Genomic DNA, 72089 nt, shown 5'->3' on the forward strand with positions numbered 1-72089 from the left:
TCTGCATTGTAATTCGTGCTATTCCAGGTCACGGTCCCGTCTCAGCCGCTTCATCTGAGCGTCCTTGTGGGCCCAATGCTGTGCATCCTCCTCAGCCCGATGCCAGGAACTCATCAGGCTCTCTGCCCTGCTGTCAATGGTCACACTGACCAGCAGCTGATCCAGGAGACACACAGAACACACCAGTGTCTCCTACTGTGGCCAGAGTCTGAGGGAGAGGCAGGGGTTCGGTCAAGCACTGCAATCCCTCAGAGAAACAAATGGACAGACTCACCAGTCCAAGCGTCTTCTCTGCCCTTCAATCTCCACATCCTCCCCTCTTCTCCCCCTGTATCGTCTGCTGGGGTGACACACTCCCCTGGTCCAGTAGGCAGCTCGCTACACAGACGGTCACAGTGTGTCCACGGGTGACTGCATAGTCCTTCCCCCTCTGGGCTGTTTCTCGACTCGATGGATAACTAATTCAGACTGAGCTCTTCCTCCTGCACTGCTTAGCAATCTTGACATTGCAGACCTTCTAATCCTATTGCCTATGACATCACATTAGAAATGACACGTTTTAATACCAGAACTACACGTCTTGTGGGCAAATTTCTTCCACATATTTCTCCTAATGGACCTAATAGCTCATAATGATTCTAAGAAAGCAACTGCATCTATTTCAACAGCTGTCTGTTACTGGAAAAATTACCACACTCAGAGAGTTTATTTAAAATTTGAATTCTGTGGTCACCTACACCTTCTTCTTGAAAGCCGACAATAGATAAAGAAACCAGCACTTCCTCTACCAGCTCTCCCTCCCTCTCTCTCTCTCTCACACACACACACACACACTCTCTCATAGAGACTCAGATCTTTGCAGAGCAATTTACTGGGTCAGAAACTTCAGATCTGTAATAAAACTATGAACTCTTTCCAACTCAAACACCTCAGGATGAATTACATTTCTCCAGGCTCCTGACATGGCATCGGCCCACTGGCCACCTTATCTCTCCTGCTCGTCTGTCCTCTGACTGAGACACACATCCTGGATGCCAATGGATTCAGACCAGCTACCCAGAGCAAAACAAATATTAATACCACCCTGGACTATAATTACACATCCTGTGGGCAGATTTCTTCCTCATGTCTTCCTAATGGACCCAATAGCTCCCAATGATTCAGAGTATCCAGCTGGGTCCATTTTGTTAACCACAATCAGAGACTTCATTTACATACATTTATTTTGTAGTTGCCAACTACTTTGACTTGAAAGCCATTGGTTAACCTGATCATTAAATAGAGAAAGCAACACTTCCTCTAATGCTTTCAGCGATGACCCAACACTCACACACACACACAAAGGCACACACTCTTAGAGGTACATATACACAGACTCACACTGGATCCCAGTCCCCCTTCAGGACCCACAGACGCAGCTCCAGCACTGTCTCCACAGCGGCTCCAGTCTGACCCAGGTGAGGCAGCTGCTGTCTTTATATAACTGAGGACCAATTAAAGACTAATCACAGGCTCAGGGGTAATGTGTGTGTTTCAGCAGCCTATGAGATGAGAATGAATCAGTCGTCTGTATGTACAGAATAGGCAGGACAGAGATATTAATCCTTGTGTTACAGATGTTGTCTGATCAGCGTAAAACTCACAACCGTAACCTTGTATTGTTATTTTTGTTAAGCAGATGCAGCCATAGTGAACGAGTGCAAATCCAGTCTCTCCGGCTTGAAGAGCAGCTTTATAAAATACAAACTACATAAACTCCACAGACAGAGTCTCTAATGATCTGTGTGGCTCAATAATCAGGACAAATAGAGCTGAAAAGAACAAGTGAGACCAGCAGTTTGGGCATCAGGGTGGTCATATAACCACATAAATTATACTCCTGTTGTGTGCGCAGCTGTAACACATCTGTAACACTTTGAGATCAAGAAAGAGAAGAAGAAGAATAATAAAGAAACATATTAAGAAATAACATATGGCTGGGATCCAATGTCTGATTACTAAAATGAGATCTAGAGATGAGGGAGCTGTGTGATAATCTCATTAAAGGGGAACACGCACGGCTCATCAAGTTATAGTTTTATGTGTCTCTGTGTTTCTAGTCTATTATTAAGATGTTCCAGAATGATTCTATAAGAAACTTTTCAAAGTTAAATCATTTTAAACCTTAGAACTTTAAAAATGTTGACACTGTTTTTGTTCTTAATTACTCTGCGGTTGTGAAAGATACCCGTCTGTCTGTTCTTGAGTTTTCCTAAATATGCGTTATAAATACCCTTACGTTGTTTGAAAGGCAGGATCGCAAATTTACCTACAACCGCCAGAAGCCATCATTTTGACTACATGGGAAGCAGTAGCATGTCGCTGATACAGCCTAGTGTTTATTTATGTTTTTGTATGCAACAACCAAGACATTGCCATCACATATTTCACTGATTAGATCAATCTGGGATCCTGCTGTGAAAGTGCAGATGCAATTAATAATATATTTTAGACCAGGAAATATCCAATGAAATATGTGTTTTGTGGTGGATGGCAGAGACGTTTATTATCATGTATTGCCGCCATCAATGCTTTTATTCTTTACAAAAGGCTACTGACTTCACAGACATCGTGATTTTATGATTTCCAAGAAATGCGCAGGCAACAATCACTAGAAAAAGTAGTTGTGTAGTAATAGTTGCTCATTTCTTGTTTTTGTTTGCATGGTTCTTTTGCATACAGTCTATACATAGGTCTATCAATATGATTGTATAGTTAAAAAAATAACATTTATTTTAAATGTTGTGATTATTATTACTTTTGAATATTTGTATTATAATCAGTATATCCTGTTTGTTTTATTATTATATGCTCCGGACTGTATGTAGTCTATGTGCTTTTTAGTTCTGTTGCTCTATAAACAGTTTTATCTGAAATTCTTATAACTTTCTTACAAAATTTTAGATGTATGGTAGCGTATATGCAAGTACACACAGTGTTTGTCATGGTCCCCTAGCGCTCCCCCTCTATCCCGACTAGGGGTCACCATTTCCCTGCCTTCTCCCTGCTCAATCAATCAGTCTATTAACACTCCGCTCACCCATGTGCACTCCTGTTCCGCCCTCGGTTCCCATTCGCCCTGCACCTCCCTACCTGGTTTCTGTTCCCCTTTATAATCCCCTCACTTCCCTCAGGCGGGGGGAAGTTTCGTCAGCGCTGCCTGCGATTCCGAGCCCTTGTTCCCTCCGAGCCCTTGTTCCCTCTGAGCCCTTGTTCCCTCTGAGCCCTTGTTCCTCCGAGCCCTTGTTCCCTGCGAGCCCTTGTTCCTCCGTCTTCGTCGCCTTCCTCCTCCCACTGCTTGACCTTTGTTGTGACCTGGATCACCTGCCGGCTCCATGTTGTCGCTGTGTTGTTGAGGTGGATCCACTCATTTCACTATATACTCGTACCACAATGTGACATCAATCATCAATAACCAGTTGGCAGTATTGGAAAAGCAATTACAATGGCCTGCATACATACAGTAATGTCAAATCTGAAAACATGGTGTGGAAAAGTGCTACATGGGACCATAGAAAGAGTGTCTGATAAACAATGATGATGAAATATTACATCCATAGATAATGTAGTCCAACTGGTTCATGTTCCACGGTTATTGGTGTCAACGGATCTCATTATCCTGAAACTTTTATGATCGAAACATGGAATATTGTTTGACAGTTTCCATAAAACTATGCATTAAGAGTAATGCAACAGTCACTTATCATTTTGAGCAGCTGTATCAATTGATAGTTAGATCATTGTAATGAAATGAATAGACAGTGATCTCAGATGTAATGTGTGAATTGCATTCTGAAATGGTAATACTTTGATGTTAAGTTGTGTGATTTTAGTTCAATGAACGAATGATCTGAGGTTGATGTGTATTGTATCCAAGCAATTGGAAAAAAGTCACTATCCTATGTCAGACAAACAGATCCATGTAATGCATGGGTCAGCGAGCGCTGTGTGTGGGAGTGAACCAGCGCAGGGCCAGGGGAACTCCACAGCACAGAGCGAAAGTGAAAGAGCTGACGGAGGGAGAGAGACACTGGAGACAAAGAGTGAAAGAGAGAGAGAGACATGGGGTGAAAGAGTATAAGTGGGGGAAGAACAGAAAGATGGACACACACAGCTCTGGGGGAAGAACAAGGAGACGTCAGGTCATTACTCTTCTTATTCTTAAGGACATAAAGTTGACGAACTGCACTTCTTTCCCTGAGTGTCTGTGTGAACAAGACACTGTGTCACGGTACTGTGCTAGAGACCCAGAAGAACAGGGTCTGAGAAGAACCAGTTTTCACCCTGGATTTGGGCTTGATACATCGGACCAACCCCCCCTTATATTAAACATTACGTATGCCTTAATTGTCCCCTGGTTTAGCCATCTATGGCTCTTCCTGAGCAGTTGTGTAGCGAGGGCTCAGGTGGGGCTATGTAAATATTTTTTTCTACAAAGGATTACTCGTCTGGTGTCCATTAATAACTGAGTGATCAAGGATCCTATCCAGTCTGTTTTTGAATGTTCCCAAATTGTCTCTTCAGCCACATCGCTGGGGAGTTTGTTCAGATTGTGACGCCTCTCTGTGTGAAGAAGTGTCTCCTGAGCAAGTCACTTAAGCTCCTTGTGCTCCATCATTCAGGTGAGATGTAATTGTAAGTGTCTCTGCAGCTGATGCATAGTTCACACACCCTAGTCTCTGTAAGTTGCCTTGGATAAAAGTGTCTGCTAAAATACACTAATAAAGTAGACTGTGAAACAAGTTGGAGGTAGACGTGTTGTTTGGGGTTCAGCTGACATCAGGACTCCTTGACACAATTTATTGTTCCTGGCACTTTGGTTTATTTGTCTTATAAGCCGAGTTGCAGTGATGAGTACAATGACGAGCACAACAGTGTAGCGCCACTACTCCTCTCAATCCACTACACAGAGACCTGTCCGGCTTTACAACATGCAACTCAAATAATATGGTCCTGGGGAACAACATAACACATAGCGGTTTCTCCTGCTATAAAGTAAAATAATGTATACAGTGTTTCTAATTTCTTTTACGATACATTTTCATAGATATTTATATTTTTCAAATAATAAACTAATGTCACAGTCTTCCCCCACTTCATTTGAAACATCCTTGTTTCTTAATTAAATAAATCAAACAGTATTTCTAATGTTTGTTACATTTTTTTTAATACATATACTTAGATTTTCCAAATAATAAACTAATGTTGCAGTAATTAAATCACAATAGATGTATGTCAGTACAATAGGAACCATTAGAAGCCATTACTGTATTGGACTGTAATGTAACATGAAAACAGGTATGTACTACGAAAGAACAAAATCTTTAAACTTGTCAGGTTTCATGACTTTACGACCACTACGAGTACATCCAGCAGGTAATGCCACAGGAGTCTGTGGTCGCTGAGGTAAGAGAACAGACACAGTCTCTGGGTGCACCGTGACTTGGGCATCCCGAAGGCTGGAAGAATGGGTGACACCTGGGCATGGCTCAAGTGCTAGAGCAGGTTGTGGAACGACACCTGGAACAGGTAGCATCTCCCTCTGGACAGGAGCTGTGGAAGAAAGAAGAGAGAGAGACGGCATCGAGTGATGCCTGGAGCTCGCTGGAACTGGAAGTTGGTAAGGGACGTCTCCAGACAAAGCCGTCAGTGTTGCTGGCGGACTGACAGGTGCATCATCAGGATCTCTGAACAGCTGTGGAGGCGCTTCTGGATGAGCAGGTAAGTCATACCAAGGACCTTTGTATGCCTTCAGCCGATTGTAATGTACAATCCATGATTTGGATCGTGGATCTTTGGGGTCAGTGATTTCATTGGTCACGCCAGGACAACCATCTTTATCCAACCTCTTCAGAACTCTATACGGCCCTTTCCATCTGGGAGCAAGTTTATTCCTTTGATTGGTAGGATCATCAAGGAAAACAAGATCACCTTCAGCATATGGGTTAAAAGCAAGCTTTTGATCATAGTGAATCTTTTGCAGTAGTTTAGATTCTTTCGAATGCTCAGCCGCCATGTCAAAAGCATGTGACAGGCGGTTAAGGACATCCTGGGCATAAGCAGCAGGTGTGCCCGGAGTTGCTTGAGTAGTGAATGGACTGCAGTTTAACAAAACGTCCACAGGCAGACGAGGTTTCCGACCATGAGCAAGGAAAAATTGAGTATATCCAGTACTGGAATGTACACTTGAATTGTATGCAAGTTCCACTTGTGAGAGGTATTTGTCCCATTCTCTTCCATTTTGGTAGATGTATTTAGCTAATTGGTCTTAATGGGCACACATTGGGCATGGGCATTGGGCATGGTACGGAGATGTTCGTGTCTTCTCAATTCCCAACTTGCTACACAGCTGCTTCACCAGATCAGACTCAAACTGTCTGCCCTGGTCAGTGTGGATGGACTCAGGTATGCCATGTTGACGAATGTAGTCTTCAAACAAGCACTGAGCTACACTTGTTGCACGCTGATCTTTTAAAGGAAAGAGATTCACATAGCGTGTAAAATAATCCATTACAACAAGAACATACCTGTTGCCTTGAGAAGTGACTGGTAGCTCGGTGAGGTCAGCAGCAATTTTCTGGAATGGACGATCCACCACAATAGGTTGTAAAGGAGCTCTAGCTTTTGGTGTTGGAGCACTGCGAGTCTGACATGTTAAACACTCTGTACAGAACTTGGGTGTGTTCTGGGGCCCTTTAGATGTTGTTGAACTTGACCGAATACAGATTAAAGTTAAAAGAAATGGAAATGCAGAAATTTCAACAATTCAGATCATCAATATAATCTCTACTACTCAATACAATGAATTCAGAGTTACAGACAGTAGCGAACACGGTATTTAAAGACATTTAGTGTAAGGTTCAGTAAATACAATGATAAAGGTGTGTGGTGTGTGTGCATATACAAGATAAGGGGTTGATTTAGGGTTGTGTAGATTACTCTCAGTGTTCACACAGTGTAGTGGAGTGCAGGATTGAGGTCAGTGCTCCAGGTTTTACAGGCCCTAATCAGTTTCAGCCAATCCCCCCTTTGCACAGCTTTACTAGTTAGCAGCTTTTACTTACAGAGATCAAGAATGACAAGTCAGTCTAAATGGTCTAAACCTTAGAAAATCCTGAATATATGTAACAAGCTATATGATGTAGCCGAGACACGAGACTACGTCACTTTGTTTTAGAGTCAAGGAACACACCCTCATCGCACAGGGACCTCGGATCTTGCTCACCAAATCAGGACAACCAGGTAAATACAATTATATTTATTTTTACAATACACACAACACGAATGAAATATAAGCCGATAACCACTATCCTCAGGGCAGGAAGTCTGAGGCAGCAGCAGAGAACCGCCTTTATATCAAATCTGGCACCAAATTAAAACCCTAATACAAAAAATCTAAAGGATTAGGATCTGGGACTGACAATCTCCACTGCCTCCTGGACAGATGAATGTTCCCACTTCTAACAATAACAATCCTCAGCCCGATGCAGCACAAACACATCTAATCGTCTCCTTTTTCTTAGATCTCTGCAGACTCCTGTCCAACTCAAGAAATGCCGGCAGGTATGTAGAGCTTCAGGTGAAGATAAAGTGACAAACGCTTAATGCTTGTATAAAAAATAGCAAACCGGCAGGGAGAGCTTTGGCTGAAAGATAAAGGGGACAAATGCCTAAGGTTTGTATAACCAAAGACAGATCACAGTTCTTTGTCTCCACAGACAGGAAGCAGCGTCTCAGCCCGGGGGAAAGATTATATGAAGCACCAAAATAAAGCCGGTTCAACAAATTCAGTCCGTCCACTGTATTTCTGTGACTGGAAAAGCAGAATGCAGTTCACTTATATGGTATGCAGTCCTAGTCCCTGGAGCCTCTGTACCGTAGGAATCCCCCTAGACTGCCGCACAGCCGTGGCGTCTCGGGTTCGGCCTGATAAGTGTGCAGGCTTGGCTTAGACAGCGTCCTGCGGCGTCAAGGAAGACTGCCTTCCTCTTTTCCCCCGGCAAAATAGTGCAAAATGCCTTTCTGCTTTTGATTGCTTACTCTTCCCACTCAGGAGAAAAGACCCATCTTCTATTGCCACAAAGAAAGGGAGACAATTTAAATCCCACCACCACATCACAAAATCAGTGACAATATAATAAAATAAGAATAAGAATAATAACTCGATAGGTGAAACGAAAACATGTGAATGAAAAGTGCAAACAAATAAAGAAATAAGGAATAAGGTAATAATAATAATAATAATAATAATAATAATAATAATAATAATAATAATAATAATAATAATAATAGTGTCATACACTTCACCGTGATATATATACAACATTTTAAGAAATAGAATGCAGACAATTTAAATGGAAACTTTCAGTGTGTGTGTGTGTGGGTGTACAGGTGTATATTTACACCACCATGTACACTACATTTAATGAAACCAACATACTTGAGAAATCCTTAAATAGATAACAATAATAGAATGTATATTTAAAAACTGTTAAAACTCAAATAAAACTCAATAAAAGCTGCATTTGTAATAATATTAGTAACAAACCATGTTCTGTAAAATAAATATCTAATGTAATCCATTTATGCAATAAGATAAAGTAAATAAACTCAATAAGTTTTAAGCACAAGCCTATGTGTGTATGTATATTTGTATGATTTACACATTACAATAGCTTGGGGGTGCAGTCTGAAGAGCTTAGTGGTCTTGGTTGTATTGACAGTAAGAAGTTTGAACAGCCTTCAGCACAACTAACTAGTAACATTCATACAGACATTAAGAATGAAAACACAATTTTAATCACATTTCCCCCGACATTAAGTACATTTCAAAGAAAGGTGATGAGGATTCAGGGGGCCCTGAGAGGGAGGGGGCCCTGCGTGTCTTGTCGGTGGGATATCTTATGTTGAATTTGAGATATATTGAATTGAATTTGATGTATCTTCAAATAGAGTTAATTTGAGATATCTCAAATGCAATTCAAGATATCTCAAATTCAACATAAGATATCTTGAATTGTATTGTGAGATATCTCTAAATGACAGTTTGGCTTGCCATAGTGGTTTCCAATAACTCAACTGAGCGGAGAGACGCGGCAGGAAGGAAGAGCTGAGAGAGAGAGAAAGTGAAAGTGCTGCTGTGAGGGAGAACTGCGTAGATGTTCCTGCTGAGAGAGACAGAGAGAGAGAAGAGGAAAGAAAAGAGGCAGAAAAGACAGAGACAGAGAGAGAATAGAAGAGAAAAGAGGCAGAACAGAGTAACTTTTCATTTTGGAGGAAAGCAAGTCCTTCAACAGCTGATCTGAGAGAGAGAGAGAGAGAGAGAGAGAGAGAGAGAGAGAGAGAGAGAGATGGGGAGCAGATGGTCCTCCTCCCTTGGTGGTGAGTTGCCTGTTGTGTCTGAGACAGTTATTTGTATAGATGCGCAGATCCGATAATCCGTATCAATATCGGTCTGATACAGGACAGAAATATGGACTCAAATTACCGCCATGAGTAACGAATTCAAAATAAAATATATTGTAAGCGAGAAAAATAAAGTTGAGAAAAAATGGATGTTGAGATCAAAAACAAAACAATCGAAAGCAGAAGATCTAGAATTGTAAACAAAAACGATATGAAAAGCAAAAAAAAAACTTGAAAGCAAATAATTTAAAATCGAGACCAAAGCTCGCACTGATGGAGTCCATTTCACACACAGGATGTGATCTCTGCTTTTGATTTCTCTGGATTTGATTTTAGTTTCGTTTACAGCCCGGTTTTGTCATGAGGGCGGGGTTTAGAGGGAGGCGTGGATCCTGGGTCTCCATTGGTCCACTAGGTTTGAGTGGCTGATCAGTGTATATTTGTTATATAGCCCAAATGCTGCCATTTTATTTTGTACAAAGCTGTACTTTCAGTGATATTTCAGGATTCATAATTTTTTTAATTTAAAACCGTGACTAAATAAAAGGAAGCAGCATTACTGCATAAGTCATGCTGTTGTGGGCTTTGTATTTTTTCCTTTAGGGAAATACAGAATTTGTTTCACAGTTTGAGCATGACGATTTTTAGATGGCTATCGTAAGCAAAGTGCATCCATACCAATGGCATATTAACAGCTTAGTATTTGAGACCAAAAAAAGATCAGATCGTATCGGTATCGGCAGATAGTCAAGGTTGACGTATCGGAAAAGAAAAAGTGGTATCGAGCCAACCCTACACTCTAAAAAAACATACACCGTCTCTACTTAAAAAAGGCAACTATTTGCATGGATCTTTGTAAGTAATTTCAGCTCTAAATTCTACAAACCTATTACTGTCAGACAAAAACTACAAAACTAAGTTCAACCAACATGGCTTATTCATGTTCATACTCATAGGAATATTAAGCTGATCCAACTAGCAGTGTTTTGTCAGTTCTACTCAAAATCTTATGCATATTATTGACTTAAACATATTAAGAATTAATTGCTCAATTATATGAAGTTAAGAAAAACAAAAATAAAGACTTATTTATTGGTAAGCGTTGTACACAAACAATTGTATGATAACATACAGCTCTGGAAAGAATTAAGAGACCACTCCTAGTTCAGAAATCAATGTTAATTTTTCCAGAGCTGTATATAACATAAAAGAGCACTTCTTGAAAACATTTGAGAGAACACAAAAAAACTATACGGAAAGTGAAAACAAAAAATTCACTTCTGTCGATAAGCTCTGCTAATTGGTCACCTTGTCAACAAAACTCAGATTGCCTTACTTACAGAAAAGTAATGTTCACCTGGGGCACCTACTGTATCTTCTTCTTTAAAGGGACATGCTCAGATACAACATCCAACAGTAAGACATGGCCCTCAGTAAAAAAGGAAAAGAAAACTACACATCCTAGCCTTTTCCCAGGACACCCTCTTTACACCACACACACCCCTCCCTCTCCCACAAGCACACTGATACAAACACATTCACCCAGCGCTCACACAACACCCGATCACTCACAGCACTTATACATACATGTACATTTACGCACACACAAACTCTCTCTCTGTCTCTCTCTCTCTCTCTCTCACACACACACACACACACACAAGGTATATCAACACAAATATACTTACAAAAACAGTGAATAAATGAACAATGACCTCAAATAATCCCATCGAATGTGAGAAAGGTGGCTCAGGAGGGCAGTTTGTGTTTGAGAGACATCACTTCTGGGCTGCCTTTAGGTTGTCCAACTTCAGAAGTAACTTTTGAAATTTCTCCAAAGTAGGCTTCAGTTCATTTGGGTTTTGGAGATTCAGAGCACATATCAGGCCCATCAGCAAGGCTGTGGTGCATCAAGCCCCTCCAGGATCTCTGCTCCCTCGATCACGATGGACACACTGTCCATATCAAAATAAATTAACCAAAGTAAGAATATTACAATGAAATTGGTATGAGAAGGGGATTCTCCGCAGTTGAGACAAATCTCAATGGTAAAAGTCCCATCTGTTGGAAAGACTGCTGCTCCCCCGGAATAGGCTGTTTCTACAGTTTCTATTTATTTTAAGAAGAATTATCGCCTGACACAGAATTATATTGTGCGAGCCTTTAATTGTGAGATATCTTCCCAATAGGGAGGACTTTTTACCATGAAGAGAATACAGGAGTTTGTGAGTCTAGTGAAGACTGAATCTGACTGTTCTTTAAATGATGGCATCATCAGGCCTATTCATACCTAGAGACGCATGTCCTTAATGAGCTTGATCTTCACTCCTGCAGCTCCTCCTCTTGATGAGAACAAGGACATTAGTTCTGGGGTATATCGGTCAGGTTTTGCCATAAAATTGGTCTCAAAACTGACTTTGGTTTTACTCTTGAATTCTTCATTGATCTGCTTGGTAAAATAATGATAAAGAGATATGAAATGTCAGATGCAAAGGAACTTAACTGTGAAGGCATTCCTGAATATTTGATTAACTACCTAATGCCATTGGCTCCTACAGATTAAATGGAAAATTAAAAATCCTTTCATAGAGCCGGGTTAAACTTTAAGATTGACATATAGTTTCTCAGACTTCCAACCACTTAGACTAACCGGTACAAAATGGGCAACAATCTACAATGCCTGCTTAACTAACAACACACTGTAAGAAAACAATTCAAACTAATTCAGAACACCTATCCCTGATGAATAATACGGAGATTGTCCAGACCACAAGCGGTCAGTTATAATAACGCAGCTTGCTACAGACTATGTGCCCAAGACCACGCTTTTAGACATTAAGAAATAAAATAAAATAATATTCATATATATTTCTAAACGCACTGAGATCACACGAGAGGTACTGTGACGGCAGATAACTAGCAAACTAAAGTTAGCAAGCTAGCTAAATCTTTTATAATTACATTTAGATTATTCTAATCCATTCATTCAGATTTCCTCTTCCCAACAAAAATAACCTGCCACACAGTAGAGATGTGTCAACACACTCAGAGATATTGAGAGGAAATGGACTTTCAATAATAACACATGACTAGCGTCTTGGGCCAACACAGACAATCCAGCAGAAACAATTCCTACAGTCGGAAAAACTCAATCGTCACAAAAGCACTGAGATAACATGTTTTTTGTGAAGGGGAGAGAAGTAAAGTGCGGGCAGAGAGCTTGAGTGGGATAGAGAGGGTGGGTATAGAGAGAAAGTGGGGAGATGAAGGGAGAATGAGAAAAAATGAGAGGAAAAAACAATGAGAAGAAAGGGAGCGCAGAAGGAGGGAGGGACTGGGACAGAGGGAGGGAGAGAGAGAGAGGGAGTCGGGGGGAGGATATTGGTGGGGATGGTGGGAGAGAAGAGGGGAAAAGTGGAAGACGGAGGGAAGTAGATGAATATGGAGGGAAGGAGAAGAGAAATGGAGGAGAGAAATATCAATATGGCAGTAAAAAGAAAAACAATGTCAGTTATAAGAAGTGAGCAGGTTCGGCCATTATTGAAGAAAGTCACGGAAAAAAACAGATCAATTCCAATTCAGATTTGCTTCATCGCCCCCCACACTGTGACAACACACACACGAATACACACAGACATATAGAGGAGAGACGACACAATCAACACAGCGGACAACACTGTGCTCACACTCACCACACACACACACACGAGAATAATAAAGCACAAATAAAGAAAGAAGAAGGGAGAGAGGGAGGGGACGAGTGTGGGAGAGGGAGGGATGGAGGGAGAGGCAGTGGGGCTGAAGAGGGATATAAACTGTGTTGTTTCTCTCTGACAGGGGGGAGACAGACTGCTTCCCCTGAGACACAGCGTCTCTCAGAGCTGAGGATTGTGCTGCTGGGGTGGAGAGGGACTGGGAAGAGTTCATCAGGAAACACCATCCTGGGCAGAGAGGCGTTTAACACTGAGAGAGAGACTGAGCAGAGTGAGAAGAGCCAGGGTGACGTGGCCGGGAGGCAGGTCACTGTGGTCGACACACCAGGCTGGAGGTGGACTGATTCTGTACAGGAGAGTCCAGAGTGTGTCAAACAGGAGATTGTGCGCAGTGTGTCTCTGTGTCCCCCGGGACCCCACGCTCTCCTCCTGGTCATTCCTGTGTGGAGTTACTCATTCACAGAGAGAGAGAGGAGATCAGCGCAGGAACACCTGGAGCTCCTCAGTGAGAGAGTCAGGAGACACACTATAGTGCTGTTCACTGGGGGGGACGAACTGGGAGACACAACCATTGAGCAGCACATTGAGAGACACAAGGGGCTCCAGTGGCTGGTGGAGAAATGTGGGAACAGGTATCATGTTCTCAACAACAGGGACAGGAGCGACGGCACTCAGGTCACAGAGCTGCTGGACGAGATAGACGAGATGCTGGCAGGACTGAGTGTCTTTCAGTACAGGAGAGAGACAGGAGGGCTTCAGGAGAAGTTAGAGAAGAGGAGTGAGAAGAGAGGAGGAGAGAAACAGAGGGATGATGAAGAAGAAGAGGAGACAGAAAGTGAGGGAGCCACACTGCCAGCAAGAAGGAGAAACAGCTATGATCTGATACCACCCCTCAGTAAGTCAGTGTGGTTGACAGCAGACAGACCACACACCTTTCACTCCACAGCACTGAGGCCTCTTACTGACTGTGTCACTACAGCACACTGACACACAGCTCCACTACACCCCTGACTTTGTCACTACAGCACACTGACACACAGCTCCACTACACCCCTGACTGTGTCACTACATCACACTGACACACAGCTACACTACACCCCAGACTGTGTCACTACAGCACACTGACACACAGCTCTACTACACCCCTGACTGTGTCACTACAGCACACTGACACACAGCTCTACTACACCCCTGACTGTGTCACTACAGCACACTGACATTCAGCTCCACTACACCCCTGACTGTGTCACAACAGCACACTGACACACAGCTCCACTACACCCCTGACTGTGTCACTACAGCACACTGACACACAGCTCCACTGCACCCCTGACTGTGTCACTACAGCACACTGACACACAGCTCCACTACACCCCTGACTGTGTCACTACAGCACACTGACACACAGCTCTACTGCACCCCTGACTGTGTCACTACAGCACACTGACACACAGCTCCACTACACCCCTGACTGTGTCACTACAACACACTGACACACAGCTCCACTGCACCCCTGACTGTGTCACTACAGCACACTGACACACAGCTCCACTACACCCCTGACTGTGTCACTACAGTACACTGACACACAGCTCCACTACACCCCTGACTGTGTCACTACAGCACACTGACACACAGCTCCACTACACCCCTGACTGTGTCACTACAGCACACTGACACACAGCTCCACTACACCCCTGACTGTGTCACTACAGCACACTGACACACAGCTCCACTACACCCCTGACTGTGTCACTACAGCACACTGACACACAGCTCCACTACACCCCTGACTGTGTCACTACAGCACACTGACACACAGCTCCACTACACCCCTGACTGTGTCACTACAGCACACTGACACACAGCTCCACTACACCCCTGACTGTGTCACTACATCACACTGACACACAGCTCCACTACACCCCTGACTGTGTCACTATCACACTGACACACAGCTCCACTACACCCCTGACTGTGTCACTACAGCACACTGACACACAGCCCCACTACACCCCTGACTGTGTCACTACAGAACACTGACACACAGCTCCACTACACCCCTGACTGTGTCACTATCACACTGACACACAGCTCCACTACACCCCTGACTGTGTCACTATAGCACACTGACACACAGCCCCACTACACCCCTGAATGTGTCACTACAGAACACTGACACACAGCTCCACTACACCCCTGACTGTGTCACTATCACACTGACACACAGCTCCACTACACCCCTGACTGTGTCACTACAGCACACTGACACACAGCTCCACTACACCCCTGACTGTGTCACTACATCACACTGACACACAGCTCCACTACACCCCTGACTGTGTCACTACAGCACACTGACACACAGCCCCACTACACCCCTGACTGTGTCACTACAACACACTGACACACAGCTCCACTACACCCCTGACTGTGTCACTACAGCACACTGACACACAGCTCCACTACACCCCTGACTGTGTCACTACAGCACACTGACACACAGCTCCACTACACCACTGACTGTGTCACTACAGCACACTGACACACAGCCCCACTACACCCCTGACTGTGTCACTACAGAACACTGACACACAGCTCCACTACACCCCTGACTGTGTCACTATCACACTGATACACAGCTCCACTACACCCCTGACTGTGTCACTACAGCACACTGACACACAGCTCCACTACACCCCTGACTGTGTCACTACATCACACTGACACACAGCTCCACTACACCCCTGACTGTGTCACTACAGCACACTGACACACAGCCCCACTACACCCCTGACTGTGTCACTATAGCACACTGACACACAGCTCCACTACACCCCTCACTGTGTCAATATAGCACACTGACACACAGCTCCACTACACCCCTGACTGTGTCACTACATCACACTGACACACAGCTCCACTACACCCCTGACTGTGTCACTACAGCACACTGACACACAGCTCCACTACACCCCTGACTGTGTCACTACATCACACTGACACACAGCTCCACTACACCCCTGACTGTGTCACTATCACACTGACACACAGCTCCACTACACCCCTGACTGTGTCACTACAGCACACTGACACACAGCCCCACTACACCCCTGACTGTGTCACTACAGAACACTGACACACAGCTCCACTACACCCCTGACTGTGTCACTATCACACTGACACACAGCTCCACTACACCCCTGACTGTGTCACTATAGCACACTGACACACAGCCCCACTACACCCCTGAATGTGTCACTACAGAACACTGACACACAGCTCCACTACACCCCTGACTGTGTCACTATCACACTGACACACAGCTCCACTACACCCCTGACTGTGTCACTACAGCACACTGACACACAGCTCCACTACACCCCTGACTGTGTCACTACATCACACTGACACACAGCTCCACTACACCCCTGACTGTGTCACTACAGCACACTGACACACAGCCCCACTACACCCCTGACTGTGTCACTACAACACACTGACACACAGCTCCACTACACCCCTGACTGTGTCACTACAGCACACTGACACACAGCTCCACTACACCCCTGACTGTGTCACTACAGCACACTGACACACAGCTCCACTACACCACTGACTGTGTCACTACAGCACACTGACACACAGCCCCACTACACCCCTGACTGTGTCACTACAGAACACTGACACACAGCTCCACTACACCCCTGACTGTGTCACTATCACACTGATACACAGCTCCACTACACCCCTGACTGTGTCACTACAGCACACTGACACACAGCTCCACTACACCCCTGACTGTGTCACTACATCACACTGACACACAGCTCCACTACACCCCTGACTGTGTCACTACAGCACACTGACACACAGCCCCACTACACCCCTGACTGTGTCACTATAGCACACTGACACACAGCTCCACTACACCCCTCACTGTGTCAATATAGCACACTGACACACAGCTCCACTACACCCCTGACTGTGTCACTACATCACACTGACACACAGCTCCACTACACCCCTGACTGTGTCACTACAGCACACTGACACACAGCCCCACTACACCCCTGACTGTGTCACTACAACACACTGACACACAGCTCCACTACACCCCTGACTGTGTCACTACAGCACACTGACACACAGCTCCACTACACCCCTGACTGTGTCACTACAGCACACTGACATTCAGCTCCACTACATCCCTGACTGTGTCACTACAGCACACTGACACACAGCTCTACTACACCCCTGACTGTGTCACTACAGCACACTGACACACAGCTCCACTACACCCCTGACTGTGTCACTACAGAACACTGACACACAGCTCCACTAAACCCCAGACTGTGTCAATACAGCACACTGACATTCAGCTCCACTACACCCCTGACTGTCACTACAGCACACTGACATTCAGCTCCACTACACCCCTGACTGTGTCACAACAGCACACTGACACACAGCTCCACTACACCCCTGACTGTGTCACTACAGCACACTGACACACAGCTCCACTACACCCCTGACTGTGTCACTACAGCACACTGACACACAGCTCCACTACATCCCTGACTGTGTCACTACAGCACACTGACACACAGCTCTACTGCACCCCTGACTGTGTCACTACAGCACACTGACACACAGCTCCACTACACCCCTGACTGTGTCAATACAGCACACTGACACACAGCTCCACTACACCCCTGACTGTGTCACTACAGCACACTGACACACAGCTCCACTACACCCCTGACTGTGTCACTACAGCACACTGACACACAGCCCCACTACACCCCTGACTGTGTCACTACATCACACTGACACACAGCTCCACTACACCCCTGACTGTGTCACTACAGCACACTGACACACAGCTCCACTACACCCCTGACTGTGTCACTACATCACACTGACACACAGCTCCACTACACCCCTGACTGTGTCACTATAGCACACTGACACACAGCCCCACTACACCCCTGACTGTGTCACTATCACACTGACACACAGCTCCACTACACCCCTGACTGTGTCACTACAGCACACTGACACACAGCTCCACTACACCCCTGACTGTGTCACTACATCACACTGACACACAGCCCCACTACACCCCTGACTGTGTCACTACAGCACACTGACACACAGCTCCACTACACCCCAGACTGTGTCACTACAGCACACTGACACACAGCCCCACTACACCCCTGACTGTGTCACTACTGCACACTGACACACAGCTCCACTACACCCCTGACTGTGTCACTACAGCACACTGACACACAGCTCCACTACACCCCTGACTGTGTCACTACATCACACTGACACACAGCTCCACTACACCCCTGACTGTGTCACTACAACACACTGACACACAGCTCCACTACACCCCTGACTGTGTCACTACAGCACACTGACACACAGCCCCACTACACCCCTGACTGTGTCATTACAGAACACTGACACACAGCTCCACTACACCCCTGACTGTGTCACTATCACACTGACACACAGCTCCACTACACCCCTGACTGTGTCACTACAGCACACTGACACACAGCTCCACTACACCCCTGACTGTGTCACTACATCACACTGACTCACAGCTCCACTACACCCCTGACTGTGTCACTACAGCACACTGACACACAGCCCCACTACACCCCTGACTGTGTCACTATAGCATACTGACACACAGCTCCACTATACCCCTGACTGTGTCAATATAGCACACTGACACACAGCTCCACTACACCCCTGACTGTGTCACTACATCACACTGACACACAGCTCCACTACACCCCTGACTGTGTCACTACAGCACACTGACACACAGCCCCACTACACCCCTGACTGTGTCACTACAACACACTGACACACAGCTCCACTACACCCCTGACTGTGTCACTACAGCACACTGACACACAGCTCCACTACACCCCTGACTGTGTCACTACATCACACTGACACACAGCTCCACTACACCCCTGACTGTGTCACTACAGCACACTGACACACAGCCCCACTACACCCCTGACTGTGTCACTACATCACACTGACACACAGCTCCACTACACCCCTGACTGTGTCACTACAGCACACTGACACACAGCCCCACTACACCCCTGACTGTGTCACTACAACACACTGACACACAGCTCCACTACACCCCTGACTGTGTCACTACAGCACACTGACACACAGCTCCACTACACCCCTGACTGTGTCACTACAGCACACTGACACACAGCTCCACTACACCCCTGACTGTGTCACTACAGCACACTGACACACAGCCCCACTACACCCCTGACTGTGTCACTACAGAACACTGACACACAGCTCCACTACACCCCTGACTGTGTCACTATCACACTGACACACAGCTCCACTACACCCCTGACTGTGTCACTACAGCACACTGACACACAGCTCCACTACACCCTTGACTGTGTCACTACATCACACTGACACACAGCTCCACTACACCCCTGACTGTGTCACTACAGCACACTGACACACAGCCCCACTACACCCCTGACTGTGTCACTATAGCACACTGACACACAGCTCCACTACACCCCTGACTGTGTCAATATAGCACACTGACACACAGCTCCACTACACCCCTGACTGTGTCACTACATCACACTGACACACAGCTCCACTACACCCCTGACTGTGTCACTACAGCACACTGACACACAGCCCCACTACACCCCTGACTGTGTCACTACAAGACACTGACACACAGCCCCACTACACCCCTGACTGTGTCACTACAGCACACTGACACACAGCTCCACTACACCCCTGACTGTGTCACTACAGCACACTGACACACAGCTCCACTGCACCCCTGACTGTGTCACTACAGCACACTGACACACAGCTCCACTACACCCCTGACTGTGTCACTACAGCACACTGACACACAGCTCCACTACACCCCTGACTGTGTCACTACAGCACACTGACACACAGCTCCACTACACCCCTGACTGTGTCACTACATCACACTGACACACAGCTCCACTACACCCCTGACTGTGTCACTACAGCACACTGACACACAGCCCCACTACACCCCTGACTGTGTCACTATAGCACACTGACACACAGCTCCACTACACCCCTGACTGTGTCAATATAGCACACTGACACACAGCTCCACTACACCCCTGACTGTGTCACTACATCACACTGACACACAGCTCCACTACACCCCTGACTGTGTCACTACAGCACACTGACACACAGCCCCACTACACCCCTGACTGTGTCACTACAAGACACTGACACACAGCCCCACTACACCCCTGACTGTGTCACTACAGCACACTGACACACAGCTCCACTACACCCCTGACTGTGTCACTACAGCACACTGACACACAGCTCCACTACACCCCTGACTGTGTCACTATAGCACACTGACACACAGCTCCACTACACCCCTGACTGTGTCAATATAGCACACTGACACACAGCTCCACTACACCCCTGACTGTGTCACTACATCACACTGACACACAGCTCCACTACACCCCTGACTGTGTCACTACAGCACACTGACACACAGCCCCACTACACCCCTGACTGTGTCACTACAGCACACTGACACACAGCTCCACTACACCCCTGACTGTGTCACTACAGCACACTGACACACAGCTCCACTGCACCCCTGACAATCTCTCTCTCTCTCTCTCTCTCTCTCTCTCTCTCTCTCTCTATCTCTCTATCTCTGCAGTGTCTGGCTCAGAGGACCCTGCCCTGGAGGAGCTCTGAGCCCCAGTGTGCTCTGTACAGCCATGGGGACTGACAGCTGTGCTGAAGGGGCTGTGGGACTGGGGTTCCTGAGCGGGACACCCTGCTCTGAGCTCACACTGCGGGGCTCATGTGGACATCACTGGGTTTCACATCACTGTCTGTGTGTAAAGATATTAAAGTGCTGTGTGTTGTTCTGTGTGTTTATATCATATGGACTGAGCTGTAAATATGTGCTTTATATCACAGTGTGACCAGTACAGATCTAAACAGTGCCTGATACAGGAGTGCCCACTGTACTGTACTGAGAGAGGTTCATATTGAATGTGTGTCTTAGAAGTCGCCATTTTTAACTGTACAAATATCTGTGTGACTGAATGCTGTGACAATCACAATGACACGGAGTCGCTGATCTTTCTATTCCTCCTAAATGAGTGGTTTATATTGTGTTGCAGTGCCACTGTGTGGTGGGACTGTGTATTGCAGCGTGGCATCCCTGCCCTTCTCTCAGAGTCAAACCCACAGATATTCACTCTGGCTCTGATGCCACTGCTGTGTTTCAGATCTGAAGGATTTCCGAGAGGAAACAAAATCACCAGAATGGTGTCCTTGTGATTTATTTTATCTTTATTTTGGTGAACTTCTTCAAAACTTTCATCGTATCTGGTCAGAAATCGTTTTGTTTAATAATAAAGTAGTGAATAAGTTCCTAGTTAGTTTGATGTAGCTGGGGCTTTAATTCAGATACACATGGTGGGAGAATATGTTACAATACTGCATTTGACCTCAGAAGCATTGTGGATGCAGATAAGGATAATACGTGTTTTTCAGCTCTCCTCCTTAGTTTACACTTACATATCGATAGTCATTTATTTAGGTTGTGTCTGTATGCAAATGCATTGATTTCATTGTAAATACCCTGTAGAAGTATGCACAATGTTGTTGCATCAGACTGAATCATTTAAACTGATATTTTATTATTTTAATGGTATAATCTCCATAGTATGTTCTTTTTCAGCTCTGTTAGGAGTGGGAGAGAGTGTGTAAATTATGCGAACATGTGCTAACGCTGCCCCCTGCTACTTTTTATGCAGAATAAACAGCAGTGTCCCACATTCCTGTGTCCGGTGTGGCTGATTCCTCACTCTATAAGCAGTGACACCATCACTATGAGTTCAAGTCTGCTACATAAAACTGGTGCCGTGACCCGGAATCATCTGGACAGACATCGCAGATCGCCGGGGTCAAGCAGTGTGCTTGTGACGTCAGAGGTATCGAGTCGGGAGGCCAGAGAATCAACCCTGTAGCTATTCTAGTGATGGTTAATGTCCATTGTCAGCCACTTGTATTGTGTATACATTTAGTGAGTCATATATTTTAATTTGTATTGTTCAGTGACATCATTCAGGATCTAGTTCTTATCAATATGACCAGTAGAGAGCAGAATTATTTAAATTGCTTCCACGCCATGCACTGTGGGGGCGGGGGGCGGGGATTAGACAGTGTGGTTAGAGATTAAATAAGGGTGTTAGTTTCTGGTAACCTACTAGACCTAAGTAACACTACAGACACCACACCAGCTCACCGTGTGTCTTCTACCTCTGTTGTTGATAATGGAACCACCACACAGCAGCTATGTGAGCTTATTGGGGAGCTAGGGAGTCAAATGGGTGACTCAATTGTTAATCGGCTAATTGCCAGCCAAAGCCCAATAAGCCCCAATTTTCCAGTGTCACCCGAATGAGCCAGAGTTGTAACCATGAATAACACTTTTGATCATTCTAAAATAAATGTAGTGGTCAAATCTGAAGCCAAAGAGCCTCCCATGTTCAAGGGTGAGGGAACAGGCAAGTACACTGTCCAAGAATGGATAGACATATTGCAGGTATAATTGAACAAGAGAAACTGTTCTAACAGAGCAAGTAGATGAGGTTCTGAGTCACCTAGTGGGTAGAGTGTTAAAGGGTAGTTTTTCGCCTGACAAAGTTGTTTACCCAGAGACAAGTTATGATGTACTATACTGTATCTCTCTAGTGTGTTTATATAGCCTATAAGCAAATGATCAGCTATGGAGGGTCAGGAGGCTATCGATGAACACCAAAGGGAATGTCAGTCAGGGAGTAAATCATCTAACATATTGAGAGCTCGTACACTGCAAGTAGCCACAGCTGCAATGGCTGTTTGTTCTCCAGAGGCTATTGGAGGGGAGTATGTAGGTGTAAATGCAGCAAAGTGTTTTCCCAAGTAATCTAGCCAAGACAGGTGAGCCAGGTGTTACCGAGTCTGGTGCTTTAGAGTGTGTACTGAGTATGTTGGAAAGAGTGTTGGAGAGAACCAGTCAACCTGTTCCCCCCGCAGTCCAGCCCCAGACCCTGCCCTGGGCCAGGTTTGCCCCTTGTTTGTGGTGACAAATCACATTTAACTCGCTCTTGAAGTTGGACGTCAGCGTGAGGATTTTCCTAAGACCACTGGGCCTGTTGATCAGCTGAATGGAAACCCACACAATCAGGGAAACTAGCTCACTCACATTGGGGAGGGGACAGTGTGAGTGAGAGGAGTGAAACCCTCAGCCTTGAAGATTAAATGTTGTCTGTTCTTACAGATGTGTTGGTGAATGATAGTCTCTTTGCAGGGCTTGCTTGACAGTCAATCTATGGCATGTACCATGAGTGTAGATGCCGAGCAGGAATTACTGAGTGCAAAACTGACTCCTGAGTTTTGCAAAGTTCACACGAATATTACACCTGTAGGTTGTGGAGCTGTTCAAGTTAAGCCTAAGTGTATATATCAGTTGAAGATGGAAGTGTACGGTTATGTAGTCAGCCTACCGACACATGTTGTTCCTGGACAGTGAGACCAGGTAATACTAGGCACAAATTTCATAAAGCATATCTTGGTAGGAAGGCGTGTGGTTAAATATGTTTAGAATTGTAGCTGTTCTATGCCACCGAAGGCACCACCTTCAGATTAGGTTCTGTTGTTTGGCACTGGAATAGCTCAAGAGGAAACAGCAGCTACAGAATCTGGGTTTATTCAAGTTCAGGGTGTTACAAAGGAACAGGAAGGGGGATAAAAATAAATAAAAACAGTAAAAACACTAAAATTCACTGGGAGTAATTCTGGGATTGTAAAGGCCCTGAAGCACCCTGTAATAAGGCTAACAACTATAAGAGTTGCCTAGCCTCTGCCCAATCCCACGTAACTTTATATCACAGGCGCCCCAGCTATGCTATGATTTTAGCTTATTTAGGTTTCCCAATTATGCCACCAAATCTGACTACAGATACTGGTGTGCTGTATAGTACCCCCCACTACAGGCAGGGGTGCTAGAGAGCACTAGAGGTCAGCAGTACCATAGTTCTCCCTAATAAACTAAAAATACAAAAGGCTGAGACAAAATAAAATAAATAAAACTAGTTAAATGAAAATACAATAAAAAGACTGCATATACAACTGTTAAGGATCCAGGTGCAGTAATTAAAACAAATAAAACCAGTTAAAAAAATAAAAGCAATTAAAAGAAATAGGAGAGCTGCTGCACTTTGGTTCCAGCCTGCCTGTCCACCGTCCTGACAGAGTTCAGTCCAATTGTCTCTTCTCTTCTCATGGCTTGCTCTTTCCACCATACGGCATGGGTCAAAGCAGGATCAGCGAGACTCAGCACACATGTGAAGGCTCACAGTTAAGGCAGCGATGACGGGACAGGACAGGACAGGACAGGACCCAAGAATCTTCACTATAAAACATGCCATCTCAGACAGGCAGCTTCCACTAACTGAAGTGGATCTGCCTTTTAAACCCTGCTAGGTGTGTTAGGGGTGGAGACAGTTCTTTTCAACCAATCCTGTTCTTTCCAACTCATTCAATAGAGTCAAATTGCTGTTCACAACTATCCCCAGGTGAACCCAATCCCCAATTCAAAAGTGTAACAAATTAAATAACAACCAAATCAGTGAATAAAAGTGCAAGAATAAAGTGAACAATAACACAATAATTCAACAAAATGAACAGTAAAAGTGACCATGTTACAAGCTCCATCAAGTTGAATGAGGCCCTTTGGTGAACAGCAATGTTCAACTCTTTCCACATATTCTCAATGGAATTGAGGTCCAAGCTTTGACTGGGCCACTCCAGGACATTGACCTTTTTATTTTTAAGCCACTCCAGTGTGACTTTGGCTGTATGTTTGGGGTCATTGCCCTGCTGGAAGATTAATCTTCTCCCAAGTCCCAGGTCTCTTGAAGACTTCAGCAGGTTTTTTTACAGGATTTCTATGTACTTTGCTGCATCCATTTTACGCCATGCTGCCACCACCATGCTTCACGGTAGGGATGGTGTTCTCAGGATGATGTGTGGTGTTAGGCTTGCACAAAATGTAGCGCTTAGCGTTGAGGCCAGAAAGCTTTATTTTATTCTCATCAGACCATAGAATCTTCCTCTACTTGGTCTCAGACTCTCCCACATGACAAACACAGTAATTAGATGGGGTGTCCACATACTGTTGGCCATGTAGTGTACAAATACCAGACAGTCCGCTAAAATACTGTCCGGCTGGCAACCCTAATTGCTACAGACATCTTTACAATTTTCGACTTTTTCATGTTTGAATGGTTAAACAGATGTTTGTTATTAATATTTTGGTTTTGTTAAACAGTTATTTACATAAAAGGAGTTAAAAAGGAATAATAATTTCTAACGTTCGCATTCTAGTTTGCACTGTTTTTTGTGGCTCCGGAGCTGGAGCTGGTTAACACATTCCGTATTAATTTAATTGTAAATTAAATCAGTAGGATCATTCTCTCTGTTAAACTCAGGGTGATGAATCTTCTTGTTTAAAAAGTCTTTACCTTAAATCGGATCAAATCAGAATAACAGGAAGAAAGTAACCAAACAACTTCTCCAAAAGTCATGGACCATAATATGCATTAGGTAATGAAGATGTATAAGTGTCAGCGTCTGAGTTACAATCCTTATTTTCTTCTGGAATTGCACAAATACACCAGCCAGCAGTGAAAACGTGTATTTGTTTCCTATATTTATATATTAAATATATAATGGAATATAAATATAAACAGAATAAGCAGATATGTACAGAGCACCGCAGATTATGGTTAAAAAGCGACGTATTTTTTATACTTTTATTTTAATACGTGATCGACTCCCACACCGTTAGTCGCATTTTGTTCCAGCAGCTGCTGCTCGATCACACAGCTGGTTTCCAATAAATCAACTGAGCAGGAAGAGCTGAGAGAGAAAGAAAGAAAGAAAGTGAAAGTGCTGCTGTGAGGGAGAACTGCGTAGATGTTCCTGCTAAGATAATAGAAGAGAAAAGAGGGAGAAAAGACAGAGAGAATAGAAAAGAGAGTAACTTCATTTAGGAAGATTGGAAGTCCTTCAACTGCTGATCTGAGAGAGTGAGAGAGAGAGACAGAGAGAGAGAGAGAGAGAGAGAGAGAGAGAGAGAGAGAGAGAGAGTGAGAGAGAGATGGCGAGCAGATGGTCCTCCTCCCTTGGTGGTGAGTTGCCTGTTGTGTCTGACACAGTTATTTGTATAGATGCGCAGATCCGATAATCCGTATCAATATCGGTCCGATACAGGACAGAAATATGGGCTCAAATTACCGCCATAAGTAACGAATTCAAAATAAAATTGAGAAAAAAATGATGTTGACATCAAAAACAAAACAATCGAAAGCAAAATGTATAGAATTGTAAACTAATTATATCAAAAAACTAACTAAAGTAATTAATTAATTCAAATAAAAATTGAAAGCAAACCATTTTAAACCGAGAGCAGAACTCTCTGGACTGATGGAGTCCCTGTCACACAGACTCGCCTGTGATCTCTGCTGTCGCTGTGGGAGCCCATTTCCGCCACCAAAACATGCGTCTGTTTCTTCTTTCTTTTATTTGGTCGATTTGCTATCTCATAATTATGTCTTAGTATCTCTTTATTATGTCTTACTATCACGTTATTATGTCTTAGTATCACTTTATTATGTCTTACTATCTCGTTATTATGTGTTAGTATCACTTTATTATGTCTTAGTATCACTTTATTGTGTCTTACTATCGCGTTATTATGTCTTAGTATCACTTTATTATGTCTTAGTATCACTTTATTATGTCTTACTATCTCGTTATTATGTCTTAGTATCACTTTATTATGTCTTAGTATCACTTTATTATGTGTTACTATCGCGTTATTATGTCTTAAGTATCACTTTATTGTCTTACTATCTCATAATGACGACGTAGTATCTCATTATTATGACTTAGTATCTCTTTATTATGTCTTACTATCTCGTTATTATGTCTTAGTATCTCTTTATTATGTCTTACTATCTCATAATGTCGACGTAGTATCTCGTTATTATGACTTAGTATCTCTTTATTATGCCTTACTATCTCATAATGTTGACTTAGTATCTCAATTATGACTTAATATCTGATAATAACGACATAGTATCTCATAATGTCGATGTAGTATCTAGTTATTATGACTGAGCATGCGCATCAACAGGACGGACGGCAGCAATCAATTCGACCCGTCACACGTTCTCCGGCATTTGTAACTGTAGAACGTTGGTTAAATGTTTTGTTAATTTCCAAAACGCATTTTGTATCTAATGTGTATCCGTAGTTACGTAAGAATTACGTATCGTAATAAATACTGTTTTATTAGTTAGAGTTTTTTACATTTCAAGGATAAAAACATTCAAACAAATTGTAATACTTATGATTAAAATTTAAAATCAATTCTTAAAATCACTTAACATTTTTAAAATCTTAGTGATTAACGTTAACAAAATACATGAACTTCAAATAAACAAGTGCACAAAACAATAAAACAAACTAGTGATTAAAGCAAAAACTGCAAACCAACAAAAAAGGTCAAATACATTGAAATTAACTGAAAATGCACCGGACAAATCAAAAAACAAATAAAATCGTAAAAAAAACGTATCGTAATAAAGTAATTAAATTTACTCAGATATGTTGTTCGATCATCATTAACAACAGTAACCATGAGTGCATGAACTTATTGTTGAGCCCTAGAACACAGACATCACAGTTAGACTATATACATATACACACAAACGTATTTAATTATTGATTATGTTTTCCTTCTAAATTAATAAATTAATTTGCATTTGAAACTATAACACCAATAATTCAGCCAGATATAACTAATGTGGACAATTGGCTGCTGCAGCTTTAGGCAACTTAAAACAGGTGTCAAAGAAGAGCTGGGAGAATTGTGGAAGTGTGGGTTCAATGCCTGATGGGCTGATTACCTGATGGGTAATTTATTATCTATCGATTCATTTGATTATTTTGAAAAAAGAATAAAAATAATAATAATAATAATAATAATAATAATAATATATATATATATATATATATATATATATATATATATATATATATATATATATATATAATTTCATTTCCTTACATATTAGTTATTAAAGTCAATGCATATGTGGATTACTATTATTATTATTATTGATTTATTTCAGTTTGGCTGAATTCGATTAATGATCCACTGTAACTGGATAGCAAGTTAGATCACGTTTCCTGAACCGTAATTCTAATTAGGGGAAGGTGTGTAAAAGCTTAAACTCGTTCGTTCCACTCTGATACCGTTTAACTCCAGGAAATTATATTTATATATTTTCAAAATAATACATTGAATTGATAGATGAAGAGTCGCAGAAATCCAGAGAGAGATGCACCTGCATTCTAAAGGTTTTCATTACAAGCAGCGCTAGGAAGAGGTTCGAGAGGCAATCTCAAGAACAGTGTTAGAGAAGTTACAAACTACAGGCACTTTTATGCAGACCAGACAGGAGAGACAGATAACAGGCCCACATGTCTGTCCCGTGATGAGTGCAAGTTCGGTTTCTGTCTGACAACTGCTCAGGAAGACGTAATGTTTAATATAAGGGGGGTTTGTACGGTGTTTGAAGCCCAAATTGCTGGTGAAAACTGGTTCTTATCAGACTTTGTTCTTCTAGGTATCAGGGTTGAACTATAGCACAGTACCGCAGCACAGTGAGACAGTGACCTTGTTCACACAGACACACAGGGAAAGAAATGCAGTTCTTCAATAGATAATAAATTACATCCGCCCATCAGAAATCAAACCCACAATTCCAGGCTCCGAGGTGCCCACCTTAACCACTATACTAGCTGACACACCAGCTTTTGTTTGAAAACCTGTTTTAAGTTGCCTATTTAAGCAGCCAATTGTCCAGATTAGTTATATATGTCTGGATGTTTGGAGTTATAGTCTCAAATGCAAATGAAGAAAAACATAATATATCATAACAAATGTGTGTGTGTGTGTGTGTATTTATATGGAGAATGTATGATGGGGACAAATTGATTGCTCCCGTTACAACTGTATTGTTGATGCATGCCCAACCCCCTTACAGTAAATCATTATAATGAGATACTAACTCATAATTATTAGATACTAAGTCGTTATTATGAGATACTAAGTCATAATTATGAGATAGCAAATCGGAAAAAAGAAAAGAAGAAATAGACACATTTTTTGGTGTCGGAAATGGTCTTCCACAGCGAAAGCAAAGATCATAGGCGAGCGCATGTGTGATATGGACTCCATCAGTTGGGGTTTTGCTCTCGATTTAAAATGATTTGCTTTCAATTTTTTATTTTATTTTTTGCTTTTGATATAATTATTTGAGTTTACAATTCTATACATTTTGCTTTCGATTGTTTTGTTTTTGATCTCAACATCATTTTTTTCTCAATTTGTTTTTTTCTCAGTTACAATATATTATAATATAAGTCATAATTATGAGATTTGTAGTCATAAGCTCTGCTAATTGGTGACCTTGTCAACAAAACTCAAATTGCCTTACTTATAAAACAGTAATGTTAATTTGGGGCACCTGCTGTATCTTTTTCTTCAAAGGGACATGCTCAGATACAATATCCAACCGTAAGATATGGCCCTCAGTAGAAAAGAAAAAGAAAACTGCACATCCTAGAATTTTCCCAGTAAACCCTCTTTACACCACAAACACCCCTCCCTCTGCGTCTGTAATGAAATTGCATCTGTAGAAGTTTCCAAAGCCTAGGAAGCATAGTAGTTCCTTGACAGTGGGAGGCTGAGGCCAGTCTGTAACAGCTCGCACATTTTCCTGATCCATATGTACTCCATTGGCATCAATAACGTACCCAAGAAATCCCATGCGTTGGCAGTGGAATTCACATTTCTCTGCCTTGACGTAAAGGCCATTTTGTAACAGACACTGAAGAACTTGACGGACATGGGAGACATGATCAGAAAAGGTAGAGGAGTAGATGAGAATATCGTCTATGTAGACAATATAAAAACGGTGCAAAAAGTTCCTCAGAACCTCATTTACAAAGGCTTGGAAACAGACGGGGCTTTGACTAAGCCGAAGGGCATCACAAGGTATTCGTAGTGGCCGCTGTGGGTGATGAAAGCCGTTTTCCATTCATCTCCCTCTCGGATCTGAATCAAATTGTATGCACTCCGTAAGTCAAGCTTTGTGAAGAAGCGGGTTCCTCTGACCTGTTCCAATGCGACCAGTACCAAAGGTAGCGATATTTTACTGTAATTTCATTAAGTCCTCTGTAGTCAATACAAGGACGAAGTCCCCCGTCCTTCTTTGAGACAAAAAAGAAACTTGCAGCAGCTGGAGAAGTAGATGGATGGATGATTCCAAGTTTCAAAGCTTCCTGTATGTATGTATGTCCAATGGGAGTAAAGGGTTTACTGAAGAAGTACACATGGTGACAATCAATGTTAATTGGATAATTGTACTGGTAGCTGTGGAATGTCAGAAGCTGTGGCTAGACTTCTGGGGATGATGACCTCTGGTGGTTGACTGGAGAAGTGTGGGGTGAATGCATCACACTCTCCCACAAGCACTGATACAAACACATTCACCCCAGCGCGCACACAACACCCAATCACTCACAGCACTTTCTCTCTCTCTCTCTCTCTCTCTCACACACACGAGGTATATCAATACAAATATACTTACAAAAACAGTGAACAAATGAACAATGAACTCAAATAATCCCATAGAATGTGAGAAAGGTGGCTGAGGAGAGCAGTTTGTGTTTGAGAGACTGGGTTGGCTTTCAGGTTGTCCAACTTCAGAAGTAACTTTTGAAATTTCTCCAAAGTAGGCTTCAGTTCATTTAGGTTTTGGAGATTCAGAGCACATATCAGGCCCATCAGCAAGGCTGTGGTGCATCAAGCCCCTCCAGGATCTCTGCTCCCTCGATCACGATGGACACACTGTCCATATCAAAATAAATTAACCAAAGTAAGAATAATACAATGAAATTGGCATGAGAAGGGGATTCTGCACAGCTGAGATCTTGGTAGTAAGACAATACGGCAGAGTAGTGATGTTCCAGCATCACAAGGCTCTGTTAGGACAGTGGTGAGGTCAAAAAGACAAATCTCAATGGTAAAAGTCCCATCTGTTGGAAAGACTGCTGCTCCCCAGAATAGGCTGTTTCTACAGTTTTTATTTCTTTTAAGAAGAATTATCGACTGACACAGAATTATATTGTGCGAGCCTTTAATTGTGAGATATCTTCCCAATAGGGAGGACTTTTTACCATGAAGAGAATACAGGAGTTTGTGAGTCTAGTGAAGACTGAATCTGACTGTTCTTTAAATGATGGCATCATCAGGCCTATTCATACCTAGAGACGCATGTCCTTAATGAGCTTGATCTTCACTCCTGCAGCTCCTCCTCTTGATGAGAACAAGGACATTAGTTCTGGGGTATATCGGTCAGGTTTTGCCATAAAATTGGTCTCAAAACTGACTTCTTATTCTCTTCAATTCTTCATTGATCTGCTTGGTAAAATAATTATAAAGAGATATGAAATGTCAGATGCAAAGATATTTAACTGTGAAGGCATTCCTGAATATTTGATTAACTACCTAATGCCATTGGCTCCTACAGATTAAATGGAAAATGAAAAATCCTTTCATAGAGCCGGGTTAAACTTTAAGATTGACATATAGTTTCTCAGACTTCCAACCACTTAGACTAACCGGTACAAAATGGGCAACAATCTACAATGCCTGCTTAACTAACAACACACTGTAAGAAAACAATTCAAACTAATTCAGAACACCTATCCCTGATGAATAATACGGAGATTGTCCAGACCACAAGCGGTCAGTTATAATAACGCAGCTTGCTACAGACTATGTGCCCAAGACCACGCTTTTAGACCTTAAGAAATAAAATAAAATAATATTCATATATATTTCTAAACGCACTGAGATCACACGAGAGGTACTGTGACGGCAGATAACTAGCAAACTAAAGTTAGCAAGCTAGCTAAATCTTTTATAATTACATTTAGATTATTCTAATCCATTCATTCAGATTTCCTCTTCCCAACAAAAATAACCTGCCACACAGTAGAGATGTGTCAACACACTCAGAGATATTGAGAGGAAATGGACTTTCAATAATAACACATGACTAGCGTCTTGGGCCAACACAGACAATCCAGCAGAAACAATTCCTACAGTCGGAAAAACTCAATCAAACTCAATTAAAAAAATGTAAAGCGACTTACTGTAAATATTTATGACGTCAGGTTGTCGCCATCCTCACTCCAAGCACGGTGTAACAATGTGCATGCGTAGTTCTCCAAGCCCCGTTTAGATCTAGTTAATCCAACTCATAGATAGAGGAAAGGAGGATGAAGGATGGAGGTATTATCTACAAAACATATTGATCTGTAAAATCATTAGTAATGTCTAATGCCTATTCGGTTGCTCATCTTTTGATTAGTGATGCCTTTACTTTTGGTATGCCCATGAAAACATGTAGTAAAAGAGATACTGAATTGCACTCCCGGCTCCAATATTATTTATTGTGTGGTGAATTAAAGACACAACAGTGGCGACGAGGCTGAGACCCAGCGGATTTTGAGTTCTGACACGAGGAGAACGAATACTGGATTTGTCAGCATTATAAAAAGTCTTGATCCTGTCTGAGTGAGAAGGAAAACGCAATGTCGCAGATAGGCAAGATAGATGCTTCCGATAGCAGCTGAAATTGGAACTTATATGTTGAAAGACTAGAACAATACTTCACTGCAAATAATATAGAAGAAGGCAAACATGTTCCAGCATTGCTTAGCGCAATGGGAGGGAAAGCATATGGCCTTTTGCGTAGTTTAACTGCCCAGACAAACCTGCCGACAAAAGTTTTGCTTACGTTGCAGAGCTTAAAAACGGACAGAGCTCTGCCAATGTGGAGAAGGCTTGAGCGACACATTACACGATCGTTTAGTATGTGGAATATGAAATGAAGGAATTCAGAAGAGATTTAACAGAGGCAGATCTCACCTTCAAACGAGCAGTAGACATCGCACTTTCAATGGAAACAGCCGCTCGGGACGCAGTTGAACTGCAACATGGTGTTAGAGCAAGCAACGTGAACAAAATAGCAGCAGTGAAGGGGGCGACACAAAAACACGCAGTAAACGAGATGTGTTATGGCTGTGGTTTAAAAATGAAGTGTGCAGGAAATGTAAAAAAACAGGGCATATTCAGAGAGCCTGCCTCAGTGGGAAAGTAACATGGAGTGCAAAAGAGAAAACACCATACAGTGCAAAGACAAATGTGCACAAGGTAGAGGAAATGTCTGACACTGATAGTGAAGATGCCTTGGCTAGTTTGGCAATATAAAGTGTGCAGGGAAAAGACAAACAAGCAATCTGTGTTTCAACTAAATTAAATGGCCATACTGTGAGGATGGAGTTTCAGTTTCACAGTTTCAGTGATGTCACAGAGTGAATATCAAACACTATTTAATAAAGCCAGGCTGAACCCAAATACTATCCTTCTCAAAATGTACACAGGGGAAAAGATTGTGCCCCTTGGAGTTCTGCCAGTGTCAGTTGAGTACAATGGCCAGCAGGAGGTACTGAACCTGTACATTATTAAAAAAGGTGGTGCACCTCTGTGGGGGCGTGATTGGCTGAAGAAGCTAAAAATAGAATGGAAAGTCATAAAGAGCCTACATGTGTCACGCAATGCCCCTCTGTCTACTCAGGCAAAGTTGGAGAAAGTTCTGAACGATGCGGCTCCAGTGTTTAAAGAAGGGATTGGAACTCTCCAACATATAAAAGGGAAAATTGTGCTCAAGGATGATGCCACTCTGAGATTTCATAAAGCACGTCAAGTTCCATTTGCCATTTGTAAAAAGGTTGAAAATGAACTTGACCGCATGGAAGCAGCCGGGATACTGTCCAAAGTAGACTGGAGTCTGTGGGCAACCCCAGTTGTACCTGTTGCAAAGAAAGATGGCACAGTTCGATTGTGTGGTGACTTTAAGGTCACCATAAACCAGGTCCTACAGGCTGAATAGTATCCTTTACCAAGGATTGAGGACATCTTTGCCAACTTGTCTAGTGGAAAATGTTTCTCAAAAGTGGATCTAGCAGAGGCGTATCTTCAGATGGAGATAGAAGAGGACTCTAGGGTGTTCTTGACAATTAACACGCTGAAGGGGCTATACCGTTACAACAGGCTGGTGTTCGGCGTGGCCTCTGCCACAGCTATTTGACAGCATGCGATGGACCAGGGGGTGCCTGGCACACAACGCTATCTTGACGACATTATTGTCACAGGTGCCACAGACGATGAACACCTGAAAAACTTAAAAAAGGTCCTGAAGAGACTCGAAGAGTATGGTTTGAGAGCAAGATGGAACAAGTGTGAGTTCCTAAAGCCCAGTGTCACGTACTGTGGACACACCATAGATGCAAGTGGGTTACACAAGTGCCAGGAAAAGGTAAAGGCTGTTTTGAAGGCTCCACAGCCTCAGGATGTTTCTCAGCTGAGATCATTTCTGGGATTTGTGAACTATTACAACAGGTTTCTGCCCAACCTGGCAACAGTGTTGTATCCACTTAATCAGCTGCTCCAAGCTGGATGAAAATTGATATGGACAAAGGAATGTGAGAAATCCTTTCAAGAAGCAAAGAGACTTGTCACGTCCAACACAGTGCTAACCCACTTCGACCCCTCTCTCCCAGTGAAGTTGGCCTGTGATGCTTCACCATATGGTATTGGAGCCGTGATGTCTCATGTCATGAGAGACGGCAGTGAGAGACCTATAGTGTTTGCATCGCGTTCGCTGCCTGCAGCTGAGAAGAACGACACTCAGATTGACAGAGAGGCATTGAGCCTGGTGTGGGGCGTTAAGCGCTTCAATCAGTATCTCTTTGGCAGAGGGTTTGTGCTTGTCACTGACCACCAGCCGCTGGTTTCCATCTTTAGCCCACAAAAGGGGATTCCAGGAACTGCAGCAGCACGGATGCAACGTTGGGCCTTGTTTTTGGGAGTCCATCAGTACAAAATTGAGTTCAAGCGCACACTGAGCCATGCCAATGCTGATGGGTTGTCGCGCTTGCCACTGGATGTTGCAGACAATGACCATGGGGACAGTGAAGCTCTGGATGTGTTTGCCCTTAGTCAGATTGAAAGCCTGCCTGTAACAGCTGACATGGTGAAGGCTGAAACCAGACGTGACAAAACACTGTTGCAAGTGTATGCTGCAACACAGAATGGCTGGACGGTCAAACACAAAACTGTCCTAACTCCATTCTATCAAAGGAGAGATGAGCTTACCTTGAATGATGACTGTGTGATGTGGGGCCTCCGGATTATCTTACCGACAAAACAGAGATCCAAGGTACTGGAGGAGTTACATATGGGCCATCTATGGGTGGTGAAAATGAAGGCGCTCGCCAGGAGTTTTGTATGGTGGCCAGGACTAGATCAAGATATCGAGCAGCTTGCCATGACATGCTCTGGTTGCCAGCGAGTGCAGAACGAACCACAAACAGCACCACTTCATCCATGGGAGTGGCTTGCGACACCTTGGCAGCGTATCCATGTTGATTTTGCTGGTCCATTCCTCGGAACAACATTTCTAGTGGTAGTCGATGCATGTTCCAAATGGCCTGAAGTGTTCACCATGAGCTCCACCACCTCAGCTCACACTATTGAAGTGTTGAGGGGCTTGTTCGCTAGAACTGGAGAGCCAGAACAGTTAGTGAGTGACAATGGTCCCCAGTTCACAGCTGCTGACTTCCAAGAATTTCTCAGAAGGAACGGGATCCGGCACATCACATCCGCACCTTGGCACCCAGCCACAAATGGCCTCGCTGAGAGGCTTGTGCAGTGCCTTAAACAAGCCCTCCGAGCCATGACAAATGAGAACATTACTCTCCATCAAAAGCTGACAAACTTCCTATTTGCTTACCGTAATGCCACACATGCAACCACAAACCAAACCCCAGTTTGAACCCCTGTTCCTAGGACGTCTTGGCAAGGAGCTATCGAGGAGACCACAAATGTATTCCTGTCAAGGTTAAGAAGAAAAGTGGCCCTTTGTCCTATGTGGTTGAAGTGACACCTGGTGACACCTGGTGTTATTTGGCGACGTCACGTTGACCAGTTGAAACGGACTGGAGTGGTCCTGGATGAGGAGCTACCCATTCTGCCTGTTGCACCTGCAGCTCCACAGGAGACCCCTTCACATCAGACAGTTGATGCACAGGATCAACCTGCCTCCGTGTCCACATCAACTCCAGAGGTCAGCACCTCTGTAGTCAGGAGAAGCACCATGTGAAGAAAAGCATTATCCCACACGAACCCGGAATCCACCACAGAGACTGATTCAAAGTTAATAAAAACATGTACTCTAGGGAACCATACTTTATTTTCCTTTTTAGGAAGTATTATTATTTCTCATCTTAGAAGGGAGGAGTGTTGGATATTATCTACAAATCATATTGATCTGTAAAACGACTAGTAATGTCTAATGCCTATTTGGCTGTTTGATTAGTGATGCCTTTACTTTTGGTATGCCCATGAAAACAAGAGATATTTAATTGCACTCCCGACTCCGATATTATTTATTGTGTGGTGAATTAAAGACACAACAGACTGGGACAGAGGGAGGGAGAGAGAAAGGGAGACAGGGAGTGGGTGGGAGGATATGGATGGGGATGGTGGGGGAGAAGAGGGGAAAAGTGGAGGATGGAGGGAAGTAGAGGAATATGGAGGGAGGGAGAAGAGAAATTGAGGAGAGAAAAATATAAATATGGAAGTAACGAGAAAAAACAATGTCAGTTTGAAGAAGTTGGCAGGTTTGGCCAATAGTGAAGAAAGTCGCGGCCAGAAACAGATCAATTCCAATTCAGATTTGCTTCATCGCCCCCCACACTGTGACAACACACACACGAATACACACAGACATATAGAGGAGAGACGACACAATCAACACAGCGGACAACACTGTGCTCACACTCACCACACACACACACACGAGAATAATAAAGCACAAATAAAGAAAGAAGAATGGAGAGAGGGAGGGGATGAGTGTGGGAGAGGGAGGGATGGAGGGAGAGGCAGTGGGGCTGAAGAGGGATATAAACTGTGTTGTTTCTCTCTGACAGGGGGGAGACAGACTGCTTCCCCTGAGACACAGCGTCTCTCAGAGCTGAGGATTGTGCTGCTGGGGTGGAGAGGGACTGGGAAGAGTTCATCAGGAAACACCATCCTGGGCAGAGAGGCGTTTCAGACTGGAGATCTGACTAAGACAGTGACTGAGCAGAGTGAGAAGAGCCAGGGTGACATGGCCGGGAGGCAGGTCACTGTGGTCGACACACCAGGCTGGAGGTGGAGTGATTCTGTACAGGAGAGTCCAGAGTGTGTCAAACAGGAGATTGTGCGCAGTGTGTCTCTGTGTCCCCCGGGACCCCACGCTCTCCTCCTGGTCAATCCTGTGTGGAGTTACTCATTCACAGAGAGAGAGAGGAGATCAGCGCAGGAACACCTGGAGCTCCTCAGTGAGACAGTCTGGAGACACACTATAGTGCTGTTCACTGGGGGGGACAGACTGGGAGACACAACCATTGAGCAGCACATTGAGAGACACAAGGAGCTCCAGTGGCTGGTGGAGAAATGTGGGAACAGGTATCATGTTCTCAACAACAGCAACAGGGGCGACGGCACTCAGGTCACAGAGCTGCTGGACAAGATAGACGAGATGCTGGCAGGACACGGGGAGAGATTCTTCACCAGGCAGAAATACACAGAGACCCACCAGCAGATGGAAGAACTGATTCAACTAAAGGCAAAGGAGATGAAACAGATGGATGAGGAGAGGGAGAGAGAGATAGCAGAGCTGACACAGCAATTTGAAAAGAGAGAGAGAGAGAGAGAAGAGGAGCAAAGGAAGGCAGAGGAGGGAAGGAGAGAGATTGAAGAGCAGTTGAAAAAGAAGGATGACGAGATGGAAAGAGAGAGGGAGGAGGTAAAACAGAGGGAGGAGGAGAGGGAGAGAGAAAGAGAGAGGGAACTCAGAGAGAATGAGAAAGAGAGGCAGAGAGCAATAGATCAGCTAAAAAGGGAGTTTGAGGAGAGAGAGAGGAAGATGCAGTGGGAGATAAAAGAGAGGGAGGAACAGAAAGAGAGAGACATTAAAGAATTGAAACAGAGAGATGAGGAGAGGAAGAGAGAGATGGCAGAGCTGACACAAAGATTTGGGGAGAGAGAGAGACAGATGGATAAAGAGAGAGAGGAGATGAGAGAGAGGGAGATCAGAGAGAAAGAGGAGATGAAGACAGAGATAGATGAGTTAAATAAGGAGTATAAGGTAAGGGAGAGAGAGATTGAAAACCTGAAACAGAAGGACAAAGAGAGGGAGAGAGAGATAGCAGATCTGACACAACAATTTGAAAAGAGAGAGAGAGAAGAGGAGCAAAGGAAGGCACAGGAGAGAAGGAGAGAGATTGAAGAGCAGTTGAAAAAGAGGGATGACGAGATGGAAAGGGAGAGGGAGGAGGTAAAACAGAGGGAGGAGGAGAGGGAGAGAGAAAGAGAGAGGGAACTCAGAGAGAATGAGAAAGAGAGGCAGAGAGCAATAGATCTGCTAAAAAGGGAGTTTGAGGAGAGAGAGAGGAAGATTCAGTGGGAGATAAAAGAGAGGGAGGAACAGAAAGAGAGAGACATTAAAGAATTGAAACAGAGAGATGAGGAGAGGAAGAGAGAGATGGAAGACCTGAAACAGAGGTATGAGCAGAGAGAGGAAGAGAGAGAGAGAGAGATTATAAAGAAAGATGAAATGAGAGAGAGAGAGATAGCAGAGCTGACACAAAGATTAGGGGAGAGAGAAAGAGAGATGGATCAGATCAGAAAGGAGTGTAAGGTGAAGGAGAGAGAGAGAGAGGAGGAGCTGAAACAGAGGATGGAGGAGGAGTGGAGCAGGAGAGAAGAGGAGCTGAAGGAGAAGATGAGAAAGACACTGAAGGAAGAGGAGCTGGAGAAAGAGACAGAGGAATCCACACGACCTGTCAAGAGGAGGAGCAGCCTGGAGTTCAACCCTCCCAAGAGTGAGTCTGATTAATGCTGTATCACTGACTCTGATCTCACTGGCTCTCCTCTCAGTCTGTATCACTGACTCTGATCTCACTGGCTCTCCTCTCAGTCTGTATCACTGACTCTGATCTCACTGGCTCTCCTCTCAGTCTGTATCACTGACTCTGATCTCACTGGCTCTCTTGTCAGTCTGTATCACTGACTCTCTGATCTCACTGGCTCTCCTCTCAGTCTCTATCACTGACTCTGATCTCACTGGCTCTCCTCTCAGTCTGTATCACTGACTCTGATCTCACTGGCTCTCCTCTCAGTCTGTATCACTGACTCTCTGATCTCACTGACTCTCCTCTCAGTCTGTATCACTGACTCTCTGATCTCACTGGCTCTCCTCTCAGTCTGTATCACTGACTCTGATCTCACTGGCTCTCCTCTCAGTCTGTATCACTGACTCTCTGATCTCACTGGCTCTCCTCTCAGTTTGTATCTCTGACTCTCTGATCTCACTGGCTTTCCTCTCAGTCTGTATCACTGACTCTCTGATCTCACTGGCTCTCCTCTCAGTCTGTATCACTGACTCTGATCTCACTGGCTCTCCTCTCAGTCTGTATCACTGACTCTCTGATCTCACTGGCTCTCCTCTCAGTCTGTATCACTGACTCTGATCTCACTGGCTCTCCTCTCAGTCTGTATCACTGACTCTGATCTCACTGGCTCTCCTCTCAGTCTGTATCACTGACTCTCTGATCTCACTGGCTCTCCTCTCAGTCTGTATCACTGACTCTCTGATCTCACTGGCTCTCCTCTCAGTCTGTATCACTGACTCTGATCTTACTGGCTCTCCTCTCAGTCTGTATCACTGACTCTGATCTCACTGGCTCTCCTCTCAGTCTGTATCACTGACTCTCTGATCTCACTGGCTCTTCTAATTTGATGCGTCATTATTGTGCTGTTTGTTGTGCTGATATTTCCTCCCAACTACAGACAGTTTCCCAGTCTGGCTCATTGCCGCTCTACTGCAGTGACACACTCAGCCCATTCTCAGCAGTGTGTCTGTGCCGTGTTGTCGTCTGCTCTGACTGTGTGTTGTGTGTTGTGTTGTGTTGCAGTGAGTAGAGGTGCCGCTCCAGAGAGAAGCCCAGTAGAGACTCCCAGTCCAGACGCCCCAGTGCCTCCCAGTCCCCCTGAGCTGAGGCTGGTGCTGCTGGGGAGGACTGGGGCTGGGAAGAGCGCGGCAGGAAACACCATCCTGGGCCGAGAGGAGTTTCCCTCTGATGCCAGCAGCTCTGCAGTGACACAGGAGAGCGCCAAGAGAAGAGGACGCGTGGCTGGGAGACGGGTGGCTGTGGTGGACACACCAGACTGGTTCCACACGCCTCTCTCTCAGGGGGACGTGAGACGGGACGTGGGGCTCTGTATCAACCTGTCTGCCCCGGGACCCCACGCTTTCCTCCTGGTGACCCCGCTGGGCCGATCCACAGGGGAGGAGAGGAGGACGCTGGAGAGGGAGCGGGAGATCTTCGGGAAGGGGGCTGCGGGGCGCACCGTGCTCCTCTTCACTCACGCCGACCAGCTGAACGGCAAGAGCGTCCAGGAGTTTGTGGAGACGGGCGGCGAGGAGCTCCAGTGGCTGGTGGAGAAGTGCGGGAACAGGTACCACGCTCTGGACAACATGAACAGGGGCGACGGCACTCAGGTCACACAGCTCCTGGCCAAAATCCAGGAGGTGGTGGCAGCAAACAATGGCAGCCACTACACCAACCAGATGTACCAGGAGGCAGAGTCCCGGATCAGACAGAGGAAAGAGCAGATCCTGAGGGACAGAGAGGAGAGGAAACAGAGGGAAGAGGAAGGGCTGAGAGAGAAGCAGCAGAAGGAAGTGCACAACTGCCTCCGCAGGATGGAGGGGGAGCTCCAGCAGCGAGAGGAGAAGATCAGAGCGCTGGAGAAGCGGATAGCAGAGCTGGAGGAGAGGCTGAGGGAGGAGAGGGATGAGGAGAGGAGGAGAGCGCTGGAGGAGGAGCTGAGGAGAGAGCGAGAGCAGAAAAAGAGGCTGGAGAGAGAGATGGAGGCGCTGAGGGAGGAGTGGGAGAGGGAGAGGAAAGAGATGGAGGAGAGACACCAGAGGGAGATGGAGGAGCTCAGGCGGCGCTATGAGGGACAGGCCAGAGACGAGGCAGAGATGCAGCTGGACGCTCTGGACACGGCCGCAGTGGCTCTGGCGGCGGCTGGAGGGGCAGCAGGGCCCGTGTCTGAGCTGAGGCTGGTGCTGCTGGGCGGAGAGAGGACAGGGAAGAGCAGCTCAGGAAACACCATCCTGGGCCGAGAGCAGTTCCACCCTGAGAGAAGGATCGAACAGAGCGAGAGCAGCCAGGGGGCCGCAGCCGGGAGGAGGGTCACTGTGGTGGACACACCGGGCTGGGACTGGCACTCTGCCCGCTTCACGCCAGAGCGGGTCAAACAGGAGATTGTGCGCAGCGTGTCTCTGTGTCCCCCGGGACCCCACGCTGTCCTCCTGGTCCTTCCTGTGGTCTCAAAGGGGCTCATAAACAGGAGATCAGTGCAGGAACACCTGGAGCTCCTCAGTGAGACAGTCTGGAGACACACTATAGTGCTGTTCACTGGGGGGGACGAACTGGGAGACACAACCATTGAGCAGCACATTGAGAGACACAAGGAGCTCCAGCGGCTGGTGGAGAAATGTGGGAACAGGTATCATGTTCTCAACAACAGCAACAGGGGCGACGGCACTCAGGTCACAGAGCTGCTGGACAAGATAGACGAGATGCTGGCAGGACTGAGTGTCTTTCAGTACAGGAAAGAGACAGGAGGGCTGCAGGAGAAGTTAGAGAAGAGGAGTGAGGAGAGAGGAGGAGCGAAACAGAGGGATGAAGAAGAAGAAGAGGAGACAGAAAGTGGGAGCCACACTGCCAGCTAGAAGGAGAAACAGCCATGATCTGATACCACCCTTCAGTAAGTCAGTGTGGTTGACAGCAGACAGACCACACACCTTTCACTCCACAGCACTGAGGCCTCTTACTGACTGTGTCACTACAGCACACTGACACACAGCTCCACTACACCCCTGACTTTGTCACTACAGCACACTGACACACAGCTCCACTACACCCCTGACTGTGTCACTACAGCACACTGACACACAGCTCCACTACACCCCTGACTGTGTCACTACAGCACACTGACACACAGCTCCACTACACCCCTGACTTTGTCACTACAGCACACTGACACACAGCTCCACTACACCCCTGACTGTGTCACTACAGCACACTGACACACAGCTCCACTACACCCCTGACTGTGTCACTACAGCACACTGACACACAGCTCCACTACACCCCTGACTGTGTCACTACAGCACACTGACACACAGCTCCACTACACCCCTGACTGTGTCACTACAGCACACTGACACACAGCTCCACTACACCCCTGACTGTGTCACTACAGCACAGACACACAGCTCCACTACACCCCTGACTGTGTCACTACAGAACACTGACACACAGCTCCACTACACCCCTGACTGTGTCACTACAGAACACTGACACACAGCCCCACTACACCCCTGACTGTGTCACTATCACACTGACACACAGCTCCACTACACCCCTGACTTTGTCACTACAGCACACTGACACACAGCTCCACTACACCCCTGACTTTGTCACTACAGCACACTGACACACAGCTCCACTACACCCCTGACTGTGTCACTACAGCACACTGACACACAGCTCCACTACACCCCTGACTGTGTCACTACAGCACACTGACACACAGCTCCACTACACCCCTGACTGTGTCACTACAGCACAGACACACAGCTCCACTACACCCCTGACTGTGTCACTACAGCACACTGACACACAGCTCTACTACACCCCTGACTGTGTCACTACAGCACACTGACACACAGCTCCACTACACCCCTGACTGTGTCACTACAGCACACTGACACACAGCTCCACTACACCCCTGACTGTGTCACTACAGCACACTGACACACAGCTCCAATAGACCCCTGACTGTGTCACTACAGCACACTGACACACAGCTCCACTACACCCCTGACTGTGTCACTACAGCACACTGACACACAGCTCCACTACACCCCTGACTGTGTCACTACAGCACACTGACACACAGCTCCAATACACCCCTGACTGTGTCACTACAGCACACTGACACACAGCTCCACTACACCCCTGACTGTGTCACTACAGCACACTGACACACAGCTCCACTAGACCACTGACAATCTCTCTCTCTCTCTCTCTCTCTCTCTCTCTCTCTCTCTCTCTATCTCTCTATCTCTGCAGTGTCTGGCTCAGAGGACCCTGCCCTGGAGGAGCCCTGAGCCCCAGTGTGCTCTGTACAGCCATGGGGACTGACAGCTGTGCTGAAGGGGCTGTGGGACTGGGGCTCCTGAGCGGGACACCCTGCTCTGAGCTCACACTGCGGGGCTCATGTGGACACCCTGCTCTGAGCTCACACTGCGGGGCTCATGTGGACATCACTGGGTTTCACATCACTGTCTGTGTGTAAAGATATTAAAGTGCTGTGTGTTGTTCTGTGTGTTTATATCATATGGACTGAGCTGTAAATATGTGCTTTATATCACAGTGTGACCAGTACAGATCTAAACAGTGCCTGATACAGGAGTGCCCACTGTACTGTATTAAAGGGCTGGATATTGTTTTTTATGTTTATATCACACCGATAATTAGCCTTGAAATAAATATTTAAAATCTTCAATATCTGACTTGTCACTTTAAAGTCATCACTCATGACATGACATGACTCTGTATTGAGAGAGAAGTTCATATTGAATGTGTGTCTTAGGAGTCGCCATTTTTAACTGTACAAATATCTGTGTGACTGAATGCTGTGACAATCACAATGACACGGAGTCGCTGATCTTTCTATTCCTCCTAAATGAGTGGTTTATATTGTGTTGCAGTGCCACTGTGTGGTGGGAGTGTGTATTGCAGTGTGGCATCCCTGCCCTTCTCTCAGAGTCAAACCCACAGATATTCACTCTGGCTCTGATGCCACTGCTGTGTTTCAGATCTGAAGGATTTCCGAGAGGAAACAAAATCACCAGACTGGTGTCCTTGTGATTTATTTTATCTTTATTTTGGTGAACTTCTTCAAAATTTTCATCATATCTGGTCAGAAATCGCTTTGTTTAATAATAAAGTAGTGAATAAGTTCCTAGTTAGTTTGATGTAGCTGGGGCTTTAATTCAGATACACATGGTGGGAGAATATGTTACAATACTGCATTTGACCTCAGAAGCATTGTGGATGCAGATAAGGATAATACGTGTTTTTCAGCTCTCCTCCTTAGTTTACACTTACATATCGATAGTCATTTATTTAGGTTGTGTCTGTATGCAAATGCATTGATTTCATTGTAAATACCCTGTAGAATTATGCACAATGTTGTTGCATCAGACTGAACCATTTAAACTGATATTTTATTATTATTCTTTTTGAGCTCTGTTAGGAGTGGGAGAGAGTTTGAAAAGTATGTGAACATGTGCTAACACTGCCTCATGCTACTTTTTATGCAGTTATATGTTTGTATGTGATTACATTGATTTTAAAATGTATTAAAGCCACTATACGATCACGCTGATTCTGTATTAATATAACAACAGTTCTGTTTTGCTTTGAACTGCATTTCTTTGTTTGTTTTCTATCAGTTTCCTTTTCTTTTGCTTAATTTGTAACTACTGCTGAAAAGGAGAAATGAGTTGAATGTATATTGTGCTCTCGTGTTATTTTGAGTAAATGTACTGTATGCATCGTATATGCAGCTTGCAATATAAATGTAATTACTCAGTGTTGGGAGAAGTATTGTGGATGCAGATTCAGGGAGTGGGATAGAGTGTGTAAATTATGCGAACATGTGCTAACGCTGCCCCATGCTACTTTTTATGCAGAATAAACAGCAGTGTCCCACATTCCTGTGTCCGGTGTGGCTGATTCCTCACTCTATAAGCAGTGACACCATCACTATGAACATAAGAACATAAGAACATAAGAAAGTTTACAAACGAGAGGAGGCCATTCGACCCATCGTGCTCGTTTGGTGTCCATTAATATCTAAGTAATCCAAGGATCCTGTCCAGTCTATTGTTAAATGTTCCCAAACTTTCAGCTTCTACCACATCGCTGGTGAGTTTGTTCAGATTGTGACGCCTCTCTGTGTGAAGAAGTGTCTCCTGTTTTCTGTCTTGAATGCCTTGAAGCCCAATTTCCATTTGTGTCCCCGGGTGCGTGTGTCCCTGCTGATCTGGAAAAGCTCCTCTGGTTTGATGTGGTCGATGCCTTTCATGATTTTGAAGACTTGAATCAAGTCCCCACGTAGTCTCCTCTGTTCCAGGGTGAAAAGGTTCAGTTCCTCAGTCTCTCAGTAGGACATTCCCTTCAGACCTGGAATAAGTCTGGTTGCTCTCCTCTGAACTGCCTCTAGAGCAGCGATATCTTTCTTGAAGTGTGGAGCCCAGAACTGTCCACAGTATCCAGATGAGCTCTAACTAGTGCATTGTACAGTCTGAACATCACTGTCCTTGTGCTCAATTCTACACTTTTGACAATATACCCTAGCATTGTGTTTGCCTTTTTTATTGCTTCCCCACATTGCTTGGATGGAGAAAGTGAGGAGTCCACATAGACTCCTAGGTCTTTCTCATGTGTTACTTCATCTAGTTCTGTTCCTCCCATAGTGTAATTATAGTGGACATTTTTGTTACCTGCATGTAATACCTTGCACTTGTCCACATTGAATTTCATCTGCCAGGTGTCGGCCCACAACTGAATATTATCTAAGTCCCTCTGAATAGCCTGTGCTGCCGAGATTGTATCTGCTGAGCCACCTATTTTAGTATCATCTCCAAATTTGACAAGTTTGCTAACTATCCCAGAGTCCAGATCTTTAATATAGATTAGAAAAAGCACAGGCCCTAGTACTGATCCCTGTGGAACTCCACTAACAACCTCACTCCAGTTAGAAGCGACTCCTCTAATCAACACCCTGTTTCCTAGACATCAACCAGTTCATAATCCATCTACTTACATTACCCTGAATGCCTACAGCTTCCAATTTGAGGATCAGTCTTTGGTGTGGAACCTTATCAAAAGCTTTTTGGAAATCTAAGTATATCATATCATATACTTTCACCTGATCTACAGCTGCAGTTGCATGTTAAAAAAATTCTAATAAATTAGTAAGACATGATCTGCCTCGTCTAAACCCATGTTGACTATCTCCAAGAATATGGTTTCATTAAGATGCTCCTCTATTTTCTGTCTAATCATTTTTTCCAACATTTTACAAGTGATGCAGGTGAGACTGATTGATCTGTAATTTCCTGGCTCAGTTTTGTCCTCTTTCTTGTGGATTGGGATGACATTTGCTGTCTTCCAGTCAGTTGGCACATCCCCTGTTCTAAGTGTCATTTGGAATAATTGAGTTAGCGGCCTATAAATAATTTCCCTCATTTCTTTAAGTACTGTTGGACATATCCCATCTGGCCCTGGTGATTTGTTTGTTTTTAATTCTGCTAGTCCCTTTAGTACCTCCTCCTCATTTATCCTGATCTCTCTTAGGGTTTGACTGGACTGATTGTCAACCTGTGGCATGTCATCTGTTTTTTCTTTTGTAAAAACCTCTGTGAAATACTCATTTAGAACATTTGCCACATCTTGTTAGTTTTCCAAGATTCCTCCATTTTTGCCCTTTATCTGTTTCACCTCCTCCTTTATTGACCGCTTGCTGTAATATTGAAAAAAGCTCTTTGCATTAGTTTTAGCTCCAAGAGCTATGTTTCTTTCTATTTCCCTCTTTGCTTTCCCGATCCCTTTCTTAAGATCTCTTTGCAGCTCAACATATTCTGCGTGTTTTGTTTCGTCTCCATCCCTTTTGTATGCGCTATACAACATTTTCTTTCTCTTGATATTTTTTTGCATACCTCTATTAAAGCATTTTGGCCAGTGTTTTTTGGTCCTCAATTTGCTAAGTTTTGGTACAAATTGCTCCTGAGCCTCCAGTAGTATATTCTTAAAATATAACCATCCATTTTCAACTGACTCTGTATCCAATGGGCTCCAATCTACCTCTTCTCATACCTTCAAGGTTTGTTTTTCTGAAATTGTAGACCATTATTTTAGACTTGGACCTTGTTTTTTGAAAGAATGTCTCAAAGCTAACCATATTGTGATCACAGTTTGCCATTGGTTCTCTAACTAGTGTCCCTCTGACTCTATCTTGGTCATTTGAAAAGATCAAGTCAATGCCTGCACTCTCCCTGGTTGGTTCCCTCACAAATTGAGTTAGAAAGCAGTCATTTACCGTCTCAACCATTTCCATTTCTGCTTCTGTAGTCCCCACTGGGCTTTCCCAGTCTAAGTATGGGAAATTGAAATCCCCCATTATAACAGCCACATCCTTGCTACATGCAGTCCTGATTACACTGTACAATGGAGCATCTTTCTGAATATCTGAGTTTGTTGGGCTGTAAACACTCCTACCACTAATCCTCCAGATCTCTTGTTCAAAAGTTTCACCCACAAAGATTCTGTTCCGTTACTGGGATCTAATTTGAGTTCTTCTGCTTCAATGTCATTTTTCACATATAATGCTACCCCTTCTGTAAAAGATGATCATGTTTGATTCAACGTTTTTTAGAAGGACAGCTTATAGTAGTAGTATAGTAACAGTTGTATACCCACTATTAAAAACGAAAATGAAAGTACAACATGCCGGTAATGTAATATCTGAAGCCAGTCCTCAGTGGTGTGGCGGGCCGCTCAGTGGCACAGGAGACCGGGGTTTGAGTCCCCCCCCGCTGCGGCGTTACAATGTGTTCTGGTGTTGTGTCTTTAAATAATACTTCATCGTTTAATTACACATAGAAATGGATACATTATCATGTCGACCTGTCCATAGGTCTGCTGTGTACTAGACGTGTCCCTCCACACGGGACTGCAGAGACGTTGTGAAGCGCATTGAGCCTCATCATCGCCAGTAATGACAAGATATCACTGCACTGAGTCTGTATGTGGGGCTGTTATACTTGCCAGCATTGGATGTATAACATATTGTGACAGAAGCGGAGGTTAAAAAAAAAAAAATACCTGGGATGTGGAACACTGGGGAAGGAGGAGTGTGACAGGGAGGGGGTTAATTGTCATTCCCTGTCTGCTTATGGACTGCAGGTGGTTGGGGTGATTGAGCAATTAAGGTCAATCAACCCCAGCAACCTGACATATATAAATAGGGGTGGGGCAGAGGACAAAGGGAGAGTGTTGGGCTGGTAGCAGGAGAGTTGTTTTTGAGCTGATGGTTTGGTTTGTTTTAACTGTGTAGTCAGTGGACCAGCCGTTTTTTTGTGTTGGAGTTACTTAGTATAAAACTTTGGTTGGCCCACGCGCCACATTTAGTTTGGTTATTAGATCTATAAATTGTGAAGTGTAAGATATTAGGAGCTGGGATTGTTGGGATCCGCCCTGAAGAGTGGACGCAGTAAAGGTTGGGTTCGGTCAGGTCACAGTAGGAGACCTGAGAAGAAAATAGTACTGTGAAGAAGAAAACATGTAAATAAACTAATCCCTGAACCCGTGGAGTACAGCCTGGTTTTTCTGCCTCCCTTCGGACAAAAGTAGAGGTAACCTTATCGGGGGAGTCCGGGCTTCACAATATATATTTTTCAATGGATTGTTGATTTATTTATTCATTTTATTCCCTTACGAAAATTAAATGTATTGCAAAATATTTTAAAATGTTTTTTGACAATAAATATATTTCAAAATATATTGCCGTACTTATCATATATATAGCCTTCATAGCAAAATATATTGTAGAGTATGTCACAGATAAAATATTTGTCCTGGTATATTATATATTATAATACACACAATCTATAGTGTAATCTAATATATTGTGCTTGCTGTTGCCCTAAGAGCAAGTAATAGAAACCATTAAATTAAGACCAAGTCATACATTTGGGTTAATGTTAGAATTTTTACTTTGTTAATGATTAAATTAAACATTTAAACATTTGTTAATTAATTAGTTTATATATGAAGACATTATATCTTATAGAGAACATTTTGCACCTGTACATACCAGTAAAATATATTTTACTAAATCTGTATTTAATGTGCACCACAGCAATAGAAACATTATTATTTTGCATTCTATAAAATCACATTGACTTTTCATTTTAGAAATATATAAACAATTTAAACCTATAGGATCACCCAAAAACTATATGATACACACATTTTAAATTAAAGTTATGTGTCTTCCAAGCTGGATCCCATAGCTATAATGAATTCACATTTCAATCATGTTGTTTCAGAACTATTTCACTAATGGTTATAACAAAGTTAATCAGTGTTAAAGTCTGTTACCTACATCCATTCTTTCTCATATTGCACCTGTTTGAAACTGGTAGAGGTCTGTCATGTAAATAAAAGCATTATAACAATGCAAATTATATAATGAGAATATTTTACAAAGATCTTGAACTAGTCCTTTACAAATCTTTACAAAGCTTGTGCTTTAGAAAGTATCTAAAATAATTATCCAATCAGAATCCACTCTGTATACATACCGTTACTTTTTAAACTGGATTTGTTTCTGAGAAGCCAGAGATGGTGGTTTTTATGATAGTTTTCTCCCTTTGCGACAACAATGTCAGAATATGCTTTGGTTGAATCACAAGGAAAAGACAGAGGACGCGTCTCCAGAGTGAGCACAACTCTGCTGAAAAACTGACCTGAAATATTGGAAGAAAACTTATTGAGTGGCTGGAACAGGGAAGAAAAAATATCAGAGGGATGCCTGATGAGTAAAGTCTCAGGTGAGTAAATCATATAATTTCCTTAGCGATATGATTTGTAAAAATGTAAAGTAGTATTCTGTATACTAGTACAGTATGTTTCACTAGTAATTTGTTTTAATAAGAAATATGAATTAGATTAAGTAATGGCAAGCAGCCTAATTTTGTGAACTTTCTTAGTAGTTAATCTAGTATAATATTAATTGCAAATAAAGAAAAGGTCGTAAAGGCACCTGAGAAGAACAAGAATGGCACTGAAGCTGCGTCAATATGAACAGAATCGCAAAGAAAACATCTCTGAGGATCCAGAATTGGAGGATGAATCAAAGAAGGAAACGAAGGTACAAGTTATGACAAGTTGGTGTATTGTATTGCTTTGGTAACTTTTACATACTGTATTGTATATAATATTAACTAATACAATGTGTTAACTGTGTCTACAATAAGAGTGATATGTTTTACAGTTAATATACACTGATCAGCCATAACATTATGACCACTGACAGGTGAAGTGAATATCACTGATAATCTCGTTATCATGGCACCTGTCAGTGGGTGGGATATATTAGGCAGCAAGTGAACATTTTGTCCTCAAAGTTGATGTGTTAGAAGCAGGAAAAATGGGCAGCGTGAGGATCTGAGCGACTTTGACAAGGGCCACATTGTGATGGTTAGACGACTAGGTCAGAGCATCTCCAAAACTGCAGCTCTTGTGGGGTGTTCCCAGTCTGCAGTGGTCAGTACCGATCAAAAGTGTCCAAGGAAGGAAAAGCGGTGAACCGGCGACAGGGGCATGGGCGGCCAAGGCTCATTGATGCACGTGGAGAGCGAAGGCTGGCCCGTGTGGTCCGATCCAACAGACTACTACTACTGTAGCTCAAACCACAACCTGGAAGTAAGGTTAAATTTGTGCAAAAGAAAGGATTTTCTCGGGTGTACAGATTATTCTGTGATTCATAGGTATCACTTCACAAATACAGCTTTTCAAGATGGGTTTTACAAAGAAAAACAGACTAAAAACTCAGTCTGTAGCCACTACAGTCTGTACATAATGAACAGCTAAATCTAATCACAAGAGAGCAGCCTGGAGAAGAGGGACAGACAGACTCTCCGGACTGTGCGCCGCTGTGCTCCCCGCCTTCTTCATCAGCAGCTGCCAAGAAGAAGCCACGTACAAGCAAAGTGTCAGGCCTGTTCTCTGCACTTCCCCTGTCCGCCACTGTTCACCTGTTCATCTTCATCACCCGAATACTAGTCTCCCTCTCCAAATTACCAATCATCCAATTATCATTCCACATCACCATGTGCATGTGTCCCAATAACCCTCTGCACTCATTGGTTCTACCTCTCACTTCCAGTGCCTCTGTCTCCACTCTGCCCTGCACTTAAACCCTTGCCCTTCAGTCACTGCTAAGTCTTTTCCTCTAACCAGAGTCACGTCTGAGCATTCCCATAGTATTCCCGACCTCTTGCTTTTTCTCAAGATCTCCCCTTTGGATCTCCTTGTTTTTTCTGTCTGCCCAATCGATTTATCTGTGGACTGTTCTTGACTATGATTTTTGGATCTCCCCTTTGTACTTTTGCCTTTGCCTTTTGGTTGAGTATGCACTTGAATCCACCCCTGTTAGTTTCTGACTCATTAGAGAAGACTTAGCCACTTCATGGATTCAGCGGCTTTCCCAGACATGATTACTGCTCTGTCCACCCAGGGGGTTAAGCTGGGTGAACATGAAAGACAGCTGTGGCAAACTGGGACTACCCTGGACCAGGTTCTACAGAGGCTACCAGATCAAAATCCCCATCCTCCAGCTCCAGTCCAGTTGGGCACGCCGGAGAAGAACTGACGGTTCCCCGGACCGCTGTGAGAGGGTTGTCCTGCAATGCAGTCTCTGACCACAGTGATTTTGCATTCATTTGTATCTGTTTTACTTTGATTTCAACTTTTTTTGTTTTGTTTCTGCTATTCACCCTAAAAAAAACCTACAGCCCTCATACACACACACACATACTTACCTCTATTAAAAGTACAGTACTCTGAATTGACACTAGTTGAGAGTTTAATACACTGCGGTTTTATTAAAAACACACATGTTCAATACAATAATAATCCCAAACATATTAATACCGATCTAAGAAGAAACAACGAAAATTAATTCAGAGTAAATCAAAAAATTGATTGCAACATCAATTCCACACGAAATCTTCAGGGGTAAAATCATCTAGTCCTACAGGCTTTCAGTCTTTTTTCCCTTTGAGAACCTCAGAACATAAATGTGTAGACTTACTACGTGTTAAATTGGCTGCCATAATAACTGAATGGGAAATTGGCAGTTTGTATATTTCTATCCCTTAGTTGGATGATGTGAATTTTAATTATTTTAAATAATTTGAATTGAACCAAATTGTATTGAATCGAATTGTATTGTATCGCATGGAACCGACTCAAAGCTGAATCGAATCGTATGGAATCATACATTTTTCTAAACATATATTTCCTGTATTGTATCAGTGACAGTGCATCTAGAAGCGTATCGAATCATCAGAGAGGGAAAGATACACACCCCTAATTTCATCTCTACATACTATAGGCCTCTATATAATGAGGGTGTGTAGGAACTCTGCGTCAGAGCACACATACACAGAGCTGTTGCCATGATCAAATAATCGCAATTATAGGACCAAAACTCGATCAATCGTAAAATCATTTAATTCCACGATCATGGATTCTTGCGTTTTGAACCTTTTTGTAGTACAAACAATTTAGACAAAAGCAAGTGTGTTTGTACATTGATTGTGTCCACAGTTTCGCTACTGTACCTCTAGGACTGGATGATTATAACAAGATCTTGCAATAGCCTAGACTTGATGTATTATTTTGTGGTGAAAGGGGAAACTCTGTCTAATGCCATTATTGTGCTTTATTTGAAATCTGGACATTGTTTCGGTGCTGCTGCTGCCATCTCTAATCTCTGAACAAAAGAACAAAACGAGTGGCTGAACAAGACGAATCGTGTCTCTGCTTCACGCTCTCAGAGCACCGGCTGCGTTCGCGTGTCGCCCGTGACTGCGCTCTGTCTGACGTCACGCAGAGCATCGAAAAACGCCTTTCTACAGAGACCCAGCAGAAATCGATCTGATTGCATGACTTGATCTTTTATTTTTATATTATTTTAGTTTTTTTTATTTTAAAAAATGGAATTGCCAATCATTTAAGTTACAGCTTTATTGTGCATCACAGATTGACATGATATTTATACCACTTCACTCATATTATTGCTCATATTACATTGAGTCTGCGCTGTTTACACGCCAATAGCCCTATGGCACCGCTGTCGCATTCTTCCTACAGAGATAGATGCCTGTTAGCCAGCTCAAATCGCCATTCGCACAATAAAGAGTATCGTTTTTTTCTAAATGCTGGTATAGTACCGTTTTCAGAACTCTAGTACCACGGTACTTTTTCAGTACTGGTACACCGTGCAACACTAATAGAGCTCACATAATAAAGGCCTGGCAGCACTTCTGTGTGGAGCTCCACTGCACTCACCTCTGAGCCCAGCAGCACTGAGACCCTGAGCCCAGAGGAGCCACTCCTGTGCTGCCAGCAACATGCAAGTGACTGAGGAACTGTGGGACTTAATCAAAGGCTGCTTTGTCATCGCTGTAGGACACTAAGAAGTGTTCCATCAGAATCAAAAGAGACCGTAAGTGATGGATTTTATTTATGTAGCAACTGAACTGATTACACACTGTTACACAACGAGAGGAGGCCATTTGACCCATCGTGCTCATTTGGTGTCCATTAATAACTGAGTGATCCAAGGATCCTATCCAGTCTGTTTTTAAATGTTCCAAAATTGTCAGCTTCTACCACATCGCTGGAGAGTTTGTTCCAGATTGTGAGAACTCTCTGTGTGAAGAAGTGTCTCCTCTTTTCCATTTTGAATGCCTTGAAGCCCAATTTCCAATTCTTCACACAGAGTCGTCACAATCTGGAACAAACTCCCCAGCAATGAGGTTGAAGCTGGAAATTTGGGAACATTTAAAAACAGACTGGATAGGATCCTTGGATCACATAATGGACACCAAACGAGCATGATGGGGCGAATGGCCTCCTCTCGTTTGTAAACTTTCTTGTGGCTCTAGAGGTGGGTTCTGTTCTAGAAATGGCGACAGAGAGGCAGGGGAGTATGGTGCATACAAAAACTATTTAAAAAAAAGACTAAATGTGGTCACATATACATAAACTACATGCATAACTAATGAATAAACAAGACAAACCAGTTGCTAAGACAAAGTCTACAAGGTAAGCCAAAGTTGAAGTTCCAGTGCGAAGTTCCACCAGTGCAGCAGTCTCTCACCCAGCTCGGCACTGTGCCACAACACTAAGACCTGAGCGTTGCATAGCAGTGGTAGCTGCGTGGCACTTTGCCAAAGCTGCTGCATTCAGGGCTGATGTCGATCTCTTCCAGGGGCTGTGTGGATGAGAAGGTGAACCTCTGGAGGAGGGATGTGAAGAACAGGAACAGCTCCATTCGAGCCAGGCCCTCCCCGGGACAGACACGCTTCCCTGGATCCACATGAAAGAGAGGGTACATTCAGGGCTGAATTTAATCATAAACTAAGTAAGCTACAGCTTTGCATGATATGTGTTTTAGTTAGGGGATATATTTTTCATTGTTCCTTTGCCTATCTATATATAGAAATATAAAGCTTTGATGAATCTATCATTTATGTCATTTGTGCACACATATTTAATACACTGTTTGTTAATGCTAGAGGGGCTTTGCTCACCTGGTCCTGGGCACTTGGGGTGGGGGAGGAAGAGTTCCAGTTGCAGTTAAACTCATAATTGATTGTGTCTATTTTCTTGTCCTTGTTTACTTTAGTTAACATTACGAATCAGAGAATTGAAACCAAACAAAAACCTACCCAGTCCGAAGGGCAAGAAAGCATCTGCCTTCTTAAAGCTTCCATCCTCAGCCAGAAAGTTTCCGGGGTCAAAGGTGTGTGGGTTCTTCCACAGCTTGGGGTCGGACAGCACGGAGGACAGAAGAGGAAGGACCATCGTATCCTGTGGTAAAGTCATGCAGTCTGTTAGTGTATTGTCATCATATACTGGTCAGACACCTGTTAGGAAACTTAAAACTCAAAATAGAAGTCTCCATCCCTGCTTCTGGAAAGCCTTGATCAGTTTTCTAGCTCTCCGGGGTCTGCCCTTTGCAAAACGTCCCAGGGGTGGGCTGAGCGTTCTATGTCATATGTCATCCTGTCTCCCATAGGTGCTCAAGGCTGCCACTCCCGAAAACCACAGGTCTGTAGCTTTCGAATTAGCCTAATTACAGCCATTTCCGTATAAGCAGTGCTGACCGACCTCCCTTTTGCTCCTATTGCTCACCTTAGGAATGCAGTAGCCTTTGAACTCTGTGTCTCGCATCATTTTATGAGGGAGGGATGTGGGAGCAAGGTCAATAGTTCGCTGGATCTCGTGGATGATGGCGTCGGTGTACGGCATGTTCTGTCTGTCCTGGACTGACGGGCATCGGGAGGAACCGATCACCTCGTCGATCTCCCTCTGAATCCTCTCTGAAATACAAATATTAAAACAAACAGAAATTTGAGAGATTTGGGAATTCTGCTGGTTCTCATCGGGCGTTTAAAATGATAGGTGCGAATGCAACCCTGGTTATCTGTAAAAGGAAGCACTGCCCAAGGGGGAGGGGTTTCTGAGCACTTCTGTAGGAACCCGATCAAAAACATCACTCTATCAAAGCTGCCATTTGTGAGCCTGGGCGGGGGCCATTGCCGGATGGTCCCAGGTGGCTCTCAGGTCATCCAGGAGGTCCGGCAGCAGCGGGAGGGCATGTGTGGGTTGCTGTGACCGGTGCTTGCTCTCAAACCTCGAGCGTGGGGGAGGTCAGAGGGCCAGGGGATCTGCAAGCAGTCCATGGCCCTCTGGATCACTGCCCAAAACTCCTGGTCCTGACTCACAGGAGCAGGGGGAGTGTTGTGCTGGTTCCCCGTCCATGAGCTCTGACTTCAAACCTGCGTGCGGACTGAGTAATAGGCACTCAGGGCCTGGGCTGCTGTTTGCGCTGCCTGCGCACACAGGAGGGCGCAGATGTGGTCCATGGGGAGATGGAGAGAGGTGGACATCCAGCGCCACCAAGCCCCTACCGTCACTCAGTGGGAGATCGGTGGGAGGCCGGGACTCTGGGTGCGCCATAGCGGACCCGCAAGTCGCGGCCAATTCACATCCGCTGTCAGTATCTAGACAGGCGGGGCATAGGACCTCCCCACTCCAGGCAGACAAGGGGCGCAATGGCAGGGTCAAGAGGAGCTCATCGCCGAGTGCACACTCGTGTGACCAGGGAAACTTGCAGCAGGGGCGCCAGTCAGTGTTTGCATCAAGGGGTGCAGAACAACTGAAATACCGCCGCGACAAGTGGAGCACCTAGCGGACTCGCCACTATAAGTACGTCTCCACCCAGCAACGTTTATGGACACGGGGGCACTGCAACACCAACCAGATGCCACCTTGTTATTGTTACAGGACAATTCCAAATATTCCAAACACCAGTGACGTGTAGGCCCGTAGGTTTAACCACACCGTGTATGCTGGGGTTTCCAGCATATATAAATATAACTAATAAGACACACAATAGAGACAGAGATGTAGAGAAATGGTGGTGAACAACACTATTAATGAAGCCAGCCAGCCGAAATACGTAGTTTTTAAAGTCTAATGCAACACACAGACACAGAGAGCTCATGTTCTCAAGTCCAGCGAAATGACAAATGAGGACAAACCTGCCCTGACGTCACGTTTTATAGAACAGGAAGTGGGAAGGGACCTGTTCTGAGTGAGGTGCGCAGGGGCCAATGGCAGCTTTGATAGTGACGTTTTTGATCGGGTTCCTATGGAAGTACACAGAAACCCCTCCCCTTTGGGCAGTGCTTCCGACTTGAAAGATAACACATTACTGTTTGCTTGTTTGTTCCCGGGAAACAGTACAAAGGTGCCCCACCTTGCACATGAGGATATTTCTGCATGAGCAGCAGGCTGTGTCTCAGTGTGGATGAGGTGGTTTCCGTTCCTGCTGAGAAAAGACTCCACACACTGGCCACCAGGTTCTCATAGACAAACGAGCTGTGAGGTTGGCCTTTCTCCTGTGAAAACGTAGAAAAAAAAAGGAAACTCTTATTCTCTATATTTGCATATTGCCTAATTGGAAATGCTGTGTAAGGCTACTGACAGTGGGAAGAGAACATTTGTGTGAATGGGGGAGCTAGAGTCGGGGATGGTATTACGTGAGCAAGACCACAGGGGGGTACCGTTAGTGCCCAGTGAGAGCAAGAGGACTTTATTCTTCACTTCTTATTTTCTGTAGCACTGTAGTAGTAGGTTTTTGTGTATTGTTTTTGACATTCATACATTTGTTTAGCCAAGCAGCGCTGATTTTTGGCGGGCCTTCTGGCCTGAATATAGCTGCGGGAAACCCTGTCTTACCTCTTCCATTCTAACGAGGAAAGCTTCAATGTAGTCTCTTGGTGACTCTCTGTCAAGATCTTCCAGTCGTCGATCGGCCTCTTTTTCCACATACTTCTGGAGTTTCCTGAACCCTTCAAACACCTGGTGATGTGGACCTGGGAGGTGCTGGCAAACCCATGGAAACATGTTGTAGAGCTGGAAAATAAGGGGTTCTCTCAAGGACTAGAAAGAACATGTTCACTGTTGTTTCATGGGATTCTTTAAGAAAGGGAGTACATTAATTTTAATGTGTTTAAACTCTTTAATAACCAAACATACCTGTCCTTTGGAGCTGCTCAGGAAATTGAAATAGTTGTTAATGACACTCAACAGAAACTTAAACTGTTTGTCGTCGTAGTCCAGCCTCTGGCCGAAGACAATGGAGTAAATGATATTGGAGACCGCGTTGCACAGTAACTGTTTAGGATTGAAAGCAGAATCTGTAACAGAACACAAATGCACAAGTTACATAAGTTTATTGGAAAGGGCATGCTGTCTGGAACAGATTAAACATGATATGCATGTATGCCTAATACGTTGCCTTGCATAAAGGGGTCTATCAAATTAATAATAAATTGCAAAAATAAATAGTATAGAAGTATTATTCTGAGATTTACTGTAACTCAAATGTTTGTTGCTGTATCTGTAAAATGCACTGTAAAGAAACTCAATGCATCTGAGAGAAACTGTGAAACCATTTTTTTGGGGGGATAAAATCTTTAATGCCATCTCCGCAGACAGATTCATATTAGTTTATTCAAAAGCAAACATCACCAGACATTCTTTCCTCTGTAAGGAAAAATGCAATTGCTGAAGCTGGGCAAATTCCACCATGATAAATTCCACAGTTTAAGTCGACTCGCCAAACGTTCTTGGGTATTGTCCTAATTCACAGAAGGTAAACGCAGATGGCTGAGCAAAGGTGGGGTCCCTGGTATCAATAGGAACAGAAGGTTGATAAGGACACAGCATATCAAAAGCTATTGATAAGGACGAGTAAGGAGACAGTCTGTCTCTGTTGGGAGAGATGAGTTAATCAATGCTGAGAAAGGTATGGGTGAGGGGACCGGGTGAGCCGTTACCCTGGAATGTGGGAGAACGGGTTTGGGCTCCATTGTCACTTGGTATGCTAATAGGCAGCTGCCATTGGATACTCTGGTGGGTGGGGTGGTCACTCTGGAAGGTGGAGTTGGACAGGGGTTCAACTCATAAAAGCTGACTTGTCCATAAAGTCTTTGTATTAGATTTGCCTTGCTGTACCCGGTATACTTGTATGCTGTGATCTATATTCTGGACTCTGTAATAAATCACATTGAACCTGAATTGTCTTAGTTACAGTCACTGCTACAGGAGATTCCATTTTCTTACACCTCTTTCATGGGTTTGTGTACTCCCTAGACCAGGGGTGGCCAACCCTGTTCCTCCTGCATTTTTGCCAGGTCTCTCTAAATTATCAATCAATGGATAACTTGAACACAGGGACATTTTGCCTAATTAAGACCCACAATTGGTTCAATTAAGCAGTTAAATGATCTGGATAGAACAAAAACCTGTTGACCCTGCTGCTCTCAAGGACCAGGGTTAGGCACCCCTGCTCTAGACAATGTGCAGAAAAAATCCTGAGACAACATCAACCTCATGGCTGAGGTTTTGTTTTTCAAGGTTTTTTGTTTTTGATGCAGATAGATAGATGGATGGATAGATAGATAAGCATTGGCCACTAAATTGTTTTGCAAGATCTGAGGTGTACTTGAGACAAATGTCCAATTTTCAACAGCATTCAGTTTGGGCAGATAGCATGAAATAGGGCTGGATAAATTTAAATCCATTTGTTGTCTTCAGTTTAAATTTGAATCCAGATTAGGACTGAAAGAAAAATAATTAGATCAATGAAATCCTATGACATGCCTCCATGTTTCCTAAAAGCTTCAACTAGATTCTTGGCTTCGTCTTGGATCCTTTCTGCCAGACTCCGCTGCCCCATGCCAAAGTTCTTCAGAGTTGTGATCGAGAATCTCCTGAGGTCCCTCCAACTTGATCCACTGCTTGCCAGCAACCCTGAGGAAGGGAAAATGCAGAGAAATACTTCTCAGCCTTGGGACACTACAGGGCTACCACCCATCCCTCCAAATCCTGCCTGTACTAGTACTATGACCTATATCAATTTTCATGTTGCCCCCCCAGGAGTCAAACAGTTATTTATTTTGTATAAGTTCCCTTACAAAATTGTCACTCACCATACCCTCTGGTGACCTTCATCAGAACAGGGTAGTTGGCCCTCCCACTAAATTCTTCCCCCTGGCTCACCAAGGCATCTTTGATGGTCTCATAACCGGAGAGAACCACCACTGGCTTACTTCCCAGCCACACTGTGAACACTGAGCCATATTTCTTGCTGATCTGGGGGAACGAGAAGAAACCACTGAGAGAGTCAATCTGTGTTTCTTCAAGGACAATAAAACTTTGTGTTAAAATTCACCAAAGCACAAGGTAATAAATATGCATTATTGTATTAAAAAGGCACATTATTGTGTTGTAATTCTGGTATTATGATACAAATCATTAGGTTGTTCTGAACAAAACAAGCCTATCTGCAAAGAAATCCGATTAAAACTAAATGATCTGTGACCATCTGAATGAGATCCCCGGCAGCAGACTGCGCTTTTTTTTTGCGATTTTGCAGTGTAAATGTTTTTGGGAGTTGCACAGAATTTCAGAGATTTCTTTCATTCAGGTGACACCCACATTGTAAAAATTACAATTACGAGAGGTGGTATTTCAAAGTGTTCTCATAACTGCACTATGACTAGAGTTGAGGACATTTTACAAGAATTACTTGAGACCAATCCAGAATTAATGTTAACCGTCAAAGACCTTGATGTTATTTTTAAAATAAAAAAGAGATCACTACTTTACTCTGTAGTTATTGCACCTACATTGATGCTTTCCCCTCCCCCCTTTTTCAGATGTTGTGCCTACAGGTCATTCATCTAGCTCCTGCACAGACAATGTGTCGCACTCCTCAAGTGACTGTGACCTGAGCTTTGAGCGACTTTCAAAAAGATCCAAAACATTGGAGGGACACAGTGGATCAGCAGCAGCAAAAGAGCTAGTATTAATACTGTTGTTCAAGTTAGTAGTTGCACATCTTAAGTAAACTAACTTTTCACTGTTGGTGTAGATGGTCCAAGCAGCCTTAACTGATAAAGCAGGAGGAAGGGAAGTCCTTGATGAATACAAAGCTAACAATTAATTTGTCAAATGAGATGAGACGAGTACTTGTCAACATATTGGTTGGTCACATGACCGAGACCCATGGGTAAGTTTCATTTTCACTCTGGTTGTGTTATTGTTATTTTTAATTGTCATAAATGTAATCGTAGCAACATTTGAAATATTAGTACTTTTTTCTGTGTTGTAGCCAGACCTGGGCAGAATATGTAGTTTGAGTATTCTGCTCTTCTTGGGTCTGATCAGGCCAAAACGGACGAACAGCGCAACAGAACTCAAAGGATTTTAGGCCAGCATGACACTGTTCCCCAAAAGTTTTAAGACAGAACAAAGCTTTTATACCCCCTCTGGGACATACCCTCAAGGGGCCTTAACATATTATAATCAGTGAATGGTCATTTCTAATAACTATAGCAGTGATTTCATTCTAAACTAAGCCTTCCCATCTCATCAATATTATAATCATAACTCATGAATAATAATAATTAACCTCTACATTGACAGTTATATTGGAAGGTACTTTGCAGTTAATACATTGCAAGAAAGGAATGTGAGCTGCTGATAACCAAGATAGGACTAACAACACACCAAGGACAAAGGCAGGATAGGATTTCTATATTTTCTCCCCACATTCCCTCCTTTTGTCACAACTTGACAACTATTCCCTATTTCCCATTTTACCCAGTGTGTACAGGGCTACTGTTGAGCCCTGGATACCTGCAACCATCAACATTGGGAAATAGGTTGGGAGTTAAAATCTATTACAGAATGTCACTATCAGCAGCATTTAAAAGTTCATTTTAAAACACATCTTCAACTGGGTCAATGGGATCATGCATAAAAATGGCAGCAGTTGCTGTAGTACATAAACACTTTAAACAATGCACAGAGAGTATAATGACACAAATAATAATCCATGTATCTTGTGCACCAAAGAGAGATTTTAGCCATTTGAACTGTTACTGCATCACATCCTACAGGGATAGACTTCTACCCATTTAGAAAACATATCCATTATTACAAATACATATTCATAACCATTAGACATTTGAACACAATCTATTTGCATATGAATAATGGCATGATTTTGTGATTTTAACTCCCTTCCCAGGATTATGAGCTTGACAAAAGTTCTACAATATTGCTAAGCTGTTACTATAAAACCTGTGGCAAACCAATTTAAAAGACTGATGCACACATCCCCCATTTGCCAACAACATGTGCCAGATGGGCAAACCAGGCAAGGAGTACCTGTGGGGCAACCAATGCCTTAGCAAATATGTGAGCTCTCTAATGGAAGGTGCAGTGGCCAGCTGCAATTTCCTGGAGCTTTACAGCGCATCTCAGATTTTGTTTGTTTGTTTGTTTTTAAATGCGGTTTTCTTCTAGTATGTGCCTTAGTCGTCTGTATCAACATCAATGTTATTATCATTATTAATGCAACAAGTCTATGTTACCATTGATGACACTCTTGCTCTGTTTGTAGTAACTTTTGAATCCTTACACATAGTTACAGTCTGAGGTAACTGATGGTGTGTAAACTATTATCTAATAATAAGGTGATTGGAACAATAAAGCTATAGTTCAGTGACATCTAATGTCGAGCTGGGGTACAAGGCATAGGTATGACAACTATGCAATAAATGAAAAATACATACAAAATACTGACATTTACTTTGCGCAAACTCTAAACATACAAACATACAAAGGGACACATACTAATTATATGTAATTTAAGTAAATTCAGATACCAGTATTGGTTGGCATGTTTTATTGACCTGCAGTGTCTCAAATTACCCTTATTTATTATTACTTATCTATAAATTTTCCTTCAGTATCTTGAGGGCTTTCACGTATATGGAGTACTTTTTTTATATATATTTATTTGTCTTAGGGACATTTGGCTAGATTACATTTTGCCTTTTTCTTTTTCTTTTTTTCCTAACAAATGTTTTAAGATAGCTAGCTTTGGTTTCTCATTTCTTAATTTACATTCATCATTCCACATCTTATACACTTTCCAGCTTACTTTTCCTGGCTTTGTATCCTTATCTTGCAAAACAATTTTTAGGTGCTCAAGTCTGTCTGAATCAAAAGTCCCATTTTCTGGAAACTTTATTGTCCATTAAATGTACATAAAATTGAAATTTGCCTTCAGCATTCTGGTAACACAACACAGGACAACATTAAAAAACATCTAAAAAACATAAAATACATTTCCAATAGCAACAGTGCTCATGGGGTAAAAGGGGAAGGTTTTTTTTGTGTATCATTGTTCAAAATAGCCACCGCAGCGGGCACAAATGATTTTTTGTACCCATTCTTCCGGGCTAATGGGACCTTGAGTCTCCTGCCAGATGGTAGCAGCTGAAATGATGAATGAAAGGGGTGAGTAGGGTCATTGTAGACATGGGTTGCCTTCTTAGTAAGGGAGTTGCAGTTGTTTGTCTCCAATGATCTTACTGGAATGGTTGACCACCTGGGTCAGATTATTCCTGTGTCTAACAGAGGTTCCCATACCAGGAAACAATGTTAAAGGTGAGAACACTTTCAGTGATTGTCCTATAGATCATAGTTAGAGTGCGTTTCCTGAGGCGAGAAAGCCACTGGCATGCCTTTTTATAAATATAATTTGCATTAGGTTGAAAAGAAAGTTTATTGTCACTTATTTTTCCAAAATATTTAAAATGTATGATCTACTCCACATCCTGCACCTTCATAGTGACTGGCTTAAAGACAGGCACCATGCTGTCTGCTCCCATCCTACTTCCCAGACACAGCTCCCAGTCTTACTGACATTAAGGTCAAACCGTCAAACCAGGAGGGCTGGTGACATCCTGCAGGCAGGCAACCAGGGCCATGTCATCAGCATGTCATCTTTACTATTGTATTTGAACTAATTTATGTTTATAGAGAATAAAAGAGGAGATAACACACCCCTGTAACTTTCTGTCACCAGCTGTCCACTAAGCCACTTGCGCACATCGCGCACCGCTTCAGTTCCATAATTATCATACATATACCTTATATTTGTAACTTTAGGTGATGGGTCACCCCGTTTTACTCGCACACAGTTTCTACTTGCAAGTGTTATAAGGTCTTTGATCAAAACATCGCATTCTATTGAATTATAACACTTGCTATTAGAGACAGTGTGCGGGAGCATCGTTTTCAAATTAATCAATTACATATGAAATACCATGGCAGCTAATGGGGATCTGTATGAACACACTAAACCAACCCATGAGAAGGGGTGTTATATGGTGACACACTGTCGCTCTTCATGCTCCTCTTGCTCTTTCACTGCTACTCCCTTCTCTGGGTTTCTGCACGTCATTAAAACTCATTACATTTCAAAGTATTTTCTTCAGGCCCTTAAAAGTCATTAAAATGAATGTGGTCATTAAAAGTCATAGTTTATAAGCTGCAATGTAAAAGTCTGTCTCTCTCTGTCATCTGCACTCTGACCACTGCTCTCTCATCAGCGCATAACCTGACACCTGCTTTATCAGCTGAGAGCGCCAGGGCTGAGAGGTCCTTTGGATTGGGTCAAAAATATCATCTCTAGGGATGATGACAGACAGTGACGTCCTTTCATTGGTCAACACCGCACGCCAGCAAAGACGCGATGTGAACAAACCGCACGTTTCTCTTCAGCACAATCTCCGCTACGCAGCAAAAAACGCACGTCTCCATCGTTTCCCCATAAATTAATACGTCGTAATTGATCAATACTTATCTGACACAACAGCTTCGTTAAATAAATATCTATGTAAAAATGCATTATTAGAAGACGTGTGGAAATGGCATAACAGCAGACCTGTCAACTCAATTGTTATTGTTGCCGACATTATCACAACTTTTTATTGTTACAATTACAAAGTAACTATAAGGGTTGTAACTATTTGTTTATAAAATAATATTTTGCCATTACATATTTTTTTAATTTTCATACATTTTCATTCAATTGCCAGTTGAGCAATGTGAGCTGCAATGAAAATGCCTTAACATTAGCGTCCTTGTGGCAATGCTTTCCGGTCACAACAGCGAAATACAAAATGGATAAGACCTCTCTATGTAGCTAATTGACACAATGTACTTGTGTAAACGAGTGTCTTTTCCTCTCCACACCTCACTCGCACTGCCGCTCTGTGTTCGGAAACAGAACCGTGCGTTCGAGTTCCAGCCAATACAGAATAAACAGCAATAGCTGCTGTGTGTGTATAATGTGTCTGTTGCTCCTCCTTCCTTTTCTGTCATTGCTAGTTTCACAGAAGGGTGTCTGGCTTTTAGGTGGGTTAACATCCCAGCTGTAGATCTGTGGTAGTTTCATTGCACTGCATTGCATTGCGCTTCCACACGCCCTTCACTGAGGACAGGCTCAGTGTCTTAACTGTCTACACAATTTGTGTTAATCCTCTGTTTGAGTTAATTTTACAATGGTAAGAAAAAAAAACTTAGTTATTAATGGACACCAAACGAGCAGGATGGGTCGAATGGCCTCCTCTCGATTGTAAACTTTCTTATGTCCTTAATTAATATCGCGGAAGAGCCCTGGGACCATGTGAAACAAAAACACTCCGGATTTAGTCTCTAAAGTTCGGGTTTATCATGAGACATGCTTGTTTGGGCTTTTCTTGACATGGCCCAGGGCTCTTCCGTGTAGATGAGGGTTCTAGTGTTACGTGGGCTTGTAGTAGTAGTATAGTAATAGTCTTATACCCACTATTAAAAACGAGAATTAAAGTACAATATGCCGGTAATATAATATTGTGTCGATTGTGACGTCAGTCCTCAGTGACGCAGGAGACCCGGGTTCGAGTCCCGCCCCGCCGCGGCTGGTCACCCCCAGTGCGGTACAACGTGTTTCTGTATTGTGTCTCAGGGGGATTTTAAATGGTATAGTGAGGTTTAAATAATACTTCATCGTTTAATCAAACATAGAACTGGATACATTATCATGTTACTTCACAATGGACCGGTCATAGGCCTGCTGTGCATTAGACTGTCTCCTCCACACGGGACTGCAGAGACGCTGAAGCGCCAGCAACTACACGATACACTGCACTGAGCCTGTGTGTGGGGCTGTTACACCTGCCAACATATTTAGTGTTTTTTATGAATGTGTTATCAATGATTCATTAATGTTATTTACATATTTAAAATATCCATATTTAGACGTTTAACAGATGTTAAATTTAAAAAGTGGATTATCCCACAGATGTTTAATGCATAATATGCTGTATAGGCATCCTAGGCATTTGTCTGGGGCCCCACCCCCCCGGGAGAAAGCCTCGCCCACCAACAGGATTCATCTTGCCTGGGGCCCCAACATACCCCAGAATCGCCTCTGGTAAAAAACACCTTTGTTTGAGCCTCACGACCGGTGTAACCGGCTTCACGACTCATTCCCCACCGCACTCGTTACTATATATAACAATAAAACAGGGGGACAGGGGAAAACATTAAACATTAACAAAACACAAATAATTCCTATATAGCAATAATAACAAACATGTTTTTCAATGTTTGCATTTATATAACATATAGCTCAATGACTTTCTTTCGCCATTTATCATACTATTTGTTTTTATAAACACATGCAACACCGACGAATCAGATATTTAGGGCTTATATTAATACCTTCATATATATATATATATATTGTTCCAGTAGGTCAAACCTAGGCTGCAGTTTACAAACACAAAGCCGAACTTGTTTGTAGAAGCCCCAAATAGGAAAACAGTCCTATTTCTTCATGGCGTTCGTTTATATATATATATATTATTTGAATGAGATATGAAAAAAAACTATTTAAAAAAATAACTCCTTATAGTTTATTTTAATTTCTATTAGTTATAAAAAATCTATTAAAAACGACATTATTCGTTTATTTTCATTTCTAGGAGTTATAAAAAAAATATTAAAAAAGAAAAGTAACCCCCCCCCGCCCCGAAAAAACATATTGTTTCTTTACAAGCGAGAAAACACAGTTAAGCTTCGAGAAACAAAACAGGCAAACAATTCCTGCCTCAAGTACTTGATATAAGGCAAGAAACAACGTTTATTTAAAATATAGGATGTGTTACCTGATAATCAGAGGACCAGGCGAACAGACAATGAAAGCGAAGCACATTTAAGAAACAAAGGGAAATTAAGAAACAAGCCGCATTAAACTTTTGAAACTATACATACAAATAACGTTGCGTTACAAAAACAAATTAAAGCACACATACAAAACACATTGATCGAGACTCACCTCCAGATAAAACTTGTAGGGCTGTTTCACGTCCATCTGAAACAAATTCCCAACGATGGGCAAAGGAGAAGGACCAGGCGGCAGCCTGCTGTGTAAATTCTGTTTACCCCGATTCTTCAAAAACAAAATGATGCACAAGAAGCCCATCACGACTGAAACGATGTTGGTCTCCAGAACAGAAACAATATCCATTGTCAAACTCTTCTGTATCTGCCTGCACAGATTACTGAGAGGTATTGCTGCACACAGCCTGATATACAGCGACTTATGCAAATACGCGAGGAGGAGGGCGGGTGAGATGTGCTGTCTCAGGTAACAGGATAATGATTGAACCCAAGTGATCTTATTCTAAGGTTTCAGTCACTATGATTGATTGGACTGATTGGTGATGTATGGTTGTATAAACACATTAACCCTCAGAGGACTGAGGAAATGTTTCCAGTTTTTACCACTTTTACATTCTAGCTGATAAACAATATAAATGTGATTATAAACCACAAAGTGTTTTATATCTATTGTTTCAGAACAACCTCTGTTAAATGCATTTTTCATGTAAACAAACCACTCGTGGTTAATTCCAAAAACTTTGTCAATGTAAACTAAAAACCAAGAAAATGACACAATCTAAAGAGGAGATGTGAAACCGCTTAAAAAATGTTCTCATCCACCTGATAGGATGTGTTGACCCTATCAATAATTTTTTTTCTCACTGTGGGTTTTTCTTTTAGTTGTGTAAATAAAATGTTGAAAATGTCAAAATAGTAAGTACTAGTAATGGTAATACCAGCACAGCAGAGCCCCTATATATATATATATATATATATATATATATATATATATATTTTTTTTTTTTTTTTTTTTTCTTGGCAGACGCCCTTATGCAGGGCGACTTACAAACATAAGTGCAAAACAAAGTGCAAAAATACAGTTACGTACAAGGAATCAATCATTACAAATTGACATTTACATAATACAAAGCAATTCAAAGTATAATAAATTTTACAACTTCCAATTTACACAGGTAAGTACAGTAAGTGAGGTCATACATCCTGTAAAGTAAAGCTAAGTGCTGTCAAGATGTTAGTGTGACCATGACAAAGGGGGGAACAATTGCCATAGTCACGTGACACCCCCCCCCCCCCATTTTATTTCAGTGAGGCGGGGGTCTCACTATTCCCCCCTCTCCCCGCGCAGGCTTTAGCAAGATCTCAATGCACAGACCAGAGTCAAAATTCAGAGTTACACACAAGTTTATTACAACGGGTGCCAGGCAGGGCATGAAGTCCGCCAGTCTAGAGGCCCTATTACTAACAATAAAAATGATTAAAACCACCTTTAACAGCATGCTATTGCGCTAGCAATCTTAAATATATATATATATATATATATATATATATATATATATATATATATATATATATATATATATATATATATATATATATTTAAAAGACAGGCACTAAAACCACTAAAACTAATCCTAAAAGAATCCCCACAAAAACTAACTAAAAACTAAGCCTGTCTTGTCCCCCCAGAAGTCGAAGTCACGGAATTACATTGCAAATGTGCAGAAAGGAGTCTTAGTTACAAATGTCCATTCAAGTCCATAGCAGGTGGATCTCTAGGAGGCTTGGCAGTACGGGGTCCCCCTTCCACTGTCAGCCCCTGGACCAGGCTCTGCAGTGCCACCACTCCTGGGAAGGAAGAGAAAAACAAGAAAAGGAAATTCGGAAAGGGACACGTCATTGAGGCTGGGTAAGTGAAACCACACACACTACAGATGTTGTTTTCCCCATTCACGTCCCTCTGCTATCCTTTTCCCCAGTGCATCTCTGTAAAATAACATCTCTATGCAAGTCCAGTATCTATACCGAAATTAACTATTTCTTTTTCTCCTCAGGATACCACACTCATGTTACTCATGCAGAGGAAGCCAGGAGCCAGGAAGAGTGCACAGCAATCAGCACCTCTTGTAACATTAGGTCACAGTCAAGGGCTACGGGAAAGGGAGCAAGGGGGAAATCCATCAATAATACAAGTATTAGTAATGCAAGAAGCATGATGAAATGTTGTGAAGTGCTGTCTGAAAAGATATGTCTTGAGTAAGCACTGGAAGGAGGTCAAGGACTCTGCTGTTTTGACTTCAGTGGGCAGGTCGTTCCACCATTTAGGGGCCAGGGATGAGAAGGAGCGGCTCTGGAGGAAGGAGAGTGGAAAGGAGGCAGAGTTAGTCTTCTGGCACTGGAGGAGCGCAGTGGTCTGGAGGGGATGTATGGAGAGACGAGTGACTGAAGGTAGCTTGGTGCAGTGTGGTCGAGACAGCGGTAGGTGAGGGTCAATGTCTTGAACTGAATGTGTGCCGCTATCGGGAGCCAGTGGAGGGAGCGGAGCAGTGGAGTAGCGTGTGAATCGGGGCAGAGAGACACCAGACGAGCCGTAGAGTTCTAGATGAGCTGGAGCTGCGGGTAGTGGATGCAGGCAGGCCGGCCAGGAGGGAGCTGCAGTATCCAGGCGGGAGAGGACCAGGGACTGGACAAGCAGCTGAGTTGAGTAGTTGGTGAGGAAGGGACGGATCCGGCGTATGTTGCTCAGGAAGAATCTACAGGTGCGTGTCAGCGTGGTGATGTGCTGGGGGTAGGAGAGCGCAGGATCGAGGGTGAAGCAGATGAAGTGGTGGTCTGAGATGTCCATGGGTGTCACGGAGAGTGTTGAAGGGGAGCAGCCTCTAGAGAAGATGAGGTCTAGCTGGTGGCCTGCCCTGTGAGTGGGGGCAGAGGGGGAGAGAGAGAAGTTAAAGGAGAGAAGGAGAGGAAGAAGTCCGGCACAGTGGGAAGGTTTGGAGAGGTGGAAGTCTCCCAGGAGGATGGCAGGTGAGGACAGCGAGGGGATGGAGGAGAGAAGAAAGTCGAGTTCATCCAGGAAGGAGGTGAGTGGACCGGGAGGACGGAAGAGAACTAGAAGGAAGAGGTGAGAGGGAGAGATGATTTCCACTGCATGGAATTCAAAGCTGTGGGTTGTGATAAAGGAGAGAGAGGTGGGGACAGAGAAGAGGAGAGAAGGGGAGAGCAGGACGGGGATCGGAGAGATCGTCATGGCTTTTTCTGTTGCTGTGCGGTGTCTCCTCGCAGTCTTCTCCTCGCTGGAGTCCCGGCCCTTTGGAGATGGGGCACTGAAGGCTGCTGGCGCTGAGGTCCAGGGGGCTGTAAAAAACGACACCTGTAACTAATTATGACACCTGCGTTGCGTTGAATGACACAAGGCTGTCAGGATGGCCCTCCCACACAGGACTGCTAATAGCACAATTAATGGTCGCTTTATATCTGAATACAGACAAGGACCGTGCCAGACACACACAGTTACACTGAACAATAGCTTGTAGCAATGCTAAATAAATGTTAAATAATAACAGCCTACACTGTAACGCTTCTGATTTACAGAAAGTGCATGTCGAGTGTGCTACGTAAGTTGCTAATTAACTAATAAATTCGATATATCCCATGTCCCTTTTAAAGCGATAGCCCCATCTTGCACCATCCGTCAACTCCCAGATCCATTCAAGCTTCAAGCGAAGGACCCCTAGCAAGGGTTTTCTTTCGTTGAGAGAAAAAAGCTGTGATACCTACGAAAAATCGGAGCCCTTAAATAGAGAATCTATTTTACAGCGGGAGTTTCAAGGAGGTTCCTACCTTTGGCGGCGTGTAGACATCTACAGTCACGCCCTCTTCTAAGAGCACCGCGGGGTGTGACTCGGTTCAGAAGACAAAGAAAATGTCTTCTCCAAAAACTGAGGAGGCCACCAGGGCCTGCAAAGCTCTTCCATCCACGGCTCCCAAACAGCCTTGTAGACTTGCATTACACCACATCCCTGTGAAATAATAAAGTACAAAATACTAATTCCATTTAAACACAAAGCCGGTAAGATGTGCCAAAGGTTTAAAAATGCTCCATGTATGAAATATGGCAATAAAAGTTTAAGAATGGGACATTTTTACATGGAAATATAAACCTATATATATTGTATTCATTTGATGTATTTAAGGCTATCATCCATCTCTTACATGCTGCCTATAGTGCAATTCTCAATGTTACAATTAATTCTTCTGTCTGACTTTCCTACGGAAGAGTACGGAAGAGGCCTGGGGCCAGGTGAAAAAAAATAATAATAATAGAATTTCGACTTTTAAACTCGAAATTTTGACTTTACAGAGTAAAGGTAACTGAAAGAAAGCAATGCTGTGGTGTATGTATGGCTTGAGATTAAATGGCTGATGACAGCAATATTATTGATTTTCTCCGGGATCGGGGAGTTGAAGAAGATCTATTCAGGAACAAAAGGTGAGTTTTGTTTAAATATTCTATTGACTATCATTGCTAATGATGGTTCACAGTTGCACACATCATTTGTCTGCTGCATATGAATGAATCATTTTGGAGGCCTACTTTTGTTTTAATTTTTTAATAAATTCCTAAAAATAAATGGCAATATGTTAGGATCAGTTTCAGGATTTGGGTTCGAATTTATAACTTCTTTGTGAGTTTAGCATGTAAAAATACAACATGCTAAATAAACGAGCATTAAAGAAAACTACAAAATTACAACAACAAATAGATTAATACGTCTTTCATATAGACTATATGTACCTTTAATTTATTTAATTATATAGTTGTGCAAGCAAGATTGACCTTGTTTAAATGGGCTACAACAACAACAAAATAAATATGTAGGCAATCAAACCAGTTAAATACATAAATTAGATTATTTTGTCTCACGCATTGAATGGGAGGCTCAATTATTATGGGCTAATGATTAA

The 72089-nt window shown here is 43.5% G+C and overlaps 3 protein-coding genes across 3 annotated transcripts; 2 read left to right on the forward strand and 1 right to left on the reverse strand.

The window, feature by feature from the left end:
* The first annotated feature begins 9108 nt into the window (after positions 1 to 9108).
* On the forward strand, positions 9109 to 22054 carry LOC136768266 (GTPase IMAP family member 4). Its single transcript, XM_066722367.1, has 3 exons — positions 9109 to 9420; positions 13282 to 14052; positions 20923 to 22054. Exons 1-3 carry the CDS (start codon positions 9390 to 9392, stop codon positions 20958 to 20960), a joined length of 840 nt encoding a protein of 279 aa, XP_066578464.1. The 5' UTR covers positions 9109 to 9389; the 3' UTR covers positions 20961 to 22054.
* A 4153-nt stretch (positions 22055 to 26207) lies between these two features.
* On the forward strand, positions 26208 to 45373 carry LOC136768262 (trichohyalin). The gene is made up of 4 exons (XM_066722364.1): positions 26208 to 26455; positions 37461 to 39398; positions 40491 to 42354; positions 43725 to 45373. The coding sequence occupies exons 1-3, from the start codon at positions 26425 to 26427 to the stop codon at positions 42317 to 42319; spliced, it is 3798 nt and encodes a 1265-aa protein (XP_066578461.1). The 5' UTR covers positions 26208 to 26424; the 3' UTR covers positions 42320 to 42354; positions 43725 to 45373.
* Positions 45374 to 54117: 8744 nt separating this feature from the next.
* LOC136768268 (cytochrome P450 2M1-like) lies at positions 54118 to 67500 on the reverse strand. Its single transcript, XM_066722368.1, has 9 exons — positions 67279 to 67500; positions 60026 to 60188; positions 59697 to 59846; positions 58068 to 58228; positions 57768 to 57944; positions 57286 to 57427; positions 55656 to 55843; positions 55190 to 55331; positions 54118 to 54827 (listed from the first exon to the last, which is right to left on the reverse strand). The coding sequence occupies exons 1-9, from the start codon at positions 67468 to 67470 to the stop codon at positions 54643 to 54645; spliced, it is 1500 nt and encodes a 499-aa protein (XP_066578465.1). The 5' UTR covers positions 67471 to 67500; the 3' UTR covers positions 54118 to 54642.
* Between the last annotated feature and the right edge of the window lie 4589 nt (positions 67501 to 72089).

The sequence above is a fragment of the Amia ocellicauda genome, chromosome 14 (genome assembly GCF_036373705.1).
Source record: "Amia ocellicauda isolate fAmiCal2 chromosome 14, fAmiCal2.hap1, whole genome shotgun sequence".
NCBI lineage: Eukaryota > Metazoa > Chordata > Actinopteri > Amiiformes > Amiidae > Amia > Amia ocellicauda.

Excerpts from the sequence above, each read along its gene's own strand:
- LOC136768266 (XM_066722367.1), top strand. The coding sequence starts at position 9,390 with ATGGGGAGCAGATGGTCCTCCTCCCTTGGTG. Across the intron at positions 9,421-13,281 it reads ATGGTCCTCCTCCCTTGGTG|GGGGGAGACAGACTGCTTCC; the intron begins GTGAGTTGCCTG and ends TCTCTCTGACAG. Across the intron at positions 14,053-20,922 it reads TGATCTGATACCACCCCTCA|TGTCTGGCTCAGAGGACCCT; the intron begins GTAAGTCAGTGT and ends CTATCTCTGCAG.
- LOC136768262 (XM_066722364.1), top strand. The coding sequence starts at position 26,425 with ATGGCGAGCAGATGGTCCTCCTCCCTTGGTG. Across the intron at positions 26,456-37,460 it reads ATGGTCCTCCTCCCTTGGTG|GGGGGAGACAGACTGCTTCC; the intron begins GTGAGTTGCCTG and ends TCTCTCTGACAG. Across the intron at positions 39,399-40,490 it reads GGAGTTCAACCCTCCCAAGA|TGAGTAGAGGTGCCGCTCCA; the intron begins GTGAGTCTGATT and ends GTTGTGTTGCAG.
- LOC136768268 (XM_066722368.1), bottom strand. The coding sequence starts at position 67,470 with ATGGATATTGTTTCTGTTCTGGAGACCAACATCGTTTCAGTCGTGATG. Across the intron at positions 58,229-59,696 it reads AGCTTTTAGGAAACATGGAG|ATTCTGCTTTCAATCCTAAA; the intron begins GCATGTCATAGG and ends GTTCTGTTACAG. Across the intron at positions 55,844-57,285 it reads GAAATATCCTCATGTGCAAG|AGAGGATTCAGAGGGAGATC; the intron begins GTGGGGCACCTT and ends TTTGTATTTCAG.